A 72,089-nucleotide genomic window follows, 5' to 3' on the forward strand; every position below is an offset into this window, starting at 1 on the left:
GTAGATCAGGTGGTTGATGCAGTCACAAGCAAAGCACCACAGGTGCGAGCTTAATAGGGTGTCGGAAGGCATTTCCTGGACATTGGGGGAACATTTTGCAGAATTCTGATGGTCAAAAAACACTTAGGAGTAATCCAAGACAGTAAATATAACAAACTGACATTGTAGAAAATGGCTGTTCTTCACATCAGTGCCCCCACCTTGTTTTGTTTTGGCTTGTTTTTTCTGTATGTTAAAGGAGCTAAGTCGCTAATATTTTGGACCTAGAAATTGACACAAATGGGTCGCAACACATACAATAATGTAATATGAATGTATATAAATTGATTTACATTCAATCGTTTCTGTTTTTACTGTAATTTTTAATCAGTTATGTTCGGCAAAATACGCCAGTATTCTCAATCGAATTTCAAACTCTAGCGTCTGGTTATTCCAGTCTACGCCGATATTATTTATTGGGCTTGCTCTCCAGATAAGAATATAGCGTTACCGTTTGACATGACTTGTGGAATATGCCTAGCCTCGTTTTTCGAGTCCCCTTATTACAAATAGCGCTGAAACGCATTATGGTACACGATTCGTGTACCAATTGTAAAATGTTTATTTTGTCTTAAATATTGGATATCAGAAGGCCATCTTTTCCCGGTAAGATCACAACATCAATGTTGATTTAAACCGACAAATAAATCGTGTTTTCAATGTCGAAGATTTTGGATGATATTGAGTTAGAGACTTAGCTACTTTAATATTATTCCGAATTCATACAGTTGTCAAAATGTTTTGTGATATTAAAACTGCAAACTACATTTTATTACAACCGTCTTTAATTTACAATATTGTTTCATTTACAACATCATTAAAACTGAAATATCTGATTTACAAATAATTGCACAATATTTTAATCACAATTCCATAGTTATAGCTTCCAATGATGTTCACGTAGACAGTTATTTTATTTTTGACTTTGCAAAGTACTAATTTAATTCATCAGCTTTACAATATTGTTGACTACAAAATTACTGAACTTATAAATTGTTGTTGACATTACAAATAAACTTTGTTTATCAAGTTTATCCACTTTACAAAGTTGTCTTTACAATGTTCTTGACATTATAATATTAAAATTACAACAAATGATGTGGGAATTACAAAAGGAAACTACTGGTATAGGATAGAAATATAAAGAAGATAGAAATATAAAGAAGGCACAAATATATATAATATTAACAATTATAACATCATAATAATATATAACATATATTGAGTAGTAAGAATAGGGCATATAAACATAATGTATTAATTTACATAGTAGTTGTCTTGAACATCAAGTCATGTGTTATCTTTAACATCCAGTCAATGTATCATCCTATCTTTTTGAAATGGGTTTTAGAATACAGGGATCATAATTTAAGGATGTGGTCATTTCATTGGTTTAGAGTTAAAATCCTAGTACAAAGTTTAGCTGTTAGCCAATGAAAAGGCTGCTCTCTTAAAAAGTTTTAGTTTATCTTAACCCAAAAAATCTACAAACTCTCCCAATAACACCATGTAATTAATCTTATTCTATTTCAGCGGATTTTCTTGACCTCATTAAAATTAGGATCTGAGACAATGACGACTTAAGATTAAACTTCAGACCAGTGTTCAAGACAACTAAGGTTTGACTTGGAGATATCAAAATCTGTGCAGTCGTACCCACTTTTTAGGTTTATGTCCGTCGTTATAGAAAAACAACATCATGAAAAACCCATTTTTGTTAATTTCAAACATAACTTACCCATTATGCACACAACCGAATTTAAACATTCCTTGGGTTATTTCCTATTAAATTTTTAATTAAATATCCAACCCTTATTTTGGAGGATTTCTAAAGGGATCCTTTCTCAAGCCAACATACATATAACATGCATAGTGACACCAATTTTAAATCCTGAGGAGTTGTATCAAAAAACAACTATCATTAATTTGTTTTATGCTGTTGAGTTCACATTATAAGGATAACCCTTGTATATTGCTATCGTTATGTAAGTTATCTTAACAAATAATATATTTATATGGAATCGGTTACAGCCATCCTATCGTCTTTCCATGAGATTTTTTAAATCTTGGAAATCATTCGACAGAAGTCAGAAAAACCATTTCCATAATTCCTAAAAATTTTGCTATGACCAGTATTAACCGCGAATATGGAATGTGGATAAGTTTAAGTTTGAATAGTATAAATATAGTATAAATAATAAAAAATGCTGTGAAACACAAAATTTTAGCGCCATACATTAATTGACAACAAGTCGATATTGGATAGAAGTACAATTCTACATTCAATTACAAGTAGATACATATATATATATATATATACACAATGGGCTAATAGGTGAACAACACATTACAAAATATATTATTTCAAATACCACACAATGTAATCACTTCCTAGTCCTGATATGGTAAAATATTACAGAGAATTGTACTATATAATATTATCTGATAATGGGATAGTATTGGATTTTTAATAATAGGTAGCCACTGTTGACACTGTCCCAGCTATGTAAGATATTCAAAGGGAGGTAATTCTGTTTTTTAATATGATATTTGCTATTAATATATAACATGCTAGCTTATACAGATATTGTTGTGTGGTTTATGTTTTAATAAAGTAAACAAAGTCCACATTCAATTGACTGCTTAAATGGCATCATATCACATAACTAAAGTTAATCATAAGTAAATATGATCATGTCTAAAAAACTTAATTAACCATTTAATATATAAAGGGCTACTTTTCCAGGTCGATTTGGGCAAAAAACAAAGACTGCCAGTTTAAACTGATTACCGCTTAATATTTCAATATGAAAATATATTCGGACATACATGTATGTTGTCCATTCACATCAACTCAATTCGTCACTTTAACCTAACCCCTTTAAACAGACATCACAAATCTGTAAAATAAGTCATCAAAGATCATAACTTCTCTGGCCCAATACTGTGGAGAGAAGGTATTATATGACATAGTGTACATGCAATACAATAAATGTGGTCTCTATATTATATCAAATCAATCAAAGACATGTCTGATGATTAATAAACACCCGGTACTGATTATAAACTGTATGTTTACTTATTAAAGTTATAAACGTACTAATAATAGGCTGTACATTTGGTATTTACTAAGATGTAAAGCTAGTAATAAGCTGTACATTAAGATTAAGTAATAAAAACCCCAACATTTACTAATAAGTAGTATATTATGTTTTACGCTCACTAACAGTTGTAAAAATACTAAATAAGCTGTAAATTGACTAAGATTTACAAATAGTAATATACTTTACATTTAAAGATAGTAACAAGCTGTACATTTATCAAGATGTACAAAAATTAGTAAATACTACATTCACATGTACACACCAATTTGATTTTCTTTCCTCTGGATTTTCATGAATAAATAATTGAATCACGTGAAAGATGTTTTGTTTAAAATATCACAACTTAAAGGACCTAAATCTCTATTCTTTGGCAACTAGAAATGGGTCGAAACGAATATAATAATGTAATATGAATGCATATAAATTGATTTACATTCAATCTTTCTATTTATACTGTAATTTCTAATCAGTAATGTCCAAATTGAATGACAGTCTTTAGTGTCTGCTTATTCCAGTCTAGTATTCTCCCCTGTGGTATGTTTAGCCTCGTTCATCGAGTCACTTCATTACAAATGGTGCTTGACAGCATTCTGGCACGCAAATTTCATTTTATCTTAAATATTTGATATCAGAAGCACATCTTTTCACGGTAAGATAACAACATCAATGTTGATTTAAATTGACCAATAAGTGTTGTTTGTCATGTCGAAGATTGTGGATGATTTTGAGTTACAGATTTACCTCCTTTAAATATTTGGAACCAAATGCTTTTAAACAGCACAATCAAGTACTTTTGGTTTTTAAATAAGACTTTTTCCCGTATAAATAAGATGGAATTTTTTGACAGGTGTTCCCAGAAAATCAAATTGGTGTGGAGTAACATTATTATGATTCACATAAATGCCTCCACTGGATAATAAGATATACGTAATAAAATATACATATTAATAAATATTTACTAATAATGAAATGTAATATGAAAAAAAAAATTGAACAATTTACGACATATAAAATACAATATCTAAAGTTGATATTAAAGGCACAATAACATATGATGAGAAATATTCTCATTTTAAAACAAGATGTTTTGTTCTAATGCTGGACCAGCTACAGGACGTAACATAGTTGTTTAATTATTACATATCTTATTGTTTATTGGGAACCCTGGGCAAGATATCTGACTATGCCATTATTCGGACAATATCTCATTGTTCACAACTTAATCTGTGTGAAAATGTAAATTGAACTGTTAATTTTTGGATCGATATACCTTTTAGAGATTCAACTTGCCCAGTATTCTAGTTTGAAAAGGAACTCTAAATCCTTCAAATGACTGTGTCAGCAGCTTTAACTCCCAAAAGTTGTAATAGATGGAATACATTGCTTCTGTGAATGCGATGTAAAGAATATGTGCAGGAATCACAAAGAATTAAAGACCGTATTGGTGTTGCCAAAGTAAGGATGCAAGTTTAATTTATTAAGAAAATATGAAATATCAATAAAATATATAGATCTGTAAGAGTTTCAAAGGTAAAAAATATAAGAATGAAAGGTATAAAAATCAGGTCATTTTGAATTATAAAATAAGACTACCCCATAAATTATATATCAAAAAGATGATCAAAATCTGTCAATGTTTAATTATGTATTAAATTGATTGATTGAAAGATTTATGTCTATTTATTGGTTTTAAAACGAAACTAATGAAACAGATTTCTTTGTATTGAACTTCTGACCATGATATATTGAATCAGTGCAATAAACATGTTGCATACCATAAATAAATGTATAAATATTAATCAAAATGGGAAACTTCTCAAATAAACCATCTTCAACCCTGTTAAGTGTTAAAAGTAGAATAATATACACGTATTCACCCAAGATAAATAGCCTAGACAAAGAATTGAAACTTTTGATGCAACCACTGGGCACTGATCCAGGTCCACACAGAATAAATTGGTTGTGGATATCCCTGGCCAATTGGAATTTAAAAATCAGTTGCTCTACATGCAAAATTGTTGCCCTGATAACCATAGGTATAAAAGTTACGGCATGTGATCAAAGCATTGAGATCGTAAACCTCAATTCGTTTTCTTCTATTGAGTCGTCACAGGTGAACACATTGTAGTAGGCTACATTTTGCACTTAACACAGTGAAGATTTATAAAATGTTGAGGAAGAGCAACTAACAAATCTAATTACTATGATAGTATCAATTTCTATCAGTAGCATATATATATAAACAAATTTCTAAAAATAAATGGGGTTTACAAGCCTGGTTGAATAACAAATACTTAATAATTTCATACTGATAAGAAGGACTAATTTTTCATCCCACGGGAAGACTAGGTGCGCTTTCCACGCCACCCCTAACAAGTGAAGCCCAGATTTCAAAATTCTGATGGCATGGTTCTTCTCTGCCCACACATTGAAGTCCAGTGTCCTTATTGCTCGACAATCACAGCCCCACATTTTTATGGGATCAGAGCCAACATTTAAGGTTTGATACACTAGTTAACATCTAAACTCACAAAGTCCTGCATGTGTCTCGCGTTACAACAAACTATACATTAGCAAAGAGAATATACAGTATATGTAACTGAATGATGTATAAGATCTAAATAATAGAAAAGAAGGATAGAATAGGCTACATTATGATAAAGTTTCAATATCTATAATATATTCAAATGTAAAAATAAATATTGAATGGACTGAACTACCTTGGTACACATAATAAAAGGTAACTAATCTTAATGGCTACCGTCATACAAGTATTCCCCTTATTATATTATAATTACCGTAGGTAATTTTCTATTTTTAAAATCAATTCTGTCACAGATTGGTTAATTTCAGACAATTACTGGATTGGAATATTTATAAATCATCTTTAAAATTATCCAGACAAATTAATGTATTAAATGATGTGGTTTAATGTATTAATGAATTAATAATGATAGCATGACAAATATATTCTTGTAATCTTGTAACATTTATTAAAATATTATAAAGATGATTAAATGATTATGTTGTATCTGAAATATTCTAGCAGATAAAGAATTAATCACATGTCCACATCAATCTCTTTAATAATCTGTATTTCATTTTGTTTTCTATACAATAATTTTAAGGTAAATGGCAAAGTGAAACCTCCAAAAAAACAGAAATTAAATTAAGACCTAATATTAAGTCAATGAGGTGAAAAATATTCTTAAATACACGTATTTGAATAGATAAGTCTGCAGTGGAAAAACAAGTAGAAATTATTTATTTTGGCTAAACATGCAAGAAATACATTAAAAAAAGTGACTAAAGCATGAGACAAAATAGAGCATGATAATGAGATATTGTTCTCAATAAATTTATGTAAACCTAAAGCTAGCTGTGATATGAAATAATAGAAATTGCTTTAGGAATAAATCTTCATCATAAATTTTAATTAAAAACTATAAATTGCTTGTGATTATTATTCAATTAATTAGACAAAACAGAAAATAATGGCAATATATTATTGTTAGTGAATTTCCAAAATGGCATTTCTGGATATTCCCAAACATTTAAACATGAAAGGTATTCCAAATTGTAATAGAATTCCTAAAATGGAATAAGTGACGATAATATAACCTGTTTCGACGGATGGATGGAGTTTATTTGGCTTGTCAAGGTTAGCTAAATATGAAAAATATTGGACGCTACATTTTTGTAAAATTGTTTTACTAACAGCTAAAACAACTGTTCCAAGCACAAACCTTAAGAGTGACAGGATCAGCCATTGTAAAGATGGTGTCATAACATGATATGGTGTGGGCTTGGTGGGTAATGTTGACACACCCATCTGATAATTCAACCAAATCGCTGTGGAAAGTCCCATGTAAATGGCGACGATGCGAACACCAGATCCTTTAGCTATGTCTTTACCTTCTGCTGGATAACAAACCGTGCAGCTAGCCAACCCAATCATCCAGATAATGACGGGTGAAAGTGGATGCATCTGTAGAAAATTGTCGAAACCATCAACAACTGGCAGCGTTACTGCTATGATAAGCAGTGTATAAATGACACCAACACTTACATCCTGAAATTATAAAGTGAAAATTCGTTATTTTGACACTATCATGGTTTAACTTCAAAGAGAACAAAGGGATTGCCTTTAAGAAGAACCAACTAAAAAAATTTGTTTTCACTAATTATTATATTAAACATACATTATGCAAGAGCTAAATCTGCCTATTTCAGGTCTTTCTTTAGGCCTGAAATGTTATCTAAATTATTAATTAGACATTAATTAACCTATCCAGGCCATAATCAACTCTAAATGGCAGCGCTAGCCTGCGATCTTTAGTGGATTGTAATCCGATTTACTGCATAACTTTCCTTCTCGATTAAACGATTAAATGGATAAACGAGACCCTTGCTGTTTATCGTACTGACTTTAGTAATGATGACCGAGGCTTATGGGAAGTTCAGTCGTTTAGTTCTCAGTTCACTGTGGATCAATTTGAATGAAATTTTCACCAAATTGCCTTTACATTATCTAGTTTTTAACTATTATAGTGAGAACTGCCAACTCGTTACCGAATCTCCCATAATGTATCTTTAAGGCCAAAATTAAAGAGGAGAGAGAGAGAGAGAGAGAGAGAGAGAGAGAGAGAGAGAGATGGGGTTAAACAACCACTCAACAAAACTAGGTCATTTCAGGACTAACATATAGTTCAATTTTTTTTCAATAATTCGCATGCAAGTAGGGGTCATTAGCAGTGGGAAAAAACTGGAGAACCTGGAGGAAACCCACGAGGTTACAAAAATTTAAGGAAGACAATTCCATATTTTTTTGAACTCGTGTACTAATAGACCTGCTTCCGAAAAATTACAAATTTTACATTACAGGGTTTTAATAAAGGTGTTCTGAAGATGATCTGAGACTACTAGGTGAAGACAGTTTTAACAGTTCAGGTAAATAACATAATGTCATAATTAAATGTTAAAAAAAAGCATCGTATAATTAATGCAAAATCTTATCCAGTTCCTCTCAAACCTTTTAATAAAGGTGTTCTGAAGATGATCTGAGACTACTAGGTGAAGACAGTTTTAACAGTTCAGGTAAATAACATAATGTCATAATTAAATGTTAAAAAAAAGCATCGTATAATTAATGCAAAATCTTATCCAGTTCCTCTCAAACCTTTTGGACCAAAATTGCGCAAATACCTCGGAAAAAAACCTCTAAGACTTCACAGTGAATTTTCGCCTCAATTTTCCGCCAGGATTCCCTTAAAAACACAGTGTTTCCCTAGGAAAACCCTGTATTTCAAATAGAAGAAATGTGTGTATTTTGGTTTTTACAGGAATGATATTTATCTAGTCATGAAGTTATAAGAGAATTTATAAGTGTTTTTGTGACATCAAAGTTAAACTAACATCTGATTACTACTGATATTTCTAACATAAAAATTAATAGACAGATCCACCACTGTGAAGTCAAGATTAGCCTTGATTTGTCTCCATCCCTACATAATCAGTTTCTAATTATATTCAAAATAAATATTATAATCAGTTATTCAGTGAGAGATAACTCCATTCGATGTTATGATGATTCAGTATTTAATCAAATGTGTGCGATAAGTAAGTCACGTTGAGACAAAATTCAAAGTAAATAATGGCCTATAATTTAATTTATAATTAAAGAGAGATAACTCCATTCTGTTTTGATTATTCAATAGATAATCTAAATGGGTGATCTATGTGATAAATAAAGTACAAAGTTCACCATCTATTTCTGATTTATTACTCATTCTCACACTCATTATGGTAATAGAGGACACTGAATGACTATTTTACAAATATGAATGTTTTCAATTGAATATTTTCAAAATCTAGTTTTTTTATTCTTAAAAGATACATTATGCAAGATTTAGATAAAGAGCTGAACATTCTTGCCATAATAGCTCAAAAATAAATAATGTAAAATGAAAATATTAAAAATTTCATTCAAATTACCGTACTTCATTCTGAGCCAAGTTATCATTGTGTGTAGTTTTGACAAGATTTGTTCATTGTGGTAACCAGGACACTTCTGACTTAGCCTCACTTTCACATTTTTAAATTAAATTTTTAAATGGCGAACTGTTCTAATCTAGTTAAAATCTCGAGTATCTAATGCCACCGAGAGTTGATTACAGTCTTGTTTTGTTAATAGATGTCCAATTTATTATTAATAATTTCAGGCTTAAAGAAAGACCTGCAATAGGCAAATTTACCTCTTGCATAATGTATGTTTTAATTACAAAAACGTAATTTGTTATTTGTTACTGTCAAAGTTACATGTAGATACATATACACATTGATTGACAGGTCGAAAAATACTATTGATTTGTTGTAAACAACATTAACTAAAGCCGTTACAAACAATATGTGACCAAAGTTAAAACAATAAATTAATATCAAATTTGTAAATTGAAAGCAGAACTAAGAAATTCAAAAACACTGAACTGGAGAGCCTTTATATAGAAACTGTAAACTTAAGCACCGATGGACAGACAAACATCCATATTCAATTAGAGTAAGTCAGAAGACTTTAATGGAAGCCACACGAATACCAAACAGGCATTGTTATAAAGAAAGGGAGTTGTTGCATGCATTAATTTGCTACATACTGTACATTCACATGTAGATCAGTCAATGCTAACATGAGACCGTCCTACATCACTAACAAGAGGGAAATCAGACTCGAAAATCCATAAGAAGTAAGTGGGCCAACACCGCGATTGAAACCTCACACCTTAATAATGCAGAAAACACACCAATGGAAATTTTTTTTTATCTAGGTCCATATCTCACCACCATTTCTCTTCCATTATCCAAAAAATAAAGAGTTGCTGTTTTTTCTTGGTAAATGTATATTGAATGTCAGTAAATTTGGGTTTATTGCTAACTGACTCATTTTGAATATTTCATGATACATGTACTTACCAGTATGGAATGAACACCAAGATACAAGCGACTTAAACAAACAATGAGTGTCCATACAGGAATACAACCAACGGCCAACCAAAATGGAAACTGAAAAATATATATATATATATATTACATTTAGAGATAATAATAGATGGGTGTTAATAAATCAGAACATAAACTAAATTTGCTCATGTTCTAAAAAGGGAATAAAGGGTTTTTTGTTATTCTAAAGTCTAATCTTGTTTTGTTAGAGCTTTCAAAGGATTTTCTGTGTACCAAAATGAGTACATGTACTCCCTGTGACAGCATTGAATGTGTTACTGGGAACGAGATCAGAAAAGTCTCACTTCTTCTCAGTTTATGCCAAAATTGGTTCCCAGAATGTTGGACACCGATGTGGTAAGTCTCTAACTACATGGCCTTTAACGGGGTAAGCGGGTAATCTGGGAACTTTAATTCTCATATCAGGAAGCTGTGTTTTATTAGGTACATGTTTAGGTTTTTAATACCCATTTAACAAACGCTATTTTTATTACTGTATATCACCACGGTTATTTGTATTGCAGCCTTTCATTGGTTTGCACACTGGCATACATACAGAGTACCAGCCAATCTACAGTTTTAAAACACACAAGGAAGGGTTTAATTGTACCTGTAAAATTGTATCCATTATCGGTAATGGAAAGAGTGGATAAAAAATGTTCAACCTGATATTTTCATTCAGAAAATAAACCTAAAAGTCTCTGTATGACATTTGCAGTTTTCGGAAAAAGTGTTAATTTTTCACAGCTTATTACACTGTAAATTAAATCCAAATTTATTACTTAACATTTAATCAAGAGACCAAAATTCGCATATGGTGGATAGTTTCCGGGCTTGGATTCATTCAAATCAAAAAGGGGCTAATCAAAAGATTTTAGTGAAGATTAGGTGTGGTGCTAGGCTGCTAGCTAATTATGACCATATTCCATTGATACATGTATCTTTGAAAAAATAAACAGAATTTAACCATTTTTGGACTGATATTCCTCTAGAGATTCATCCTTTCAAAAGCTGTAGTTAAAGTTACAAATAATAATCTTCAGATAAGCTCACTAATTGTGTAATTGCCTGGTTGCCTAGCAATTATTATACATCCACCTTTCATCAGGTATTTGACAAAATCTGATAATTATCACAAAAAACAACAGCATTTTTTTTATTTGTAGCACCTGTCGATGTCAGATTAAAAGTCAATCAATCAGAAACTCTGTTCAAGGGTCCTCCAAGCCTGGAAATAAGGCAGCTGTCACAGACATTGTCAATCACAAATTTAGGCTTTAGCAGGGCTAAATCTATTTGTTAAGGCCAACTCAATTTTCGTCAAGGTCACTGAAATGTAAAAAAAAGGTTAGGGCATGTGATTGTTTGCGAGATTGTAGGTTAGGGTTACCGGAGGCATTGGGGCTAGGTCCAGAGTTAGGCTTAGGGTTGGGATTAGCGCTAGCTCTGTTTACATCTTGTGACCTGACCAAAATAGATCTAATCCTTTAGCAGACACAATTCACCTAGTGCCTGTCATTTTGCCCAGCACAGATAATTGTCCTGTATGATTTTCTTACTATTTTTAATACAAGTCCAACACTTCAGTTCAAAATGTCAGATACATATTCAATAGTGTCGGACATTTTTTTTTTCAGATCTGACGACAAATAAAATCGCTACTCATCAATATCAATAATACAATTCCTGAATATTGAGTTGTGCACTGTTAGTGTTACTGGTGCTGCTACATGTACCTTATCCAATAAGGTACCAATTATTAGAACCCAGACCAATCTAATCAAACTTTTTATCCAATTCATTCCACTATTAATTTTGGCTGTTCCACATGTAATATGTAGGATTAAACTGATTCTTAATCAATTCTCTGTTCTCTTTCAAGTCTTAACTCTAGTCACTGTTTAAAATCATTCTTCATAACAGACTATTCTACTTAGTTAAAAAAAGTCTTTAACAATGAACAGGCAGTAACTGCTTCTTAAAGGTGCATTATGGAAGATTATATAAAGAGCTGACAGTTCTCGCTATAATACTTTTACCGGGTAATAGTTAAAAAAAATAGATGATGAAAAGGGAATGTTTTAAAAATTTCAAATTACTTCATTCTGAGCCATGATGTCATTCTTAAAATAACATGCTACCATTGTTATGAAAATAAACAAAATCTTGACTATCCATTTTTGCGGTAAATCATTACCATCGTTGAACCTGCAGATCGAATTAACATCTGTTGAAAATCTAGACAACACAATGGCATCGAGAGCTGATTGTAGTATTGGTAAGTTAATTAATGTCTAATTAATAATTTATATAACATTTCAGACATAAAGAACGGGCCTGCAATAGGCAGAGAGAGAGAGAGAGAGAGAAATGGTGTTTATAGTCCACTCGACAAAAACCAGGTCACTTCGGGACCAACACATGGTTTAATTTTATTTCAATAATTCGCTTGCGCGTAGGGGTCTTTAGCAGTGGGAGTTAACCGGAGGACCCGGAGAAAACCCACGAGGTTGGACAGGCGACCCTACTCCTTGTCACGTACAACCGGGGATTCAAAACCACGCCAGTCAACTCAATGACAGACTTTATGATACAGCAACCACTCAGCCATCCAACCCCCCCTGCAATAGGCAGATTTAGCTCTTGCATAATGCCTGTTTAAATATTGACCAATATGTATGTTATTATATATAATCTCTGTGGTCGACATCTGTTATCTAATTAATTCAGCTGAAAAAAAGCAATGTTCTCCTGAATCAAGATGTACTTCTACTAAACTACACTTTCCATACTATCTATGTCAAATGTTCAATGCTAAATATGAAGGATTTTATCAATTTCTTAATAAATGGATCTACATGTATTGTCCACTTTGTGTCAATCCCTCACCCCATTTTGGATCTCTCTGTCTACAGGCCTGTGTCATGGTCAGTGAAACTACCGAGGAATCCTAAGTGTGAATTAGTAAGATTGTAGTCTACTGTTACATTTATCTCAAGTAGGCTATTGTGAAGTCAATCAAATCACCCTAGGGTGAAATATACATATATATACTTAAAATATAGATCTACAATGTATGTAACATCATCCTTTGATGTTGGCCTACCATTATTTCAAATTATGGTACTGGCAACATGCCAATCGTGCATTATTGAAATATTGATTTCAATCAAGTACAAGATACATGTAGTGTTTGTATTTTAAGTTGTTTAATGTTCTCGAGTAAGACATGGAGTAATATATTGAAACATCCTCATGCAGTATCAATATATTGCTTATTAATGTCTCGCTCTCGACCATTAAACCACGCAGACAGTCCTATTTTAAAGATGCATGTAAGAGCTAAGTTTGCATATTGCATTTTTTTTTTCTGGCTTCAAATGCTATACATAAAAATTATTATTTAGATACATGTATTTATTCAGCTCACAATGGTACATAGCAATCGTATTTGACAATGAAGACTATCTTTGAAAAACTCAGAATAAAGTAATTTGACAGAAATTTTCAATGTATTCATATTTCACATTAATCTTTTTTTGAACTAGCATAGCACGAACAGCCAGCTATTTATCTAAATCTTACATAATGCGTCTTTAAGGAAGTTTTTTTTTAATAATAGATTGTTGTAAGTAACTGTTAAAAAAAGTTTTTACAACTTCATGCGATATGTGATACTGCCATCTATACATATTTGACAGAATGAATGACTGAATTTGAAATAATATTAGATTTGTAAATCTAGAAATGCCTTTACTGGATATTAGAATAATTGTTCAAGGGTGGAGCATTGGTGGGCCGAGTGAGTATGGTGCTGTTCATGTACTAACCAGTAGGTCCTAATAAACATCCAGATTACCCCATCAAGAATCTACTGTGCAATATCTACTATATCACGCATGAGAGCTGTGCTGGCTCAGGGTATACGGCGCCGGCTTACTAACCAGGGGGTCTTGTATTCACTCAGGGTTTTGGCTGAGAAATTTACTGGGATACCGTACTGGGATTTCCTAGCATGGTTCTTCTTGTACCAAATACTTTAGTAACACTATCGGCCGATACAACTGATAAGTGTTATCATTCTAAAACATTCTTGAAGAGGCATTATGCAAGACATAAAGAAATTCAGTCCAATTACTTTATTCTGAGCAACATTATGAATGGCTACTTTTATTGGATTTCATAAGCGGATGCAATTAAATCTGTATTACTTTTAAATCCAAATAAGATTTCAAATAAGAATAGAAAGCTGGCAAGATAACTCAATTGTCAGTCCTTTTATTGTCAGCCGCCATGGGTGACGTCATATTAGCGTTTAAAGCAGATATGTCTATTGTCGAGCATTGTCCAATCTACTCAAAATCTACAAAGTCAAAGCCATTCAATAGACTAGAGACTTGATTTGGGGCATGTACATGTAAGTTGATAAAACACTCACCTCATATCGCTCTAAAAGCAAATATGCCATCATTATTGGCATGACAGTTCCAGCCATGGCATGTGTTGAAGGCAGCGAAAATTCCCTCAGATGATGGGTTTCAAGGTGGACGACCGGTGGTGACGGGGGACGTGGCACTTTAAGGTAATCTTTCGTGGCTTGACCAATAAACATTACTAATGTCCAAACAGATATGGTTTTTCTTGCCAAAACAGAATCCATGTTCCATAACAGGAAAGGATAAAAAGTAAGGTAAAAAAGTTCATCTCCTAAAAACGAGCCAAACATGGCTATGTAATAAGGTAACGCATATTTCACTTTGTATTCAGGCAGAACATTTTTAGTGCCATTACTGTGGACTGTTGGGCTACCATTTTTAACACCATTTAGCACAGTGATACCATTTTTTAATAAATTACCATTACAAGAATGGCCATTCGAATTCATATGTAGATTATTATTGACACTATTACTATTATTATGATATCCATTTTTATTATTCGAGTCTATTCCATTAAAATTAATATCTTTTATTTCATCCTTTTTAATAAATCCATTTGTATCCGCCTTTGATTTAGAAGAATAACCATTTTTAATACCATTTCTTGTTAGTCTACCTGAGCAGTGATTGGCATAAATCACATTGTAATCTGAAATGTCACGGACGTCGTGGGCGTGTCCGTTGTCACACCGTTTTCTAGTCAGCGTTTTAAGTCCACAAAATTCTTGAAAATGCTTCACATGTTTTGGGTCGCCCAGATTACGTAGAAAGTCCATTTTGAATTCCAATCTTGATTCCGAAAGCAGGCCGTCGCGTGAGTTGTGTGAGTCAGGAAACTACGTTTAATATCTACAAGTGGTTGTTAAAATTCCGGGTGTTATTTAGCGAAAATAGTTGTTGCCTAACCGGTTGTCCTGAGTTGCTGAAACATCAACCCAAGTTAAAGCGCATGTCACGTGATGTAAAAATAACAATGGAGTTACTTGCCCTTAACCAGTGAATAGAGAGGCCGAGATCAAATCAGCCGTCACTTTCTCATCCTTCACTAAGAATACTCACCCGTCACTAACTGCGAATCAAGCTGGCCGTCACTTACAAATTCGCTGGATGACCATGACTTCAGTGAAATCACGTGCTCGGTATGGGCTAATCCGAGCCTTCGATAAATGAAATGAATTGAAAGTAGTCTATTTTTAGTAACCCATTTCTTTGCTCAAAATAAAAATGCTTTTATCTCTTCTAAAGTATGTAATCATGAATGTGCCAGAAAATAACAAGTAGATTTAAAGAGCCATAGAAACCTTCTTTCCGGTGATATATGACACAATAACTGGAATTTCGTATTAAGACACGTATTTTGACATTAAACACTCGCCCCACCCCCACCACTATCTTTAATTCAGCCAGTGAAGGCTACCAAACCTGTATCAATTTTAATTTAAAACGTATATATGCATTCCGCCGAAAATATAATAAATAAATTTCAAGAGAGGATTAACTTTACTTTTCAGTATAGATCTACGAAATTTTAGATTAAGCCCCGCATTTTAATTTCAAATACCCCCCCCCCCCCCCCCCACACCTTTTCTTTCACTTTTCAAGGCAAGTAAATATAAATGTGCCAGAAAATTAATTACATATTTAAAAAGAGTAGTAAACGTGCTTTCTACTGATATGTAGCATGATATCTGGAATTTCGTATTAAGACCAGTATTTTTACTTTAAATACCCTCCCCCCATCATTTAATAGATTTTTGTACCGTTCGTCTTTGGTCACCTCTCAAGGCAAGTAAATATGAATGTGCCAGAAAATAATTTATATATTTGAAAAGAGAAATGAATTTGCTTTTCAGTGATATGTAACATGATATCTGGAATTTCGTATTAAGACCCGTATTTTTACTTTGAATACCCCACCCCCATCATTCAATAGAGTTTTGTTTCACTCGACTTTGATCATCTATAAAGGTAAGTAAATATAAATGTGCCAGAAAATTATTTATATATTTGAAAAGAGAAATGAATGTGCTTTTTGGTGATATGTAACATGATATCAGGAATTTCGTATTAAGACCCGTATGTTTACTTTAAATACCCCCCCCCCCCCCACATCATTTAATAGATTTTTGAACCGTTCGTTTTGATCACCTCTCAAGGTAAGTAAATATAAATGTGCCAGAAAATTATTTATATATTTGAAAAGAGAAATGAATGAACTTTTCAGTGATATGTAACATGATATCAGGAATTTCGTATTAAGACCCGTATGTTTACTTTAAATACCCCCCCCCCCCACATCATTTAATAGATTTTTGAACCGTTCGTTTTGATCACCTCTCAAGGCAAGTAAATATGAATGTGCCAGAAAATTATTTATATATTTAGAAAGAGCAGTGACCAGAAAATTATTTATATATTTGAAACGAGCAATGAACGTGCTTTCTACTGATATGTAGCATCATATCTGGAATTTCGTATTAACACCCGTAATTAGACATTGAATACCCCCCCCCCCCCACGTTATTACTTAAAAGAGTTCAGTATTATCCAATTTTGATAGTTTGTCAAGATAAGTAAATATAAATGTGCCATAAAATAATTTATATATTTGAAAAGAGCATTGAATTTGCTTTTCAGTGATATGTACCATGATATCTGGAATTTCGTATTAAGACCCGTATTTTTACTTTGAATACCCCTACCCCCATCATTCAATAGAGTTTTGTTTCGCTCGACTTTTATCATGTTCAAGGCTAGTAAATATAAATGTGCCAGAAAATTATTTATATATTTTAGAAGAGCAGTGACCGTGATTTCTGCTGATATGTAGCATGATATCTGGAATTTCGTATTAAGACCCGTATTTTTACTTTAAATATCCCCCCCCCCCCCAACATCATTTAATAGATTTTTGTACCGTTCGTCTTTGATCACCTCTCAAGGCAAGTACATATGAATGTGCCAGAAAATTATTTATATATTTGAAACGGGCAAAGAAATGGGTTACTAAAAATAGACTACTTCAATTCATTTTATTTATCGAAGGCTCGGATTAGCCCATACCGAGCACGTGATTTCACTGAAGTCATGGTCATCCAGCGAATTTGTAAGTGACGGCCAGCTTGATTCGCAGTTAGTGACGGGTGAGTATTCTTAGTGAAGGATGAGAAAGTGACGGCTGATTTGATCTCGGCATAGAGAGCATCCTCCAGGCGGGCTGAATCTAATTGTTAATGCCGGCTCAATTTTCGTCAAGGTCGCTGCGATGTAAATAAGGTTAGGGCACGTGGTTGTTGGCCAGATTGTAGGTTAGGGTAGGGTAGGGTAAGCTTAGAATGCTAGGTTCAGTATTAAGGTTAGCGCTAGCCCTGTTTGAGTGTTTACATCATCTCCTGACCTTTGACCAAACTTGAAGTTGGCCTTATCAATATCTAACCCTCCAGCTAGGCTTCCCGCCCGTTGATTTCACCATGACATTAACTTTAAACTTTAATGTTGATTCTCGGTCTCATTTTTTGACCGAATCTAACTTATTCATTAACAACCTTCATGTTATTGATTACTATCAATCTTAAAGGACCTAAGTCCGTTAACTCTCTAAATCCTCCAAAATCTTCGACATCGAAAACACGAATTATCGGTCAATTTAAATCAACATTGATGATGTAAACTTACCGGGAAAAGTTGAGATTCTGATATCCGATATTTAAGATAAAATAATGTTTTTAATATTGGTACACGAATCGTGTACCATAATGCGCTTCAGCCCCAGTTGTATTGAGAGACTCGAGGGACGAGGCTAGACACATTGCACCAAATCAAATGGAGTTATGTAGACTAGAATAACTAGACGCTAGAAATTTGCACTCGATTGAGATTGCTGACTTATTTCGCCGAACATAACTGATTTGAAATTGGAGTAAAAACGGAAACCATTAAATGTAAATCAGTTTATATACATTCATATTACACTATTATATGCGTTGCAACCCACTTTTGTGAATTTCTAGGTCCCAAATGTTAGCGATTTAGCTCCTTTATAACAGAGAAAAATGTTATTCAATATTGGGGAATATTTGGTGAGAGAGAGATTATAAAGAGGGAAGTGTCAGTGGAAGGAACTGGTAAATTTTAAAGGAGCTTTAACTTTAAACCGCTTTTATCTAAATGACATTGGGTTGATCTGAAGCTCGCTCAATACGATTATATTTTTGTTTTGAAGGATTAAGCGGAAGTCAGATTGTTTATTGATATTCTTAGGTGATCGAGCTAGGGCCTGAAAAGAGACAGCGCAAAATTGTCGTTTGGATTTTACGAAAAAACTGGATCTCGCGTACACATTCTAGGCCTAGGGTGTGTGAAAAAGAACCCTTAACAGCTAGAATTTGAAAAACAGATAGGTCATTTAGCGCCGTTTTTTGAGCAAAATTTGCCCCAAGCACACTGTATGGCGTCAGGCTCACGCCTGTCCTAATTAATACAGTGTACGCAATTTCATTTGTCTATTGACAATTTATTGTTCATCCCACAAAAAAGTTCACACGTACAATCCACAGACATCGACCAGTTTGTTTCACCAGAGATCAAAGGGGGTGTCACTTTAAAATGAGTCATAAACATGGGGGTCACTCGATTGTCTCTTTAAAGTTAAGTAGTCGTTGAATGTTCCTAATGCGGATTAGTAAAGCTTATATTGGTAGATTGTATTCAATCCCTACGTATATTATTACCGTACACTATATTATCCAAGGAAATAAGATTACAAAGACCCCCTCACTACCCAACACGTACGCTGGGAACAAGAGACCCCGTGGATATACGGGTAATCACAGATTTTTCTGACGGACGGATAAAGTGAAATAAAACTAATTAAGCCTACAGAACGTTTTGAGTGCCGTAATCCGATGACTTGGACATGGATCATTATTTGTTTCTTCAATCGAAATTTCTTTATATTGACTAATGGATATGTTTTTTTGTTTTAAAACATTTTGAAATCGGTGTTATAAACTTTGTTTAGCGCCAGTTTCATTTTTACGGGCATCATTATTATTTGTTTCATTATTTTTCTAAGAAGTGGACTTTTTGGTGTACGGTAAATGCAGCTGCAACAGTCTGATTGCTTGGTTGATTGGAATTCAGGTGGGCATAGAGTAGGATTTAGGACGAAAAACCTCATAAATATGACTATTAGACGACTTCAAGTTGCTGCGCCCACAGGCTGAATAGTAGGTAAAACGCTGTGCTTGTCTAATTTTCATAAATTGTCGGGTGTGTGTGTTGGGGGGGGGGGGTCCAGGAAGAAAAACTGGCATTTTTTTGTCGGCTATTTCAGCTTAGCCCCATATGTTGCCCGAGAACGCAGCGTAAAAATTAATATAAGACATTGTTAAAAAGCTGTGTTATTTTAAGGTCAATATACGTGCAGAAATAAATTACAGACTTACAGATGTTCATGAATCGTACACATTAGCACGTCATATGAATTAAGAATAATTAATTACGATATAATATACGATAATATCGTGGAGTGAGAATACTTCTCTGTGAAATATGCTATGATATAAGCTATACTTGAGGTGATAAGAATAATTAAACATACATTATGCAAGAGCTAATTCTGCCAATTGCAGGCCTTTCTTTAGGCCTCAAATGTTATCTAAATTATTAATTACACATTAATTAACTTAACCAGACCATAATCAACTCTCGATGGCATCGCTAGCCTGCGATATTTTCTGGATTAGAACCCTGTCTGCTGATTCTGATTAAATCAAAAAATGGATAGTCGAGACTATGTTTTTTCTTGTACCGACTTTAGTAATGGTGATCGGGGCTAGACCTAAAATTTAATCGCTAAATACTCGGTTCAGGGTGGACCAATTTGATTGAACTTTTCAGCAAATTCCCTTTACATTTTCTAGTTTTTAACTATTATAATCAGAACTACCAGCTCTTCATCTAATGTCCCATAATGTAGGCCCTATCTTTAATAAAGATGTAATACACGATGATATTAGTTACTTTACTGTTCTGATTTTTAAGTAGATCGAGACATTTGCCATCTAAGCTTCAAAAAGAGGGGTACTTGTCTACTTCACTTAGAAAAAACATTTAAAAGTTTTATGGCCATCAAATCTGATTAGTAAATAAAACATTTCTCTTTCGGCTATTATTCTAGATATATTTAATTGATGCCCGTTTTCCTGATTATGTCTACGGCACCTGTTACTACTGTTCGTCATGTGCATTATGCATATGGACAGTCTATTTGCTAATTACGTTATTTTACCGAGATTTCGTCTAATGGTTTGGATGCAGCTATGACGGGTGTGGCGCCAGGCAAGATAAGCGTACTCTTCCGGACACATGTTATCCGCACACTGTTCATCATGTATTTTGTACATGGTGAACAGTCCATTTGCAGATTACACAATTTTGCCGATGCCGTTTTTTTAGGACTTCGAATTTTGTCTAATGGTTTGGATTGTTCGTTCTTGGTTTTATTTTATTTGACGTCTTCAAGTGTAAACACGCTAATGTTAACGATATTAACGCCAAAAATAGTGCTTTACAACCCGATTTGGGAATGATTCCGTTTTAATGTTTAGGAATTTTAAATCTAGTATACACACGTGGTTTTTTTTTATGAACAATATTTTATTCAGACATGTATCTGAAAAGGGATTATGGAACAGGCATGGTTTATATTAGGATATATTAAACACCCGTCTCTGTCAGATATAAATACATGTAATTACTTTAACTCCTTTATTGTCTCGAAAAGCTACCCCCCCCCCCCCCAACACACACACACACACACACACACACACACACACACACACCCGTGTGCGCAATAACAATTGGTATTTAATGCAATGAACCCAATAGAGCCGTCTCTGTTCTTTCTGTAGTAAATTATCTCTTATTGTCATGCAAATATTTATATCATATATTCATGTTTATATTTATATTATATTATGTTTGTATTCGTGTTATTAGTGTATTTATATTATGTATCTTCATACATGTTGTTTGTATTGTATGTATTCCTGAATGTCCTTTTTGGTACTATAAATCTTAACGTATCTTTTAAAGCTAAAGCGATTTACATCATTTTTTAGAAATTGAATATCGCCCAGTTTTGGATAAGAAATATGTTTCTTGAAATAGTTTCAAGCATAAATCCACCGTGTGTTTATTACTGGAGAAACAAACTCACTTCTACCAAATTTCCATGCTTCTGCTGTCGAGTTTTAGGGTGTTCTCATAAAATGTACTTATGGCAGTTCTTTGTACTCGTTATATATCCTATCATTGAAGGCATGACTAAGCCTGGATGATAGTGTCTATGTTTATAATTCTGTCATTGAGAGGGCGCTGTATTACTTGTCTTGTCTTCAGCTTGACAAAAATCATTCCTTATTTTCTAGTCTTCGAGAAGATTCCTGAAAGTGAGAAGAAAACAGTCTTTTGGAAAATATTTGACTTGAACCGGTCTTTGAGTTTGCTTTTTGCGCTCTTTATAGACCACAAGTCAAGATGTTTGGAAGAGTCGACCCCAAAAAATCACAGTTTCTGGACTCCGCAAAAGCTGCCAGAGAAAATAGAGCCCAGGAAAGGGAAAGGGAATTAGCTGTTATTAAAATACAGGCTTACACAAGGAGTTTCTTATGTAGAACGAAAATAAAGAATTCAGTTAGATCTGAACTTGATAAATCATTAAAATTGCCTTTTGAAAATGAACAAGAAGAATATAAGCCTAGTCTGTCCCCGGCCCTAGAACTTTTCAAAGTTATCCGAAAATTTATGTTTATCTTCGACCAAAAAGTTGACAAGCAGAGATTTGAGTATCTTTGTCGTTATTTGCTACTTTCTGTGAAGTCTGATGATTTAAAACTTTCATATGTGGCTATCGGAATGACCAAACATGCCTTGCTGTGGATACAACAATTAAAAGACATTTTATGGAGGTGCTGTTTGTATTTAAAACAATTACGACCCGAGAATCATTGTGATTCAAACAGTATTAAGTTACTCCTAGGTACATTGATAACATTTACAAGCACAACCTCGTGGAAAATTCTGAAAGGAAAAACGGGAGAAACCTTTAATAGTGGCATGACCAAACTGTGTAATAATGTTATGGGTTATCTTAATACAAAGGGCCTGTACTCTGTGCTTGAAGTGCTACTAACAAAAGGCCTTGCAAGATGTAAACCTGTTTTTAACAAAAATACTTTATCTGCTATGATGACGCTAGCTTTACGCCCATTAATTGCAGCAAACTTTTCTGATAATCTTTTATCTGTCTTTTTGCTTCATATCTTATCAGTGCCCGCGCTCATCCACCATATTAGTGTCTTGTCACAAGAAACCCTTTCAATCCTTATAACCCACCGTATATTTAAAAGATGTCTCGATCTTATGACAAATGAACAGAGCACAAGAATCATTTTCAACTCTCTGGAAGGGAACTACGCTCTGTGTTTGATGGCGAATCTGATTCAGTTAGGATATTTAGAGATGGAGGGACTGGTGGAGAACACCCAAAATTTCATGTTTGTCATGATTCGATTATTGGAAAGTTGTAAAAAATATGTTTTGAGTAAACGATCAAACTTGACTCACTGGCATCCAGTCCTAGGATGGTTCTCACAATCCACCAATCAGAGTTTACACGAAGCAATGCATTTCGTTGTAAAACAACTTCAGCTCTTGTGGAGTGACAAAATGATTAAACTTCTATTTTTAGAACTGATTGAATATGTTGCGACAACACAAGCAGCCAATGAAATAAAATCGTCTCCGTCGAAAAATATTATTAAGAAGGCAATAGAAAAGGCATCATCGAAAAATGAAACACCTAAAATTAAGTTAAGTAGTTCTATGTCCACATCGACTTGCCTTCCCTGCACTTTATATCGAACCGCTCTACAGACGTTATCTCAGCTCAAAATGGACATTATCGGGGGATTGAGTTACAATGCGATGTTGTTGCCGAATTTATGGAGGTTTTTGTGTGATTTAGGACCGATGTGCGGAATGAAAATATTTCAGGACTTATTATCACAGACGCCAAATTCTACAATTCATCAGGTGTTTAGTTTATTGACTTTATTCTGCGAAACAGCGAGTCACTTATTAACAACATTAGATGACATCGAGATGTACGAACAACAGAGATTCTTAAAGATATCTGACTATGTTAAAATGAGTGAATTTTTAAATAATTTTGTGACGTGTGTATTGTGGCACGGTCTCATGGACTTGCAAACAGCATCAACGAGCGATGTTTATAATTCTTGTTGGGTTTTATTGATGATTTTACACGAGCGTGATGCCAGACGAGCGTTTACACCGAAAAATCACTGGTTAATTCGCGATGTGAAACCGAGTTTATTTATGTCCGAATTAGAAAGAGGAAGGAAGCCAGTTCAGTTCTTGATGCAAAAAGTTCCTCATATAATTCCTTTTAATGACAGAGTGGTATTATTCCGTAAATACATAGCCAAAGAAAGAGATGTGCTGGGAATAACAGAATCTGTTTGTGCATCCCCTCAGTCGACACTGATAACAGTCCATCGCAGTCGCATTGTCGAAGATGGATATCGACAATTAGCACAACTTCCTCCTAAAGCCATGAAGGGAATAATCCGTGTAAAGTTTATCAATGAGCAAGGTCTAGATGAAGCAGGTATCGATCAAGATGGTGTCTTTAAAGAATTCCTGGAAGAAACAATAACCAGAGTGTTCGATCCGTCGTTAAATCTGTTTAAAATAACGAGTGAACAGAAATTGTATCCGTCGTCAACTTCGTATATTCAGGATAACCATCTAGCGCTGTTTGAATTTGTGGGCAGTATGTTAGGAAAGGCAGTGTATGAAGGCATAATTGTGGATATACCATTCGCTTCGTTCTTTCTCACACAGATGTTAGGTCATCAACAGAGCTCTACCTACAGTTCTTTAGATGAGTTACCCTCCCTTGATCCAGAATTGGCTAAGAGTTTAAATTATATTAAACATTATGACAGCGATATTTCTGACTTAGAACTCACCTTCTCCTGTGATGAGGATTGTATGGGTAAAATAGAAACGCACGAACTGGTCCCTGGAGGAAGAGCGATTTCGGTCACAAATGAAAATAAAATACGCTACGTCCATTTGATGGCGCATTTCAGGATGTACCGACAGATTAAAGAGCAGACGTCTGCTTTTATACGAGGATTCAAAGCTGTGGTGAATAAAGACTGGCTTCACATGTTCTCCGCACCGGAGTTCCAAAAATTAATGTCCGGGGATAACACTGACATGGATATCGAAGATCTCCGTCGCCATACACAATATTACGGTGGATATCATAATAATCATCGTGTTATCAATTGGTTGTGGGATATCATCGACAAAGATTTCAAGGACAATGAAAGAAGTCTGTTTTTAAAATTCGTCACAAGTTGTTCTAAGCCCCCATTGCTTGGTTTTGCTAATTTGGAGCCGCCGTTTTCCATTCGATGTGTTGAGGTTAGTGATGATCAAGATACTGGGGATACTGTGGGAAGCGTTCTAAAGGGCTTTTTCAATATCAAGAAAAGGGATGCTGGAGGTCGTTTACCCACTTCGTCCACATGTTTCAATTTACTCAAATTACCTAATTACGGGAAAAAAAGTATATTGAAGGAAAAACTCAGATATGCCATCCATTCACATTCTGGTTTTGAAATTTCTTAACCAAGCCAATTTATTGAATTTATATATTGCGATAAATATAATATATTGTTGTTACATGTGCATGATCATGTTATATTGAGCAATTTTTTAAATACCGGTACCACAGTATATATTCAGATCTCACACAAGGTTTTAAATTTATGGAAAAAAAGTATATTGAAGGAAAAACTCAGATATGCCATCCATTCACATTCTGGTTTTGAAATTTCTTAACCAAGCCAATTTATTGAATTTATATATTGCGATAAATATAATATATTGTTGTTACATGTGCATGATCATGTTATATTGAGCAATTTTTTAAATACCGGTACCACAGTATATATTCAGATCTCACACAAGGTTTTAAATTTATAATAATTATTTAGCAATACAGTGTATCCACATACTTGTAGGTTTGCTTTTATCTATATATATATTTGTGACTGTCGTTTGTCTGTCTGTCTGTCTGTTCGGGGTTGGCGGCTACACTAGCTCTGCCCCGAGTCTGAAATTCGGGGTATAGGGGTAGCTCGGACCGGGGAGTAACATAGGCCAGGTGGCGTTAGTCTCCCACTTCCGGTTTCGGAGTTATGACCCCCGAGCGAAGTCTGTCTGTTCGGGGTTGGCGGCTACATCTGCCCCGAGTCTGAAATTTGGGGTATAGGGGTAGCTCGGACCGGGGAGTAACATAGGCCAGGTGGTGTTAGTCTACCACTTCCGGTTTCGGAGTTATGACCCCCGAGCGAAGTCTGTCTGTTCAGGGTTGGCGGCTACACTAGGTCTGCCTCGAGTCTGAAATTTGGGGTATAGGGGTAGCTCAGACCGGGGAGTAACATAGGCCACGCCCAGGTGGCGTTAGTCTACCACTTCCGGTTTCGGAGTTATGACCCCCGAGCGAAGCCGGTCTGTTCGGGGTTGGCGGCTACACTAGGTCTGCCCCGAGTCTGAAATTTTGGGTAAAGGGGTAGCTCGGACCGGGGAGTAACATAGGCAAGGTGGCGTTAGTCTACCACTTCTGGTTTCGGAGTTATGACCCCCGAGCGAAGCCGGGTATCCTGCTAGTAATCATATATTTTTATTTCTGCTTTTTATTGTTGTAGATAATTTTATGCTTTTATACATACATGTAGGCATACATTTTTAATTTTGAAAGTTGTGAATACAAAATAAAACTTGCCTTAAGATATGTCAACACCAATTTCTGCAGCAATTCTGAATGCAGCAATAAATGTAGCTGCCATAAAAGTGGTGAACAAAAAGTCAAATTCAGTTGCCAACACCTGTTCATGCCTTTAAACTTGTAAACACCACTTTCTGCAGCTGTATTATATAGGTGTCACGGTGTCATGATATTTTCAGTGCATTTTATTTTTATTAATAAACAGTGCTCAATGAATATAACATTTTCAAGGCTCTTGTTTCAGAACATTGCCAGTCAATATTCTACAGTAGAATCTGTATGAGCAGCCACTCCTATTCAGCGACATCTCCTTGTAAGCGGTCACGATAAATTCCCCCCGTAGAAATTCTGTTGTTTCATCTCTTTATTCAACGGTCACTCCTCTAACGCGGCCAGCGGTCACTATTTTACTAATAAATTCAACAAAACATAGCCCATTCAACGGCCATTGTTGAATGATATCATCTTGTCGTTCTTTGTAACACCCCCGCTAATCCCGTGAGTAGTAGTTAATTAACTGGACCCTCCACTGATCAGGTAAAAAGAAATGTAAAAATAACAATCAACCCGGGATTATCTGTTAATTAATCTTTTGTTTTATTAAACGACTAACCTGATCATTGTTTTCACGCGTAACGACACATTATTTGATACTGATTGAATAAAATAAAAGTACCGAGTTTTGTCACGATCATTTAGCATCTCTCTTAGCGCCTCCTATAATATTACATACAGAGTTACACCCCCTGTAAATAGGTCATGAAATTAGCGATGTTTTTTTTTGTCCATGTGCTTTTTTGATAAAATAAAATGAATTCATCGATTTTCTTCACAAAAATGGATAAATATTATGGAATGCATCACAATGGTAGACAGTAGTATCGAAGGTTGGTACAAAATGACAAGTTTACAGAAGTTATGTCCGAGATTTGAGTAAAGAATTTTCGTTCGGCGCAAGATTCAGCGACGGTCAAATTTACCGCTTCCAATGCATTCAAGCGTAATATTTAATTTATGTCAGCACAAAAAGCACCAAGATTTTATTAAAAGGCCACTCCCGTTAAGTTATGTCCGAGATTTGAGTAAAGAATTTTCGTTCGGCGCAAGATTCAGCGACGGCCAAATTTACCGCTTCCAAGCGTAATATTTAATTTAATATTTATGTCAGCACAAAAAGCAATGAGATTTTATTAAGAGGCCACTCCCGTTAAGCGGTCAGTTGTGAAAATTCCCATGGGTGGCTGCTTAATGCAGATTCTACTGTACATAAAAATAATTGCCATAAATTATAAACCAATTCCAATGTATTTTTATTGACTAATGAAGCTAGGTCTTATAGTAATGACAGTATTTGTCATTAAATCAGGGCTATACTATATACCGAAAAACTACCGGAAAACACCATGTTATACTGAATACCGGAAAAACACTAAATACCGGAAAACACCGGAAAAACACTAAATACCGGAAAACACACTAAATACCGGAAACCACCCTAAATAGGTAACCCGGAGAAGGGATATACTATAAACCGGAAACTAACCCTAACTCAAACCCAGGCACACAGAGGACCAGGCTCCCGGTTACCTATTTAGGGTGCCAGTCTCAGGGTTACCTATTTAGTGTGTTTTCCGGTATTTAGTGGTGTACCATTCAATAGTAACAATTTCAACACCTTAGTAGTGACAAAACATCTACTTAATGACCACTGCTTGATTACTAACAATTTAACTAACTAAAACACATTATGTATATAAACTGTTGTATATTTTCATTAGTGCATGTCAGCTTGGACATTTAGCAGAGAACTGTATACTATGAATTAAGAAAAGCACCATATGCATGTACACTGTACATACTTTATGAACTATATGTAGTAGAGCCATGGTTGCTCAGTGAGTATGTTGAAAACTGAGGTCCTCCCAGTGTACTCGTTGGATGCACTCGTTGCATGCACGTAGAACAAAGTTGAAATTTGATGAAGAGTAATGAGAAACACTGCTGTCAGGGTAAAATTTCTGGTATGGCCATCTTTGTTAGTCCAGTTGGTGCAGAAGAGTTAGATATTTAACTGGTAATAAGTACATGTCTGTACTGTAATAGTCTTCAATGTTTAGTATTCCCCGACAACCCCACTGGCACTTCTTCACTGCATGTAAATGAGAGAGAGAGAAATGGGGTTTTAGTCCACTCGACACAAACTAGGTCATTTCAGGACTAACACATGGTTAAATTTTATTTCAATAATTTGCTTGCTCTTAGGGGTCTTTAGCAGTGGGAGGAAACCGAAGGACCCGGAAAAAACCCACGTGGTTGGACAGGCAACCTTACTCCTTGTCACATACAACCAGGAATTTGAAACCATACCAGTTGACTCAATGACGGACCTTATGATACAACGTGCACATGCTAACCATTCGGACATCCATATCCCCTACATGTAAATAGTAGTTATTATAGAATGAACACCTTCTTTTGTTTATAAACAGTTACCCAAGGGACTCAAGGTCATAAAGGAGAAATATTTAATTAATTAATTCCAATACTAAATAATGAATAAATTGTTTAAAATAACAATAATTTTAGTCAGTTGGTGAGGAGGGCCAAATCTCATCACAGCTAGAGACTTCGGCCCTTATTCACGAAAACTTAAACTAAGATACAATCGAAATTTTAAGAAATACCGCAATTCGATTGGCTGACCAGTCAAATCAATTTGCATATATCCAATTTGCATATTGGTCAGCCAATCGAATTGCAGTATTTCTTAAAATTTCGATTGTATTATAGTTTAAGTTTTCGTGAATAAGGGCCCAGAAATACATGTATATAAATATCTCACGATCTGTGATACATGTGTATAGAATATAGTATAGATAGAGGTAATAATATACTTCACAAGTCAGTTGTTTGTCATATTATATATTATTATTATTACTGGTGATAATATGCCTGTGGGAAGATGTATTTATATCTGTAGTAATGTTACATAAATAATACTTGTTATTAATGATGTAGTTTATTTGTAAATTATTCCATATTGTATCAAATTTTATCTTGGGGTAAATTATTAAATGTCTACTTGAATTTTATTGTTGTTAAGAAATAATGGTTAATAATTACAGACTGATATCTTAGTTGTAAATACCACAGGTGCTTGTGAATTGAAAAGTCTCTGTCAAATATAACATTAAGCTGAGACTGTACATGTAAGTTCTATGTCTGAAGTCTTTTACATTCATAGTCATGTACAATGTAAAGGAGATAATCAAATTCAGGGGAAAAAAACTTGTCTGAAAAGAGCCTTGTCCAGTAAAAATATCAATTCTATTGCCATACTCTTTTTTGAGGTAGTCCAACGTTAAACTTTAGATCATGTGACATCCAATAAAAAGAAACAAAGCATAGTGAAAATCCATTATTTGTGTTTTCCAGTTGGATAACCATAAAAAAATGTAATGGAACAGTTTCTGATATTGTGGGTGGCGGAGTAAGTAGAGTGCTGTTTCACTAACCCGGTGGTCTGGGGTTTGGTCAAGAAACTTGTCAAAGTTCCTGGCAACGAACAGCATCCAATTATTTAGATGCTTGAAAAACAAAGGTCCTCTGTATACCATTGGGGAGCCACAGTGAGTAAGATGTCTGGTGTTTGTTCCCTGCATAGGCAGAGAAAATTCATCAGGATTTTCCCGGGTGGTTCCTCCTTGCCAGTGGTGCAGGATCGAGGGGCTGGCTAGAGACAATGTATAGTCGTTTGGATGGGACAAAAAAAATGAGGTCCCATGTACACATTGGCATGCACATAAAAGACCCCTTGACAGTTGGAATTTGATTTAAGAGTAGGCCGTAGCGTCCCTCATAGCAGACTGTGTGGCGTATGCCTGTTTTCATTATCCTTTGTATATAGCACACAAGTATGGAGGGAGAGAAATAGGGTTTAATCTTCACTCAATACAGACTAGATCAATTTGGGACTAACATGCTCTATTTTTATTTCAATAATTTTCTAGCGCTCAGGGTTCTTTATCAGTTGGAGGTAACAGGGGAACCAGGAGAAAACCGATCACACACATTGTTAGACCAAGCCGGATTTGATCATATCCAGTTAATATCATCCACAGAAGGTATTTGTCAATACTGAACCATTTCTAGGACTGATAGTCCTTTTAGAGATTTAACTTTCACAATAGTGTACAAGGGGTTAAAGATAGGTTGCCAGACAACTAAACACATGCCTATAGCAGCCAAATCATCCAAACAGTCAACAAGGGGTGTCACATATTTTTTCTTTTGTTGGTAATGAAAACATTTACAAAACACTAAAATCTGATAAAGAGTAACAACCCATGTAAGTAATAATCAGAAATCATTAGAATTGTTTGACTTTTAGTTCTGTCACATGCTAATGTTTAGTATAAAAAATGTTTAATATCATGAGTTTAGCTGTTCAAGCTGTCGAAAATCATCCAGGGCCATAACTCGAGCAATAATTATCAGAAACTGTTAAAGAAAAATCAATAAGCTTTGTCACCTCAGTACCATAAACACTATGGTTAAATTTAAAGTCAATCGGATGATAACTTTGGTCTGTAGCAGAAAATTCAAAGAGGTCAAGGGCTATAACTCTGGCAGTAATTATTGAATATCAGCTTCTTCCGCTCACAACATTAAATGCTGTGTGTGAATTTAAAGTCAATTGGGTGATAACTTTGGTAGGTAGAGCGAAAGATTTCTCAAAGAGGCCAAGGGCAGTAATCATTAGAAATTGTTGAAAATAGGCTTTTTCGTCTCGTGACCTTAAACAATGTGTACATACTTGAATATTAACTTTAGTCCCTAGAGCATCAACATGATTTTTCAAAAGAGGTCAAGGGCCACAACTCTGGCAGTAATTATCGGAAATCATTGAAAATCAACAGGCTTCTGAAACACTGTATAAATCTAAAGTCACTCAGATATTAACTTTAGCCTCTAGAGCCTCCACAAGATATTTCAAAGTGATCAAGGGTCATAACTCTGTGACAGTAATTATCGGAAATAGTTGAAAATCAATAGTCTTCTTCCTTTCTTGATCTTAACCACTGTGTATAAATTTCAAGTCATTTGAATATCAACTTGTGGATGACGGAGGGAGCAACAACAATAAAGACCAGATTTCAATGTGGGCTATAAAAATCACTCCAATGACAATGAGAGACTTTTAAAACAAAATAGTGCAAGTGCAAGTAATATATAGATCCTAATTAGTAGATAAGGTTTTCAATCACAACAACCAGTTTTTGCATAGTAATAACATTGTTTGTTTTTATTATCAATAACTACCTTGAACTTCATACAAATAACTGCCGGTATAAAAATCTGTCATGATAAGCTCTTTAAACATGAAAAATTAAATTTATAACTGTGACATGTAATGCTGAATTCCAATATTAAATTCTTTAAAGGCACAAGTGAGACTATAAACATAAAATCAAGTTAAAATTAGATTACAATTTCATGTCGGCTAATTTTTTTTCTTCAGAAATACTGGAGTTAGATGTTGTCTGAGACGGTCTTTTTATATCGCCCATCAATTGAACAAAGCCATTATCAAAGTCTAGCTTTAAATTAATACTTGTAACAAGGCAAGACAATGTCTTATCCAGTTTTAAATAAATAATACTCTGCAGTTAAATTAATCTCATGCAGCATAGAAGATTGTAAAAATAAATCTATTATGCATTTTCAAGTGAAGTGAACATTGGATGAACAAAGTATATATAATCAGTTTATTGCACAATATTTAAATAATATTGAGTCACTTTTTTGGTAAGTCTGTAATACACCTAGGTGTTTAATTTTGCTAAACACTATATCAATTGTAGCTTGGCATACCCCTTTGTCTGCTTCAGTTATCTGCCCTTAGTAATAGTCAAGATATATTTGACAAAATGCCATGTAAACATTTTTATAACAATCTCTTGTGGTTCTTTCTATCTAAAGCCAATCAAATCTTAAGTTTGGCCACAACATACATACAATAGAAATAGCCTAGGCTGACTTACCAGGGGTACATAGTTCTAATGAGAGCGGACCAGGGTACGGCTAGAATATGATAAAGAGTATTTTAAAATTACATGCAGAATGCATCAACTAATGGGTTATAATCAGGAAAGAGTATTTTGAAAATAATATTCATAAAATTACATACAGGTAAAACAAAAATCCAACATATAATATAAATAAATTTTAGTGGGCCTCTTTACTTCTCAGAAATGTTAAAAATTTATTTTAAAATGACAAAAACAATCTCATAAAAAAATATATTATTTTTAATACAATTTTATAGAAGCACTAATATTAATAGTATTCAAATTTAAAATTCACAAAAACTACAATAAAACAGTAAAATTTGGGAATTACCCATAAACTTGAAACTAAAACTTAATAATTCAGTTGAATTAGTTTGTAAAGGCAACGTGACTGAACTTTTTTTTAACATATACTTAAACTAAAATATTCTAGCAATGCAGCCCCTATAATTGGCACTTCAATGGATTAATGTTTAATCCTTGCTATAATTATTTATAAAGTCCCTAAGAGCAGCTCCCAGTTGAATTTTTGGGGCTATATAAATAACTAAAGCTAAGTCAATGAAAATTCTGAATCCTTAAATTATTTTAGTTCAGCTTTTTGGAATTTGGTCCTGGTATAAGATAAGATAAGATTTTATAGTATCAAACTTATGTTGTTAAAAATTTGATTCTGTAATCACTCTTGTACCACAAATATAAAAGATGAAACATTTAAATAATGAGCTGTAGAAATGAATTAACACCAGTTGTTTTTGAGTCTAGGTTGCTAGACAGTGGTGAGACGAGGTTCACCACACCCCACGTACAACCATTAGGTGTTGATGAAGACAAACTCGATATTTGAGCACCAGCTTTCAGTAATTGCCCTGAAGAAGAAAAATGGTTGAATTCCAATCAGTATTTATAAAGATATACATGTACACATAATGAATTGCAAATTTCTCATCCTCTGCCAAAGATATAAACATAAATATTTGTTAAAATCTTTTGATAGGTCTGTTTCTAGGGCCAGCTTAATGCATGGGTAAGCTGAACATTTGCCAGGGGGCCCCATGAGCATAGGGGCCCAATGCTAATCTATGTCTATTGTGACTTGCTGTCAATAAATTAATATTATACTAAATATATGGTTAATTCTATCGACAATTTACATTTTTATTCCTGTGAGTGGCTGCGTTAAGATGGCCTTGTCTGTTTGTCATAAAATCTGCTTGATCTAGGTAACACACTTCAATTCTAGTAAAGTGACTAGTCGTCCTAGTCTTTAAGAAAGGTTGAATAAAATTTCGAACACATTAGAAACTGTAGTATAAATGATTAGGTATTGTTTATCAATGAACCTGCAAACATTGAAAAATAATGTACCAAGGGAGGAAACTCCATTTATATACCCAATAACTACACAGAGTTCAATACATACCTGTGAGTTTAGGAAGCACTTCTTGATCATTACCAGCACTATATACAATAACTGGTCCTTGTAAAGCAGGGGGTATTGGGAAGGTTGAGTTCTGTATTTGGACAAGGACTGGAGATGTTCCAGATATTGATCCCGATAATACTACTGACTGGTTGCCACTGCCAACTGTCACAGAGATCAGATTGTCAAACGATAATGGAGATTTATTTTCAGCAGTAAATGAAACCTGGAAAAAAATTATAAAAGAAATCCCTATTGACAGAATTGTAATTCAGTGACATTTCTTATTTCATAGTGTATTAAATGTTAACCCATGAAAATAGAGAGTAGGGGCATGGGGGTGATTTTATCACAAGACAGGGGGGAATAAATAGTTTACAGATGTAGGGTTTTCAGATGATCAGGAGTAAGTCTTGTATACACATGTATGTGTATCTGTACAAAAATAAGACAGCTGACTTTGATGACAATATGATTAGGTTGTCTAAGGAAAAATTTGGCCAAGAAATGAGTCACTGTCAAAAAAGTTTAAGTAAATTGCGGCACTTGTTATCGCATCTATGATGTTCAGATTTGAAAAAATAGGTCAAAGAAGGTAGGAAAAGTAGGGCCCCTTCACCTGCTGCTACTTTATAGGTGATGGCAACAACAAATAAATAAATCATTTTACCTGTACACCTTTTTCTTTAGCTACAACAGGTGAGTTAACAAGGTTAAAGTTTACACCATTGTCTCCCACTGCTCTTGATTGTAAAAGTCCTGACAGGAATGCAGCTGGCAGATAAGATCCTCCATTTGAGAGTTCAGAACCTGTTAAAAGTAATTAAAATTTTAATAGAATGCAGTAGATTCTCAAAGACATGACTCAAAGTTCATTGCAAGATGGTTGTCAAATTTCCAAATGCAACAAAGATTGGGCAGAAGTTGGTTTGTATACTTGTTTTAGTTTCATTTTCAGCTTTAACTGTTGACGGCTAAAATTGATTATATATCAATCTTGGCATTTTATCTTACAGATGTAAATTTGGAACAAGAGAGATTGTCATTTTACAAAAAAAGAGAACTGTCAAGACGAAACCTACTGAAATAACACGGATGATCTTCAGAAGAAACCTAGTGAACTAATGTGGATGGATTGGTCATCAGGAGAAACCTAGTGAAAAAATGTGGATGGATTGGTCGTTAGGAGAAACCTAGTGAACAAATGTGGATGGATTGGTTGTTAGGAGAAACCTAGTGAACAAATGTGGATGGATTGATCATCAGGAGAAACTTAAGTGAACAAATGTGGATGGATTGTTTGTCAGGAGAAATCAAGTGAACTAATGTGGATGGTCGTGATAAGAAAACTAAAGAATGAATGTGGATTACTGTCAGGAGAAACTTATTAGGGCTCAATTTGATCTTACCGTAAGCTGTAAGTTTAATATTATCAGGTGTGGCTTCTTGTGATACGGCTGATGCTAATGACCCTAAACCTGCCGCCAATTGAACCCAAGGTTGGGTTTCACTACTTAAAGCATTGGTTAAAGCTGGGGCATTGATCTGTTAATAAAATAATATGATAAGTTAACCAAACATACACAAGATCATCTTCACAAGGTCACGGTGTAACGACATACGTCTTATACCATGGCCTTGAAAACACATGCCGAACACAGCGATGAAAACAGTTTTGAAAGATATAAGATACATAAATTGTGTTAAGATCAACAGCTCTATTTGTCACTTGTCCCAAGTTAGCATTTCACAGACTCTTCAATGAAATAATAGAAGAACCTTTCCAATGTCATCATATTGACATCAATATAAAAACCTATTTACATGGCTCACTTTACACAACCGATTTACACTACAAATTCTATTCTAACTTTATCTTGTTTTCAATTTTTAGTTGTAGGCTACTTAACAAAATATCGTGCAATAATAAAAAAAATGAAATGAAATGGGGTTTAACATCCTACTGTTCTGCTACGAATGGGCTAACAAAGAAGGGCATGTCATATAGTGTGTGCTATGAGGGAAATTTCCCTGGACAGCGGCTCTAGGGCCTACCCTTATATCGATTCCAAATGCCAAGGGATCTTTTACATGCACGCCAATTTGTACACAGGATCAATCTGATTAAAATACAGATCTATATTTCATTTCATTTTTTTATACTTTTGATAGCCTACACTACATGAAGATCTGACCGATTGAAACGTTGTGTCAGAGGTCAATCGAGCGACTTTTGACCCTATGATGTCAAACATTTGATTAACCAATCAGTGTTGATATTTCTAATGGGTTACCCACAGTTCCGTGCACCTCATGCCAAACTTCATGCCGTAACAGACCGTTTCATTGGCTAATTCCTCACATCATCCAGAACACGGGTTTGTTAACAACTCTTCCAGATCCTAGCGTAGTAAGACAAGTAAAATTTTTTGATCAGATTAACACAGAACCCCAGTTTTTCGTCACATTGTGCAATAATGAACTATATATAGTACATGTGTGCCTTATTTCCAGGATTGATGTAAGGATCCCATGAGAAACAATTACATCTTGAGAATTATAGTCTGGAGGCTCAGCGCGGGGGGAGTCCATCAAATGGGCACAAAACCAGACCCAACTTTTCTAGAGTAAAATTTTGCGTAGAATACGATGCCGAGTGGTAATCAGTCCGCCATTGGGGCGTTTTCGCTTTATATTTTATATTTTACGCCGACATTTATTACTTTAAATCTTCCTAGTGCTAAAACGGAAAATGTGACCTTTTGACCTCTGGGATCACAAAAAACAAAGGTGAATTTAGCAAGTTTACATTTTTATTGAAAGTGTGATTACTTTCGATCATTTTCAGCTTATTTTCATGATACAAAAATGGCCACACATTCACTTTCAGTGCAAATGAACTCATTTGGCATTTGACTCCGAATAACTTGAAAACGCCCTAACGGCGGACTGATTACCACTCGGCATCGTATTCTACGCAAAATTTTACTCTAGAAAAGTTGGGTCTGGGTTTGTGCCCATTTGACGGGCACCCCTCCGCGCTGAGCCTCCGGTCTATTACCCTTTTTTGCAAATATAGATCTGTATTTTAGGCAACACAAATAAAATAACTTGTTTCTCGGGCACCGCCCGCACGCAAAATTGGTTGCGCGTGCATTCTATTTATTAGTCTTGATGAAAAAAAATAAATATGTAACGCCCGCCCGCACATCGACAAGCAAGTCGTAAAAAAAATATCCCGCATGTACCTACATCCGCCATACATGTATATCTATTCAAATGTATTAAAACTGATTCAGATGAACATGCTGTCTTTTTTATCCGAACAATGGCGAAGTTTGGCAGATTTGCCTTTTTTATTGATATCGAAAGAACCTCCATTTTGTATCACGTGATATTAATTACCTCCCCTGAAAAACTAGAATTTGATTCGTGTTAAAAGTCATTGGCGACAATATTTCAATCATTCGATCGTAATCGGTTCATTATTGCCGGCTTCAGTCGGTCCTTGTTTGGAAAATCCTATTGATAAAATAATGAATCGTAGAACAGGTTAATTAATTATAGCTAAGAATACGATACGATGACGATAGTCGTCATAATGCATACCTTAGAATCTGGGTCATTATTAGCACATTTACGGTAGTTTCGATAATCCGGAAAAAAATAATTGGATTACCGATTTGATGGTTTTACTAACCAGTTGTTAGTTAGATTTAAATAGTCATTCAATATAAACACCGGATAGAACACCGAATATCCTGAGAAACACACCGAATATCCCAAGAAACAGTATTTCCGGCAATCTCCAATACCGATGACACGGTGTGACATGCATTGGTTGGAATTCGGTAAATAATTATAAATAAACCGGCGATACTAGATTTAGTTTTAAATACTGTTTACCATGATTATTATTTTTGATACACCTGGTGAAAGAGGCTTAGTTTTTAAAAATATTGTTGTCTTTATGGAGGGCTATTACATAGTCGTATGGAATTTTATTTTAAACCAATTTCAATTATGTGAATTAAATATGGAAAATTATTTTCCTTTCAGTCAGTGTTCAGTCTCAGTGTTTTAGTAGACTTGATTTTGGGTTTATGTTTTAAATATGTACAATAAAGTTGAATATAACGGAAAGCAAAAACGTAAACAAGTAATGACTTTCTCATTTAAAAAAAAAAAAAAAAGAAAGACCGCCCTCCCGCCCCAACAATTTTCAGCAATAGCCAAATTTTATTTTGCACCATCAATGAGTAAAAAAAAAAAGAAACCGCCCTCCCTCCCTACAGTTTCAGCTGTCAGTTGCCCGAGAAACAAGACATTTATTTTGTGTGGCCTTAATTAGATTGCCACTTTTGTCATATTTCATACACTCAAGAAGATAGAATTAGCATCACAAACACCTAATAAAAAGACATTTCTAAATGAAGCAATAAAATACTCACAGCACCAAATAATTTAACACCTTCCATTAAATCTATAAATTGTTCAGCTATTTCTACAGCAACACGACTCTGAGCCTCATGTGTACTGGCACCTAAATGGGGTGTGGCTATTACCCGTAGGTGTTGAGCTAATTTATAATCAGTGGGGGGTTCCTGAAAAAAAGAAGAGATTTTAACAATATTAATAAATTTGTCAGCCAACAAAAAAAAATATGTGCCGACATGAGAGTGAGAAATGGGGTTTAATGTACACTCCAACTCAATCTAGGCTATTTTGGTCTAATATGGTAAAACTTTATTTCAATAATTTGTTAGTACTTAAGCAGTTGAAGAAAACTTGACACCTGACTCAATGACACTGAATATGGTACACTACCTGGCCACCCAACTCTGCTTTATAAATAGCATTTTTATTTTTGAAAAGCATTTCTCTAGAACTATACAGTATAAAAGCCTTGACCTGAAGTCTCTTTACATGGTTTTTGTAACCGAGATTAAAGTTCTAGTCTTTGAAAGGATTTAATCTGAGAGTAAACCAGAGTTGTCTAAAGTATATTACCTGTACAAACACATCTAATCCTGCTCCACCACATTGTCCAGATTCTAAACTACGATATAAACCTTCTTCATCGATTATACCTCCTCTAGCACAGTTTACAACACGTACACCACGTTTACATTTATTAAATACTTCTTCATTTATTAAATCTTAAATACAAAACACATTTATTAAATACTTCTTCATTTATTAAATCTTAAATACAAAATACATTTATTAAATACTTCTTCATTTATTAAACCTTAACCCGTTAAGTGCGTCGGTCGTTATATAACGTCCTGGACAACTGCCACTCACTGTGCATAGGGCATAATATAACGCCTTGGAGGTATTTTCCCCAATCTATTCTTAGAACATAGTTCATCACATGGGGGAATCCCTTGGGAATTCCCCCACGATCGCAGCATGTGTAGGACGTTATATTACATCCTGGACAACTGCCACTGACTGTGTGTAGGGCGTAATATAACGCCTTGGAGGTATTTTTCCCAACCTATTCTTAGAACATAGTTCATCACTTGGGGGAATCGATAGGGAATTCCCCCACGATCGCAGCAAGAGAGAGAGAGAGAAATGGGGTTTAACGTCCACTCGACACAAACTAGGTCATTTCGGGACTAACACATGGTTTTCATTTTATTTACTTAATTCGCTTGCGCGTAGGGGTCTTTAGCAGTGGGAGGAAACCGGATGCCCCGGAGAAAACCCACGAGGTTGGACAGGCGAACGATCGCAGCATGTGTAGGACGTTATATTACGTCCTGGACAACTGCCACTGACTGTGTGTAGGGCGTAATATAACGCCTTGGAGGTATTTTTCCCAACCTATTCTTAGAACATAGTACATAGTTCTTCGTCACTTCGTCAAATTAATTACACAATAGGGGGTAGTTGACGTTTTAAAAACGTCACGCTTAACAGGTTAATACAAAATACATTTCTTCATTAATTAAATCTTAATACAAAATACATTTATCAAATACTTTTTTATTAAATCTTAAGTAATGAATATATCTACTGTGTTTAACAATCATCATTAGGCCATTTTAGGACTAATATATCGCATATGTACATGTATATATATCTTTTTCATTAATATGCAAAAAAGCATGGCACTTTAGCTGGGGGAAGTTGGTGAAAACACATCTGTCTGCCCTGATATTTGTCACATAATAATCATGGGATTAATCCCCATGACTTGCACAATTGACAAACCAATGATTTGTAGTTAAGTGCTTTCAACTGTAGCCTTCCAACCCCTCAAATAATTTGTAGGTTATGTGCTAAAGCAATGTCAAGCACACTTGTAACCTATAGTATGTTGTTGGAAATTTTTTATTATGTAGCTTGGATCACTAAATGCTAAAATAATAAAACTTACTTTTAGTTTGGGGTATAAGTGGTGTATGAACAGTAATATAATCTGCCAAGGGCCATAACTCCTCTAATGGTAACCAATCTACGTTATATGTAGAACTGACATCACCACCAATAATAGGATCATATCCAATTGTCTAAAACACAAGCAAATAAATACAAATGAATTTGGTGCATTTTGGTCTTCCTACCCCTTTTTTTATGAGGATAGCAGATTTATCTAAGGTGTGGAGGTGGCAGAGTGGTTTAAGGTTTGGGGGTGGCAGAGTGGTTTAAGGTTTGGTGGTGGCAGAGTGGTTTATGGTTTGGTGGAGGCAGAGTGGTTTATGGGGTGGGAGTGACAAGAGTGGTTTAAGGAGTGGGGTAGCAGAGTGGTCTAAGATGGCAAAGTGATTCAAAGATGGCAAAGTGATTCAAAGAGTGGAGGTTGAAGAGTGTTCCAAGCTGTTAGGAGTGACAGAGTGGTGTTTAAGAAGTTTATACTTCAAAATATAACTGTTCAGTACAGGTGTGGAGTATACTCTGGTTTAGAACGAGAAATAAACTAACCTTCATACCGAATGACTGCATTCTTAATGCTACTTCTTTACCTATTCTACCTAGACCAACAATAGCCAGTGTTTTACCATTCAATTCATTTCCCATATATTTCTTTCTGTCCCATCTACCTTCTTTCATTGACTGAGCTGCATTTGGTATATCCCTGATAATACATACAACATTACATACACAAGTGTAGGATAAGGGATACAGGAGGAGAAGGGGGGGGACTATTGGATTAACCTAAAAGAGATCTATGTGGCCTTCTTGATTAATGTCATTTAATAAAACAAGGATCTAAACCTCTAAGTAAATATCTGGAATATTACGACTACTTGAAGGATCTCATCTGACATCTCCCCCCAAATACAGAAAATCAGAAATCTCACTGTATGCTTATATTCTATTTTTATTAAGTACAGTTTCAGGTGAGTGACCATTATCAATATTGTAAACTGGCAAATAAATAAAATCACGCTGTAAAAGCATGTACAGAAAGAAAATCTATAGTCATGTATTAGTGACAGATGTTGCCATATAATGAATCGAGACATAGTGAGATTAGAATCAATATTATATTATCCTACCTTGACATGGTTACTATTAGAGTACATGTGATATTATATTACCATAACTCGACATGGTTACTATTAGAGTACATGTGATATTATATTACCATAACTCGACATGGTTACTATTAGAGTACATGTGATATTATATTACCATAACTCGACATGGTTACTATAAGAGCATAGATATTATATTATCCTACCTAGACATGGTTACTATAAGAGCACATGTATGCTCTGCTGCACTTAATGTATTACCACCTGGAGTACTGAAACAATCAATAACAATCATTAATATTAACAAAAAATTTAATAATATCAAGATATTGGCATATTGCATTACAATGTCTAGACATTTCATTACAATGTCTAGATCAGTGGTTCTCAACCCTTTTTTGGCAACGGCACACCTTGGAACATATAAAAAAAAAATAGCGACACACCAGCTGACTAAACATATATGAAAAATATTTGAATTTTGCAAAATAAAAACATGGTAAGTCATAGGCGGCATACAACCACAGACAAGTCATAGAAACATAGAATGACTCAAACTCAAACTAAATAAAGTTAAACACAGCTATGAACGTACCAGTAGAGACACCAGTGAATACTCAATTGGGATCAAGTGGCTTTTCGCATTTTCTTAGTGTGCCGTTCAAATTTCGCGACACATTTAGGAAGATCTCACACCGCAGCACACTGGTTGGGAATCACTGGTCTAGATGATTACAATGTCTAGACATTCCATTACAATCTCTAATCTCTAGATTACAAAGTCTAGATATTTGACTACAATGTCTAGATTTTAGATAACAATGTCTAGACACTAATAGATTGGAGCCATTCATCTTAAAATAAAACTGTAACTATGCTTACTTCATGACAATAATTCCTCTCTGTGTTGCAGCATTACAGTCGATATTATCAACACCAGTACCAGCTCGCCCAATAATCTTCAAGTTACTAGCGGCAGCGATGACATCTGCTGTTACTTTCGTTGCTGATCTGACAATTAAACCATCATATTTCTGAAATACACATAGATGTATTGTAATTACATGTACACTATTAGATACATGTACATATAATTATACTAAGATAGATTTGGTTTAAACAATATTTTATTCATAAAATATCATATAATACAGTTTTAAAGATATGATACAAAAACAAGCTAAAAGCTTATATAAATTTGCTTCATATAGATTTCAGGTTGAAAATATAAATCATTATCATTGAAAATCATTATCCGTGGTCAGGACATGAAAAGCAGAGACCTGAAGAGAGAGAGAGAGAGAAATGGGGTTTCATGTCCACTCGACACAAACTAGGTCATTTCTGGACTAACATATGGTTCAATTTTATTTCCATAATTTGCTTGCGCGTAGGGGTCTTTAGCAGTGGGAGGAAACCGGAGGACCCGGAGAAAACCCATGAGGTTGGACAGGCGACCCTACTCCTTGTCACTTACAACCGGGGATTCGAAACCACGCCAATTGACTCAATGACAGACTTTATGATACAGCAAGCATGTGCTAACCATTCAGCCAACCAACCAACACCCCCACCCCCGCGAGGTTGGAAAGGCGACCTTACCCCTTGCAACGTACAACCGGGGAATCGAAATCACGCCGCAGTTGACTCAATGCCCCTTATGATACAGCACGCACGTGCTAACCACTCTGTCATCCAATCCCCCAGAGACATGCCTGTTGTCGATAGCAACGATGGCACAGAAAAGGAAAACACTGAAGCTAAACCTCGTCTTATTTACAGACTGACCAGTAACTTTTCTCAAAAAGTTTTCCAGGCAAAAACTACTTAATGCAGACTTGATTGCTTTATATTTTAATGAGTGAACAATTTACAGGATAGTTTGCATAATGATTATATTTTCTAGTGAAATGACATTATTTAACACACTTGTAATTATTTCTGAAGAAATATGTATTATTCACTTTTAACTGAGAGATAATTGTATGTGATATCAAATAGGTTATGGGGAGACAATTTTTTTCTTGGTGGCCTTAGACATTTAGGGTACATTGTCTATTGTTATTCATGTACATGTACATATTGACCTCATTTTAGCCAATAAAAAAAGAAAAATGAGAAACTATGTCAAACACAATGTCATTTATAGACAGTGAATTACAGGTCAGCTACTATGTCACATGGCATATGGGCTTGATGAATGTTTATCTTGTGATATTTAAGTCAACATACAATATAGGGTAAAATATATAAATAAAACTTTCCATATTTATTTAACTGTTTAGTTTGTTGAATTCTAACATGTTTAAATAGTTTTTCCATTCCAATCAAAGAGTTCAAAAAGACATGCCCTCCATACAAATAAAAGTCATTTTACATTTATTATTGAAAGATTTTTATTAACCAAAAATCTAAACAGATTGCACCTGTTACCAAAAGTGATTAAACTTAATAATTGGATTGTCTCCCTTTAGTCTCCAAAATAAAATCTTGGTATTGACAAATAATTCATGATTTTAAAATGGACGGATCAAATACAAGAAATCAATTGAAATAAAATAAAATTATCAGTTTCATTGAAATTCAAACTAAAGAAATATCTTTAATATTGTCTTGGCAATAAAAAGTGGTCCAAATGGACTTTTTAAGGTTAAAATCACCTGGGTCAGATTAAGTTGGGTCTAGAAATATTAACTCTTAAAGATGGATTATGTAAGATTTAGATAAAGAGCTGGCCATTCTTGCTACACTTGTTCAAAAATAGATAATGAAGAATGAATAGATTTTAAATTTCAATAAAATTACTTTATTCTGGGCAAAAAATATAACTGTTTGAAGATGTTGCGGAGATCGTCTATTATCCATTTTATCATTTAATCTTTAAATTTTGCGGGTATCCAAATCCATTTAAATCTCTGCCATCTGATAATCTAAAGAGTTGTCATGTGAATAAATGTTTGTATAGTAATCTACATGTATATAACATTTGAAGCCAAAATAAAGACCTGCAATAGGCAGATTTAGTTCTTACATCATATTGTATGTTAAACATTCTGTTTGTTCATATTAAATGTCAAAACAATCTTGGCACCGGTAATTAAATAGTAAATAAATGAATGTTTGTATAATTGGAGTAAAGATAATCCTTTAGGCTAATTACTAATAAAAAAATTACAACTCAAGTGTTTGACAGACCTATACCAAACATCAAATTGTTGACAATAAGGTAAAAGTGATCTGTCAAATTTAAATTAGAATTAATACCCATATTTTCTTTACTTTTTTATCTCCAGCATAAATAAAATTATATAATTATGCAATAGGTTTGTTTGCTTTTTTATTATGCAGATGGTAATTTAATATAATAAATATTAATCAGATAGATTCAATAAGAAATACTGAACTTTAATAACCTATATACCAGTCGTGTATCCAGTTGCCAATTAATTAAATTAATTTTTAAAGTTTACAATTAGTTACTAATTTAGATATACATTAACTCTTCCCTTTTTTTGTAGAGAATTTAAATGCATACCAGAATATTTTTTCTATAGAAAATAGGATCCTTAGAAAATAAAATTTAATGGAAAATTTTATTTTAAATCTGAAAAATGATTGGCTAACAGTTGCATGCAAGGCTGAATGCAGGGTCAGCATTTTTACTCCCCGTCACATCACTTTTTGTCCCATCTGATCACATGTGTTGTGCATGACTTACCGCTATTTCCTTAATTAATTGTTCTTTAGATAATTTTGTGTTTTTCGTCACTTCGATCCCTTTTTTCTGCAATATATGCACACATTTTTCATCAATTTCATCACTTATTAAAACTTTTTTCAGTGTTATAACCATTTTGACGTCTTGGTTTAATTTGTATGTCCCACTTCTTCCACACGTGGTTAAATTGAAAGACGTCAATTTGACGGGTTTAGTCGTTATATACTCAATGCGGATGTGCATGTGCGTGGAACTTTGGTTTACTTTTAGTACAAAATAATTCGACAATTTCAGGTTATGTGTCACAGATTATTCCATGGTTAAAACAAAACAGATATTATATTACAACACTTTTATGTAATGAGAATTATTTGCCTATATTAGGGAAGAACTCTTTCTGTCACCAGCGGAGTGATTAGCGAAGTATCACGTGATATCTCAATGATCGTAAACATTCCCCATTGCCGCCGTGTTTATTAGATGTGTCGCGGTTTGGCTTGGTGCCCGGTTTGACTCGATTCCTTGTTGATCTTTTAGATGCACAATAACTTGACTTTAGTCTTGACGTTTTTTTTAGTACAATGGTAGGCATGCATAATATATACAATATAGTACACAACAGACTTCAGAAACCTGTGCAAATAAATAAGAAATACTAATTCTAAGATATTAATTTATATTAATTTTAATGGGTTGTAGTTGAAAAGATGTCTACCAGAGTGTTTCATAAGACAAGGAAATAGAAGTCAGTCAACAGCATTATTCATAATCAACTTTTGACTGCTATAAAACAGGTTTTAGAATATAGAAACTGGGCACCATACGTAACGCGCGGTTAAATCGCGACCCACCATATCGAACAAAGAACCGAATCGAACTCGGTACCGAATCAAACCGTGACACCGGTTTTGAATACAAATGGGATATCAATACGGGATTTCATGATTTCGTCATTGTTGTTTACTCCAATTTACCGATTTCATCATCCATCTGTCTGGATACATGTGATGATTGAATAGCCCGAATGTCACATTAGTCTGGGAATATAGACAGCTCTGTAATGTATTTTATGCTAAAGAATTTATGTAAGCGACGGTCGAAAAATGATGCAATATAGACTCCTAATTTAAGTATTATGCAAACTTTCAAAATTCGAGAAATTATAGGCTTAACTGGTCCTTGACACAGAAAAATCTACGTACATTTCTTATATAACTTTCAAAAAACATTCCAATATAGGTCATCAGCGAATGTAAAGAAATTTTTTATATAAGTATGGTATTTTGACAATCAATGCGTCGTATATAGACCCATTATACAGTTTCAAAACTTATACCACCAAGTAGCCGTGAGGAGGGACGTAGCCGGGTGGGGTGGGGCATCCACCCAATACTTGTACGTCTACTGAGGAATTGGGTTTGATTTTAAAAATTCGATTCGCTGAATTCCTGACTAGAACGTGCTGTGAATGGCGCGCGTGTCTATATTTTAAAATAAAAGTACAAAAAATATATGCACAAACATAAATGAAGAACACGTACATAACCATCGACATGAGGCGTCTAGTGGAAAGGGGGATCACGTGGCTCAGTGGGTAAGACGCTGGCTCGCTAGCCTGGAGGTACAAACGGGGAATCGAAACCACGCCAGTTGACTCAATGACAGACATAATACAGCGCGCACGTGCTAACCATTCGGCCATCCAACCCCCGTCAGGGCTTGCTAGGCTGGAGGTCTGGTGTTCGATCCCTGCATTGACCAAGAAAGTTCATCCAGATTTTCCGGCGTGGTTCCCCCTCGTCAGTGATGCAGGATGGGAGGGCCTGACAAGGACGGCTGTCTAGTCCTTCGGATGAGACGAAAAACCGAGGTCCCGTGTATACATTGGAATGCACGTAAAAGATCCCTTGGCAGTTGAAATTCGATATAAGAGTAGGCGATAGTGCCGCTGCCCGGGCAAAATTTCCCTAATAGCACACTGTATGGCGTATGTCCGTCTTCATTAGCCCAGCATAGGAGTAGAACAGTAGGACGTTAAACCCCATTTCATTTCATTTCGTCAAGTGGAAGGAAATAAGGGTTAATGTCCGCTTCTACCGAGGATAATATCGCCGACAAACTTAATCAATTTATACGCGCTATAACAAAACTAGTGCAATATGCACGTATCTGACTTTTTACCGTCATGGTTACAGGAATCTTTCATAATAGTCCCATGTATATATTGGAGTTCACGTAAAAGATTCCTTGGCTGTTTGAATTCGATATAAGAGGCCACGGTGCCGCTGCCAGGGCAAAATGTCCCTCATAGCAGTGATAGCACACTGTATGGCGTATGCCCCATCTTCATTAGCACAGTCGGAGCAGAACAGTAAGACGTTAAATCACATTTCATTTCATTTCATTTCCTTTGATAATATAATTAATAGACTGTGACACGGCATGAGACACACCTTGGATGAAACAGTATAGTAATTGTTTATTCCAAATTATTTCCACATTAACTTTTATGTTAATTCTCGTCTCGTTGACTGTCTCTAACTTTTCACCTAATTGTCGTGGGGTTGAACGCATTCTACCACAGATGGAGCAACATTTATTTAAGCCAGCTATGGTTCTGCCTTTACATAAGTTAAAACGGATCCGAATAATTTTTGTCTAATATCTATTTTACCTGTATTATCAAAACCACTTTTAAAACAAACATAGTTTGTTGTACGCTTATTAGTCAGGTTTCAGACAAACTAGTCCTTGTTTAACTGCCAAATGAAATGAAATGAAATGGGGTTTAACGTCCTACTAATTCTGCTCCTAAACTGGACTAATGAAGACGGGCATACGCCATATATACAGTATGCTATGAGGGAAATTTTGCCCGGACAGCGGCGCTACGGCCTACTCTTATATCGAATTCCAACTGCCAAGGAATCTTTTACGTGCACACCAATGTGTACACGGGACCTCGGTTTTTCGTCCCATACGAACGACTAGACAGCTGTTCTTGTCAGGCACTCAGTCCTGCCATCACTGACAAGGGGAAACCACGCCGGAAAATCTGGATGAACTTTCTCGGCCAATGCAGGGATCGAACACCAGACCTCCAGGCTAGCGAGCCCTGACGGGGGTTGGATGGCCGAATGGTTAGCACATGCGCGCTGTATTATGTCTGTCATTGTGTCAACTGGCGTGGTTTCGATTCCCCGTTTGTACGTGACAAGAAGTAGGGTCCCCTGTCCAGCCTCGTGAGTTTTCTCCGGGTCCTCCGGTTTCATCCCACTGCTAAAGACCCCTACGCGCAAAGGAATTATTGAAATAAAATTGAACCATGTACCGAAATGACATGGTTTGTGTCGAGTAACCCCATTTCTCTCTCCCTCTCTTTAACTGCCTTGATACATATAACAGAAAACATTTATGATAACTTGAATTCCAATTTGTTAAGTTGATTAATCTTTTCTAACTTCAGAAAATCCTTTGATATAGCGAATCATAAATTATTATTACAAAAATGTGCTTTATACCAATTATCGAAATCTTCCCTATTATTTCTAAAATCATATCGTTGTGACAGAAATCAGTGTTTATTGGCAATATTTTAATCCATATATATTTCTAAAACATTTATTCGTTTTTCTAAAACTTCAAGAAAATGTTCTAGAATGTAATTTGCAGAAGGAAAAGGTTAATATTGTGAGCTAATTAAACCACCCACAGACATCCATCCATCCATTCATTCATCAATATACATACGAAATAACAAAACAAACCATTGGGGGCCTCGTTGATCAAGTCTGCAGACCTGCAACCACCATAACCGCCACACCCGTAGCCAATCGGGGGCAAGTTCGGGAACAATGCCCCCCCCCCCACACACACACACACCCAGAAAAAAAAATGATTTGTCCCTCGTCCCCATCCCCGAAAAAAATTGCCGTTCATAGTACTGTAATAGACAGCAGTCATGGATCATCATATGAGAGAGAGAGAGAAATGGGGTTTAACGTCCACTCGACACAAACTAGGTCACTAACACCTGGTTCAATTTCATTTCAATAATTCGTATGCGCGTAGGGGTCTTTAGCAGTGGGAGGAAACCGGAGGACCCGGAGAAAACCCACGAGGCTGGACAGGCGACCCTACTCCTTGTCACGTACAAACGGGGAATCGAAACCCCGTCATCATATGAAGTATTAATTTGGGAACGTGGCACCTGAGGTTGATACTGCTGTTGATCGAAAAAGTTCCCCGGCCAAGGTCCCGTGTACACATTCTAAAAGAACCGATGTCAATTGGCCTACTCTTATATCGAATTCCATCGGTTCCTTTATACGTGCACCTCAATGTGTATACGAGACCTCGGTTTTCGTCCCATTGGAATGACTACATATTGCCCATTGCCAGGCCATCTGTTCTGTATCACTGACAAGAGGGAACCACTTTTATGGCCTACACCGTGATCAAACACGGGACCTCCAGGTTAGCGACGTCTTACTCACTGAGCAACAACGACTCCCCTAATTTAAAACCGTTTTATAGTTCACTATAAAATCAATCGAAATTTATTTCAACTTCAATGCTAGAATTGACTGATTTGAATTTAAATTGTTACTGCTATTTAACTTAACGCGGGATGAATATATTGTCAGCAGACATGTTGCGTAATAATTGGTGTTGTTAATAGTAGGATACACTGGCCTCATTATCAACACATCTTAACCATTCGGGATATCGTAATCTGTATGTGTTGAGGTACCGAATTAACCACTGTTAGCATTTAATCGACGGATAAGGAGGGGCGCTTTTTTAAAACTAATCATTGTGGAGGTGGGCTTTGAATATTTCCACAGATATGGTGATGATACTTGGTTGTCTGCTAATCTGTTCCAGTCTATCACAGTTCCAATAAAGAATGAATGGTTGTGAAAGACAGTTTTCGCGTTGTTTACTGTGAAACATCTCGTGTTGGTAGTAGCAGAGTTTCAACAATGTGTGTTGAATTAAAGTTTGTAAATGCTTTTGGCGTTATACGACGCTTATTTCTAATAGGTTTTAGGTATCTTTTAGAAGGTATGGCTGGTACCAGCCCCTCGGTCACCCTAAAGAGAAATGTAAACCTCAAGTCTTTCCGGCGTTCTTGTAGTAATGGTAGTCCAAGTTAATGAACATCTGTGTGACGTCTGGGGTCCTTGTCCTATAATCCCTTGTGATGAATCAAACTGCCTTTCTCTGGATCCTTTCAAGATTGTCGATGTCAAACCTGAGGAAAGGGTCCCATATGATGGCTCCGCATTCCAGTGTTGATCGGAGAAGAGCGATGTAGGCTGATTTCCTGGTCCGTAGAGGACAGTGGTGGAGATTTCGGCGGATGAAACATAATGTCGAGCTGACCCTTTTGCATATGTCAATGTGAATTCCCGATTTCAAGTCGGATGATATGGTCATTTATAGGTACGGGTTTTTGTTGACTTCCTGGAGAATGATACCGCATAGCTGGTAGATATGGGATGACTTTGGTTTACCACGGACAACATAGCATTTTTTAACGTTGAAGCGCATACCCCATGCCTTGGCCCAGTTCTCAAGGTTCTGTGCGTAGGTCCTGTTGTAGGATTACGTGATCCTGGATGTTGAGTATTACCCTATACAATAGGCAGTTGTCTGCAAAGAATCGGATTGTTGATTTTACAGTATATACCTGATTCTACTGGCAAAGCTCTGGAGTGCTTACCTTCTACTAAGACGGTCACCAGATGACTGTGACAAATTCAATTCTTTATGGATAGAAAGATTAAAAAGTAACGAAACGTTTAAGGATCAAGGAATATTATGAAGTTAACATTAAATTAAACTCTGGTTTGACTGCAAACCCAAATCAATTATAATAATTGGAGTTATCTCCCATGAAATTCGGAATATTTGTAGTTATTGCCCCTTGAAAGATCAGTAAAATAAAAACCATAAACAGTGCGTTGTTATGGCAACGTATACTGTCATGGTGGATAAAAAATAATTTATGTTTGAGTGAAGAGGTTTTCCGCTATCAAACTCACCAAATTGTAAGTAATTTGAGAGGTTTAATTACCGGTGCTAATAAAAGCACACCCTCCTTTGGGATGGTGTCATTTTTTTCTCCCACAAATCACCAAGTAAACCGACCGTTGTTCAATCAAGACTTGTCTTGAGTTGAAATTTTAATTTCAGATGAGGCTGGGCCTATCTGCCTACTAACTACTGTCTGAACTCTGAACCGTCCTAAATTTTAAACGGATTTCTTTGATTATGAACAAACTACAACTCTTGTTGTAACTGAATAATATGTCCCAATCTTTATTCTGGTCAACAAATTGTACTATTTTACAATATTCCAATTAATTGATGATACAAATTTCATCTTAACACACCTAAAATTGCTAATTTAAAAAATTGGAAAAATTCAACTAAATGATTTGAAAAGCCTGACATAAAGCTTTTCAAATGTGACTTAGATTTAAAAATATTTTTGAACCCTTTGGACAAGTAAAATAGGATTTAATGGATAATTTACACAACAGGTAGGACACTAACAGTAACACATGTAGTACTTAGAATAAATAAGGCTATTTTTTATTTTCTGGAGCTGTCAAGCCAGCAAGAGTGTTATTGTCCTTTTAATTGTGGCTATTATAAACCTAACTGCGGTGTGTCTGAAATCACCTCCGGTTAAATAACATCCATTGAACAAATAAATATCCCAACGACTAAACGAATAAAATTAAAATAATTCCCATTTTAGTTGATACTAATTATATTTTTTCAACCGTGTGTAACTTGTCAGTCAGTATCTCCTACTTTTATTTATATATATTTTTATGGTCCATGCCCCAGTGAGTGTCTTAATTGTTTATTTTGAGAGCTTAAGCTTAATTAATAATCTAATACAGTAAACCTTGCATAAGTTGGATTTGTATAAGTCAGATTTTATTCGATAAGTCGGATCTTCGCTCAACTTGGATAAAATCGTTTGGACCCTTTGATCCTGCACGTTTTTCTTATTAAATTTCTGCACGTAAGTCGGATTTTCTAAGTGGGATCTTTGCTCAACTCGGATCACAATATTCGGTCCATTTGATCTAATTTTGGGCTTTTTTCCTTCTCCTAAGTCGGAATGGCAGTATATTCAGAATTTCACGGTCAGTTTCATCCCGATGGTCTAAAACTTGGTTAGGTATTCCATGCACAGAGCCCCAAAATACTTTCCTCTATCATTTTGACTCAAATCAGCCTATTTGGCGTGGCGCAACGCAATAATAAAATTTTCCCGGAAAATTTGAAACTTGCTGTCTGCTGTACGAGACACTTTCCAGGAAAATTTAGGACATTTTTCAAAGATGGGGACAAAACGAAGTTATCTAGTACTCGCACATACAAACGAAAGCTTGAAATGTGCCTTTGAATCAATTATTATCTGGCTCTTGCAGTTTATTTCTAATCGAGCTAAGATTGAATTTCGGTCTTCGGCTAACTCTGATCTTCGCTTAACTCGGATAAAATTGGTCAGTCCACTTATATCTGACTTATGGGAAGTTTACTGTAATTACTAAAGTTGGCCTACATGTAGTAAATCTCAGTGACCAATTTGATTCATCTGCACTCACTGGTCTATAGGCCTACTCATTGTTCGGTAGGCCTTCATCTTTCTATCTGGCCTTGTCCGAAATTTGTCAGGCTAACTCCCTGTCTCTGTTTTTGATTAATTGCTATTTTGGCCAGGAACAATTCTGAACAAATAAATATGTTCTATTTATCATTTATTCCAACCTATTCGGACTTCTACTTTTCCAAACTTATTTAAATAATATATTTTTTAAATGTTTTTTTTTTCCAGACTGACTGTATGAAGTTAAAAGGCAAAGTGATAAAATATAGTCATGTCTCAATCTGCATCTGGATGGGGAAAGAAAGCAGCAACACGAATAGATCGAACGCAGTTTGATAACGATGAACTACTGAAATCTCTCGGTTCACAGTTTAATGTAGATTTTTCTAACTATGATCAATGGCAGAGAACATCCCGAAGCAACAAATCTCCAGCAGCTAAAACTGCCTCTAATGCAGATGTGTCAACAACTTTTACTGTAAGTCGCTTAAAATCCATTGACTCTTCATGTGCTAAACACAGCTCGTTCAGAGAAAAACGACAGGCTGCAAAACAAGAAGAACTTGATAGAGAGGAAGCTGAGAGGATAAAAATTCTTGAGTTGAGAATTCGAACACGGAGAAAAACTTATGGAGAATATGTGAAGAGATGCAAGGAATTGATAATTGAAAATAACAAATTGAAAGATTTAATAGACGCAGATGAAGATAATACTCATGGTGGTGTTAAAAATTTGTTACGGAGATACGAGCGTTATCGAGGTGGTATCGCAACACTGAATAACAATTTTACCAAAGAACTAGAAGAGGCCTTGGAAGAACTTAGTGTTACCAAAGAGAAAATAAAAAGACATATAGATATTTTAGAACAAGAATTAGCTGTGATGAATGAAAAATTAACAGCAAAGCAAGATGAATTAAAAGTGTTGCTAAGTTACAAGGATAAAGAATATCCTGTAAAAGCCATGAAAATAGCGGGACTACATACTGAGATTGACAATCTTAAACTCAGTAATAAAGAGGATCAGGATGAATTACAGCATATCATTAACACTGAAGAAGGAAAATACGAGAAAAGTCGGGAACAGGAATCAAATGAAATCACCAGAAATGTTACGGACAGCGCTGTTAAGATGATGCATCAAAGTTTAAAAGATATGGCTTTTCAAAATATGGTCATGGAAAAGGAAATTTTAATTCATTCAAGTCAGGAAGAAGGCTTACAACAGAGGACAGCTAAATTACAAGCTGAGATTGATGCTTTACGCGGCAACAAAACAAACATTCGTTTACAGATGTTTCCCGAATTCTATGTGGATAGACCGAAATGTACTCCAGATATGGATGTGATATTAAATATACCAACCCAAGAATTGTTACCTATATAAATTTTGTCAGGTCTTTCCATAGGTCAATAGGTCAGATGCAGATGATAACTGCTGAGTATGTGCTAGATGTTGTGATAGTGTATGGATGATGATTATAACTTTAAGCAATATATTTTGTAACCTCCTAAATAAAACCCATGTACATTTGTACTGTATTTATGTCATTTGAAACAAAAAAATCAGAACTTCAATAGATAATCAGGAATATTTTTATTATACCAGTACCCCACTCATTGTAAAATCTTATACACCAAAATTCAATATGTGACATATATGTTCACTGGTTCCATTAAGTGCTGCTAACCTGCCAGTTTCAAGCACCCACCCCGCTCATTTGCTTACCTAACGTCAATGTAAGATAAACATAATGTGGGCTGTACATGTGACATAAAAGTAAACTAACAAAGTACTTTTAGATGCAATCTGATTAAAACACAGATCCTATTAAAAAAATTCATTTCTTTTTTTATAGTTCCAAATTTCGTTTTACTTGTCTTTACTACACTAGGATCTGGAAGAGTTGTTATATAATTGGCATTCTCGATAATGTAAAGGATTAGTCAATGAAACGTTCTGTTACAGGGAGTTTTTGGCGTGAGGTGCACGGATCTGTGGGTAACCCATGGGAAAATCAATACTGATTGGTTAGTCAAATGTCTGACATCATAGGGTCAAAAGCCTCTCGCATGACGTTTGACGCAATCTTTCACTACAACCAGTCAGATTTTCATGTAGGATAGGCCATCAAAAGTATAAAAAAAAACCCAACGAAATATAGATCTGTATTTTAATCAGATTGTTTTAGATGATTTTATTTTTGATTTCATTGTTGAAAGTACCCATATTTTGGATCAATCTTTTTAATGCGCCTTGGTAGTTTACTTTGAATATGATAATAATACCACAACAAAATTTTATCTAATTTCTTTAATGAATAGAAAGTGGTAAGGTGTTTTAAAAGGAGTGTGTATTGATTATCAAGGCCATCTATCTCAATAATAATACTGTTTTTGGGTTGGTTTTTTTTTTACAAATTAGAAGATATAGACAGACAAGTCAATGTACATCTATTGTATTTTAACAGTACTGGATTACTGGTGTGCTTCAGAATCTAAATGGCACAAATAAGTGTTATGTGAACAAGTGACTTGGTAAAATGGTAGAACCTAATTATAAGAAGTTCAACTGTTTCCTCATCTCACAGTTGATAATACATCTAAGGGACATAATTTTGGGCCTATCTATAGTCAGTTGAATAAATTCAAGAATTGGATTTTTTTGTTCAGGTTGTGGGTGGAGGTGTTTGTTATATTATCTACCCTTGTTTTATTTTTAATACTACATCTATCCTCAGTATCCCCTGTGGTCTCATTCTGTTAGTGGAGTAGAACGGAATAAGACCACTGGGGATACCTAAGGATGTCTACATATCTTCTTAATGATTTTTATTGATGTCATGACAAACAATGTTCTGTGTTCTTATATGCTGTGTTGGTTTGTTAAAACTTTTCTTTTGAACACTATGCACACACAGTTCTGGTAGTATTTTTTAAAAAAAAATAGGACTTTGTTCACTTTGGTCTGAAGTGGAGAGAAAAGTGATTTAACGTCCACTCGACATATGTGATACAATTTTATTTTAATAATTTGCTGCATGTTAATAGAGCTGAAGGAAACCAGAAGACCTGGAGAAAACCCATGAGGTTGAGCAGGTGACCTACTCCTCGTCACACACAAGCTTGGGATTAAAACTTGACTCAATTATAGACCTTATGATTTAATAATAAGTGCACACTTTAAATGAATAGAAACTGCAAACTTTAGATCACTTGACCCATCTATCTAAATTCAAAATGTTTTGAAAACCTGATGGGATTGTTCGATTGTGGGCCCAAGAAGGTACCATAATCAGGGTATTTTTAATCTTGTAGTGCAGCAGAGTAAGCGTTACATAAAGAAAGGCAGACTAGAAATTTTTTTTGCTGTGTCGCTCCAGCTGTGGTAGGCCTCTACTATGACTAGGAACTTTATTTGACTGCCTGCAGCTGTTTATACCCTCTTTACCATATCTGCATTAACATCAATTGTTTAGGATTTACATGTATATTTATTGTTTAGGATTTACAATTTACATGTATATTTATTATATAAAAATATTCTTTTATTTTTGGCAATGGGTTTTGTAAAATATTTTTACATTTTGATTATGGTATTGTTAATAAAACAATATAAATAATAGTATGTACTAGGTCTTTCTTTTATTTAGCTTACACTTGAACATATTGTTAGACTGCTGTCTACTGTAAGCAAGATCTAACTACTTTTATTACTGGTTATCTCTCCTTGAAGCCGGATTTAAGCCACCATGATTGGCTAATACCATTTTTGCTGAAAGAAGAAAAACATCTTTTGATTGTTTAATTGAGGTTTCAAGTCTTGTCAATTGAACACAAACTCCATGGAGATGCTGTTAGATCAAAACACAAACGACACAATTTCAGAAAAATGAAAAAGCAACGAAAGTATTATGGTCTAAATTTAATTAGATTGGGCTCAGGTCAAACATTAAGCAAAATAAGAATGTGCTTGACTTACCCAGAGAGAGAGGGGGAGGAAGATGGGGTTTAACCTCCACTCGACACAAACTAGGTCATTTTAGGACGAACATATGGTTCAGTTTTATTTCAATAATTCTCTTGCTCGTGGGGGTGTTTAGCAGTGGGAGGAGGACCGGGGCGACCCTACACCTTGTCATCTACAACCGGGGAATCGAAGCCATGACAGGCCTTATGATGCAGCACACACGCGCTAACCATTCGGCCATCCAATCCCCCACTTGCCTTAAGGCATCAAGGATAAGAAGGGGCAAGACAAAAAGTTTTTCAGTGCTGAATTTACATTGTACGTACTGATGCAATTCTGTATACAGGCCAGCAAAATGGCCCCACCATTTATTTTAAAGATGGGCATCGTCTTTATCAATTGAATTACCCGGTACATATATAAGGGGGCACAATAATTTTGTCAATTTCTAAAGATCTTTATTCGATCCTTCTATATTTAATCCTTCCACTGTAGCCAAAAATTAATGTGTCAACCTAAAGTATAGCATACACATCTCAAATAAATATTCTGGGAAATTAGTCGCTCTCAGTGACCAACTCAAATATCATATATAATTGGGTTCGATTTCCAATAATTCTTTGGTTCATCAATATTTTGTGAACATTTTGAGACAATTTGTAAGATTTTACCATGTTGACTGTCGAAGATTTTAATTTTACAGAGGTCTGAACCCTAAAAGCGAGGTTTTATCTAGAGTTATCTCCTTTTAAACAAACACACTACCGGATGTTACTGTAGAAAATGTAAACAAGAGGGAAAAGCACATGTAAAGTAATATACATTACAAAATAACTATGGAAGAAGAAGACTTTGATAATGGTATTCCTGGTTTTGAGTTCGATGAAAATGACTGGCCAACAACCAACGAAAGACCACCTCCATTTGTTGATAGATATTTTTCACGTTTTTATAAAACAGGTACAAAATGAAAGTAGAATTTGCAATTAGACTTGATAGCGTATAATTGAAGAGTTTCAGCACACAATTATTGAATTATAACAACCAGAAGAATGATTAAATTGCTAATTTAAATAGCCTCCAAAATAGACAAAGACCAAATATTTAGAGCAAAATCTGCTCAAAATTGCAAAATTTTCTCTGGGGGCTTTGCTCCGGATGCTCCCTACCTTATACACTTTAATACTGCAAAATGAGGCTTTTGCGGATAGCAAGGGTTACAATTCTTAACAATAATGTAACAGAAAAACCAGTTCACAGTTGCACAAATTTGATGCAATAGGTTTATTACACTCCCCATGCAGATGTATATATGTAGACTACCTGGCTATTCATCAATACAAAGTCTTATTTTAATTTAACCATGCAGTAGCACAATTCATACAAATCCACCATTATTTCAACTCATATATTAATAATTTATATCTATAATTGATATACTGTTCTTTATGCCTCAAAATGCAATTTACAAACAAGCGATTTCGTGCAATACACAAATTATATGTCCCTTGGTTACAACTTCTAAATTAAAAAAAAACAGGTTGAAAATCGCATTTTGAGGGTGAATTTTGACACAAAAACGTTACGATTTTAAATTGCAATTTAGCATAAAGAACAGTATATTATCAAATATTGATATGAATTATTGTATATGAGTTAAAATGGTGGATTTGGTTACAGCTTCCAAACTTGCTTGGAAATTGTATTTTGAGAGGCATTTTGACACCAAAACATTACGATTTTCTATTAAAAAAATGACAATTTGGCATAAATAATGGTATATTATCAAATATCAATATAAATTATCATCTTGTAAGTTGAAATAATGGTAGATTTGGGTAAATCGTGCTAGCCACACCTTGTGCAGATACTACCCCCACTGAGGCGCCATTACACAATATTTTCCCCTCACCCTTACTGTGACTGTCCCCCCTTGCCACTGTCATCACTGCATGTTCACTGTATGTACAGCACTCCATGTCCACTGTATGCCTCTCAAAAAAACAACAAAAAACAATTCTGTACCCTACCGGTATTTTAAGATAAACAAATAGAAAAGATACCTGGTATTTTAAAATAAACAAATGAAAAAAAAAGAAATTTCAGAGCTGTGTCTTTGTATAAAAGGTCTATATAAAATGATTATATTAATATATTATTATACTACTAGATATGAATGGTAAAACTGGTGAAGATCATTGTGTTTTATGTCATTCAAACAAGTAAGTTATTCCTTTATTACAAATTATACTGGCATGCCTATGGATATTTTGATTTTAGTTGACCTTTACAACTGACAATTTTTAACTTTGTGCCAGAAATATATTATAAATAACAATAACAAAGAAAACCGTTCTGTGACATCTCACATAGATTTTGTATGATATCTAAATTTAACTAGCTTAGAACCAAAATGTTGGTATTTTAGAAGATTTAAGGTTAATTTGTTAACTGACTACTTCTACATCATTTCACTAAAGAGGGCAGGAATGGGAAACAGTGAGCAGTTAATGGTATTTCAATTATGGGTTGGTAAACTCAAGCCAGAGAGAGGGAGAGGGAGGGAGAGAGAGAGAGAGAGAGAGAGAGAGAGAGAGAGAGAGAGAGATCCACTTGACAAAAATCACGTCATTTCGGGACTTACATATGGTTCAATTTTATTTCAACAATTTGCTTGCACATAGGGTTTTTTAGCAGTGGAAGGAAACCGGAGGATGCAGAGAAAACCCACGAGGTTGGACAGGCGATCCTACTCCTTGTCACGCAAATATTGAAATAATAAATACATATCTGTTGACTGTTTGCATTTTATTTTATAGAATTTGTATGGTAACCTTAGCCAAATCTCATCCGGTGATCACAGAGAAAAAAGTTATATCTAGTATCAACTTCCAGGTAGCAGACGGGATAAATCGATTAGATAATAAAGTTTCAGGAAAAGGAAAAAGGGTGAGTACTGAGCAGTAGATAGATTTGTAGTGATTCACATCATGAGTTGTTAGATTAAAGACACAGGAAGCCAAATCAATCAAATATATCGCAAATGTCATAATGTAATTAAACACATCAAGATGTAAAAGAAGCTTTCATGAAGATAGCAGGCTGTTATTACTATTTTGTCCAAGATAAATAAAGATACAAAGACGCCAATGTAAACTTTAAATGACCAAATAGCCTCTACTACATGAAGATCTGATCAGCTGTAGTGGAAGGTTGCATCAGGGGTTAAACGAGTGGCTTTTGACCCTATGATGTCAGACATTTTATTAACCAATCGGCGTTGATGTTTCTAGTAGGCTACCCACAGTTCCGTGCATTGTACGCCAAGAACTGACTGCAGGTTATATAACAACTCTTCCAGATTCTAGTGTAGTAAAGACATAATAACATCAAGCTAATTTGGATGTATTTATTTTTCAGGGTGCTCAGTGGGTTAAACCTAACAGTGCTCTATGTAGAATAATTTGTGAGGATGGTAGCCAATATACAGTCTGTGCTTGTGTTCGGGGAATGCTGGTAGAAATAAATGAAACTATTTTAACTTCTCCAAACTTCATAGCTGAAAAGGTATGCTTATAGAGTCTTCCTCAATAAACTTTTTTTTTAGCCATGTTGATTACTAGTACTTATTCTACAAATCTGATATCACTCCTAATTTTCCGATAAATTCAAAAAGCTTATATTTTGTGTTGTATTTTTATAGGAATCCTTCCATTAAAAATGCATTATGTAAGAGCTAACTCTGCCTATTGCATGTTTTTATTTTGACCTCATATTATATAATTTATTAATTAGACATTCATTAACATGACAAGACTATAATCAACTCTCTAGACCATCAGATATTTGCAGTTTTTAATGACCATTTAATAATTTAATTTACAAATGGATAATCAAGACTTTGTTTATTATCGTAACAAGGTTAGCAATTACAATTGAAACTACACTACATGTATTCTTGTTAAAACTTCCAACACTGATAACTTCGCTCAGAATAAGGTAATTCGGCTAAAATTTTCAATCCCTTTTCATTATCTATTTTCAAACTATTATAGCGAGAGCTGTCAGCTCTTTATCTAAATCTTACATGTTGCATCTTTGAGGGCACGGCTCACAATTTAAGGGGGTAACAGATAAAGTAAATCTATTGCTATTGATAAAGTTTAAACTGTTTGCTTAAACTATAATATTGATAATAACCTTTCCAGCTTAAGGAATGGCAAAAAATTACGAATTAGTGACCATGGTATTTTTATTTGGATAACCCCAAACAAACAAAAAATGACAATAACTGAAGGGAAATAACTCTTAGAATCCTGTTCATGTATTTTCTCAATCCCTTCTCAAAGTTATACAATTTCATCTAGATTTTCTAGCTTGGTTCCCCCTTGTCAGTGGTACAGGACAGAGGGCCTGGCAAGAGACAATGTATAGTCATTCAGATGGGACGAAAAACGATGTCCTGTGTACACATTTGTATGCACATAAAAGAACCATGGCAGTTGGAGTACGATATAAGACTAGGCCATAGTGATACCGTTGGAAAAATTTACCTCATAGCACATGTAAAAGAACCCTTGGCAGTTGGAATTCGATATATCAGTAGCACACTTTATGACGTATGTTGTCTTCATTAGACCAGTTGAAGCAGAACAGTAGGACATTAAACCCCATTTCATTTCAATTCATTCAAAGTAATACTGTGACTGGTTAATATTCAGAAACTCACAGATCTGATATCAAATTATCACTTTCAATAAGAATATAAAGGTACATGTAATAACTTTTTAGCAATATGAATTAGACCTACCTAATTATCAAGACATCCAAACACTCTCCTACATTGCATGTACGATTTGTAAAAAAAATAATTAAATCACTGGTGAAGTGTTAATTCTTCTTAAATCGTGCTGGCAGAATTAGGTGAAGGCAGGCTATGTTTAAATAATAACTGACCGTAGAATACAAAAATATAATGTAATAATGCATTCATTGAGCACTTGAAATTCAGTATAATGTTATTCACATCAGCACTATTACATTTTGTATAACACTCACTAACAGTACCCATCACATATTCATGTGGTTAGACATTATAGACAAAGATAAGAAACATCATTATAAATAAATAAATTTAAAGGTTTGCAAAATAAAATGAAATGAAATGGGGTTTAACGTCCTACTGTTCTGCTCCGAACTGGGCTAATGAAGACGGGCATACGCCATACAGTGTACTATGAGGGAAATTTTGCCCCGACAGCGGCACTGTGGCCTACTCTTATATCGAATTCCAACTGTCAAGGGATCTTTTACGTGCATGCCAATGTCCTGTATCACTGACAAGGAGGGAGCACGCCGGAAAATCTGGATGAACTTTCTCAGCCAATGCAGGGATCTAACACCCGACCTCCAGGCTAGCGAGCCAGCGTCTTACCCACTTAGCCATGTGATCCCCCTTAAAGGTTTGCTTCTATTATTTGATTAGTCCTGTTTATATGAGTTATTTTAATATCCATGGAAGATAATAAAAGGCAACTGATTAAAAAAAACAATTTAAAAAAAAAAATAACTTCTACAATTCAATTTTTTCTAGGTTTAATTTGACATATTTTTGGCCATTCCCTTTCTCTTTAACAACTTAATGCAATTATAATGAGTTGAAAGTCTGATTACTTTAGGAATGCTGTTTTTATTGTGAATCGAGAAAATTTCAAAAAATACATGTGAATGCCTGGAATGCCTTTGCAAGTGCTGGTGTTCTTGTTCTTTTTCGCCAATAATACTATTGGTCCCCATTTTCATCAACAATAATATTGGTCCACCCACATTTTCATCAACAATACTATTGGTTCACATTTTCATCAACAATATTATTGGTTCACATTTTCATCAACAATACTATTGGTTCACATTTTCATCAACAATACTATTGTCCACATTTTCATCAACAATACTGTTGGTCCACCCACATTTTCATCAACAATACTATTGGTTCACATTTTCATCAACAATATTATTGGTTCACATTTTCATTAACAATACTGTTGGTTTACATTTTCATCAACAATACTATTTTTCCACATTTTCATCAACAATACTGTTGGCCCTTTGTTCTCTGCTGGGTTTCATAGTGGCATAATTATGCAGACTATGCACTTATAGTGGACTGGCAGGAATTGTAGTACATTTTTCTTATTTTCAATTCATAATGTGGATGCATTTTTTTTTTGTCTTCTCTTGTCTATTGGCCTGTATTCAATATCATATACAGGACACAAATTCACACATTTTTATGAAATACAATTACTGTTTATTAGTGAGCGACATATCAATATGGATTCTTTTCTCTTTATGATACAAGTGATAGAACTTCCTCCTTGCTTGCTACTGTTAGCAACCTAGCCTGCTCTCTGTCTATGCCACTGTTTGTAACCCAACCACCTCTCTGTCTATGCTACTGTTGGTAACCCAACCACCTCTCTGTCTATGCTACTGTTGGTAACCTAACCACCTCTCTTTCTATGTTACTTTTGTTAACCTAACCTCTCTGTCTATGCTACTGTTGGTAACCTTACTGTCTATGCTACTGTTGGTAACCTAACCACCTCTCTGTCTATGCTACTGTTGGTAACCTAACCTCTCTGTCTATGCTACTGTTGGTAACCTAACTACCTCTCTGTATATGCAACTGTTGTATGTTAGTTTCAAAATGACCAAAGTATTGTGTTGACAGGACTTTAAACTCCATTCCTTTTCAATCCTGAATACTTAAAAGTCCAAATGGCTGTTAATTACAGTTTGTTTAAATATAAGGAAAGACTGCCAATATTTCGTAGCATGAAACATTCATAGAATATGAAAATTTTGTTGTCCTTTATAATTAAATTTCATTTTGAAGTGTTCTATTGAGCTAAAAGTCACCGAGTTCTGTGTATTTTATGTGATCAAGGCCAACGATAGCATTATCAACTCTATAAGTTTACAATGTTGTGTGTAGGCCTACTTATTTTATTATCAATTTTAATAGCTTATGTATGTTAATTATGAAAGTAGTTCCCTCCTGTGGATACATAACTTATTTCATTTAAAATTTTACTGACTTTACGTCAAAATACTGACTGACACTAATGAACTGACAGAATATTGATGGACGTGAAATTTCCTCCATCATTTACTTATGTCCAGGTATGAGAATTTATCAGACTTTAAAATTAAGAAATTTAACACCCAGAACATTTGTGAAGTATGTAGGGAAGGCTGTGATAAAATACCTTGTAAATTGAATTAGATAAAATTTCTCCCGATTTTCATGCATAAATATAAATATATTTTGAAATTAAATGAAATGGGGTTTAACATCTACACCAACTGAGCTAATGAAGACAGTGTGCTATGAGGGAAATTTTGCCCAGACAGCAGCACTGCGGCCTACTCTTATTTATTTCGAATTCCAGCTGGCAAGGGTTCCTTTACGTGAAGTCGAATGTGTACATGGGACATTTTTTTTTTTTGTTCCATCCAAATAACAATATGTTGTCCCTATGAGAAACCAGGCCGCAAAATCCTGATAAACTTTTTTGGGCAACACCAGGATCTATATATTTTAGAAGTTGAATCTTTAACCATTTTATTTGGTGTTGTGAGTATAAATCTCCCTGATTTAATAAGGAACAAATCCAGAAGAGAAGGAATTATGTAAGAGCTAAATCTGCCTATAGCAGGCCTTTCTTTAGGCCTTAAAGGTTATATAAACTATCAATTAGACATTTATTAACATGACAAGACCATGATCAAGTCTCAATGCCATTGGATCAGTCCGATTTTAGGTAGATTAGAACGGTTTGGTCATTTAATGATTTAACTTAAAAATGGTGAAGCGAGTCTAAACCTCGAACAACCAGTACTGTGGTTACAATCAGTGCACACAACTTGTCAAACCTTCAAAGGCTAATATCTTCACTCAGAATAAAGTAATTGGAAAAGAAATTTTCAACATATTAATTTTGCATTATCTATTTTTGAACTATAGCAAGAACGGTCAGCTCTTTATCTAAATCTTACATAAAGCTCCTTTAAGTAAGAGTTTTAAACCTGTTGTTCAGCCCATACACAATAAAATTATTCATGCAAAAAATGTTGTGTGCCTTATTTTGTAAATTTTATAATGAGTACTTAGTCATGGAAGTTGTGCACTATATCAATAATATATGTAATAATAATAATTAATCTTTGGATTAATCCTCTAAACTCTTCTATTATGCTCTTACTTTTTGTTAAATTTAAATAATGAAACATAAAATCGACATGGTTTCATATTATTCTTGAACTAAAGTAAACTGTCCTGGTCGGATTTGTTTGTGCCAAATACATGTAAAACTATCTACCATACTAACATTCAAATTGCAATGATGTGATTTTATCGAAGCTTACCCGTACATCAAATCTGATAACAGCTGTCAATTGGTGCAGAAATGTAGGACATCCAACCCCATTTCATTTTACAAATTGTAAAAAACATTAAAACATTGTCAAGTTAAAAAATGATTTCTGTTGTCGTAATAAAAATTAGGTGGGTTGAATTGCCGAATGGTTAGTGTGTGCACGTTGCATCGTTAAGTCTAGATTGAGTTAACTGGCATGGTTTAGATTCCCCGGTTGTACGTGACAAGAAGTAGGGTCGCCTGTCCAACCTCGTGGGTTTTCTCTGGGTACTCCGGTTTCCTCCCATTGGGAAAGTCCCCTATTCACAAGCGAATTATTAAAGAAAAATTGAGTCATATGTTAGTCCCGAAAAGACCTAGTTTGTGTCGAATGGACGTTAAACCTCATTTCTCTGTCTCTTGTGATAAAACTTGATTGATTTCAGATCTTTCAAATAATTATAATTGTTGGAATGAAATATTTTTGATTATTTTACTCCTATACTAGTATGTTAAACATGTTTGATCTTTTTAAAATCCAACAAAGTGTTAAAGGGACAATAACACTCTTGCTGGCTTGACAGCTCCAGAAAATAAAAAAATAGCCTTATTCTAAGTACTAGATGTGTTAGTGTCTTACCTGTTGTGTAAATTATCCATTAAATCCTATTTTACTTGTCCAGAGGGTTCGAAAATATTCTTAAATCCAAGTCACATTTGAAAAGCTTTACATCCGGCTTTTCAAATCATTTAGTTGAATTTTTCCAATTTTTTTAAATTAGGCGTGTTAAGATGAAATTTGTATCATCAATTAATTTGAATATTGTAAAATAGTGCAATTTGTTGACCAGAATAAAGATTGGGACATATTATTCAGTTACAACAAGAGTGGTATTGAGCCTTTAAAAATTTGTAAGGTAATATTAGATACATATGAAGCAATTTGAAGTTTCACAAATACTGTTTTAACATATGGTAGACATATTCTATCTAGACACAAATATAACATGCCGTGAGAGAGCTGGATTTCATTTTCATCAAATTAGCTATATTTAATTCAGGTCAGAATAAAGTATTGAATTTGATTGATCCGATGTTTTATTTTAATTAGTGATAGAGGAAACTGTATGCGGTTAAATTGTAGGAGGAAGGCACTTTGTTTATATATTTTGGAATTCCATGTCAACAGTGAAACACAAAATCTCCACGAAGGATTTAATAAAAGAGACAAAATTTTCAGTGAAGACAGATTTTCATCCCTCAAAATAAAACTTGAAATCTATTAGTGGCCAGTAGCTGTACCAGATTTCTCTCCTGAAGCTACTAGTTTCGTTCTTATGCGAACTCGTCAGGCTTAAGTGTGGTTGTGCAGCTTCTCCCATTATATAGTCGTTGGGGACCGGAGTACAGTAGAAGTCTCAGGTAAACTGGAGCAATCTGTATCACCGGAGTCGTTGTTTCCGTAATTTTGTGTGAACTGCCAGACAGCTAAGGAATTGCTGTTATAGAAATGCTCAGTTGCATAGATTCATAAACATATGGGAACTATTTGGATAAACAGGCTAGGTTATTTTAGTGTATTTGCAAAACAAATCAAAGGAAATGAAATGATGTTTAGTTAATTTTAAATTATATCTGGGATTGCTCCTTAAGCCAAGTTAGTCTTTTGCGTTTTATATTTATGCAAAATTAGTACACATGTGCAATTTCAATTTAATTATATTATATACCCAATGATGTCCAGGGTAAAAAAAATCTAATCAAATTACAGACAAGCGTATAAGTCACAAAATTTCATTTATTACTTCACTTGATGTTTTTTTCCACCAGGATTTCTATAGGTTGATGGATTTGACATTTTTTCCTCCAGTATCTGATTTCCTATTAGGTTCATTACAAATATTCATACAGCTGGGGATATGACTTGACTCAAATTAACTGCTTTAGAAATAAATTTAACTGATATGAAATCTTAAGTTGACATTTTTATGAGTTTTCTGGTCAATAACCGGTACAATCTGAGAAATCTTTTATGACATTATAAATGATTAATACAAAAATTTATGTATGGATTAAATTTCATTCTATGATAATGTTAGTAGAGTGATCTTTATCACGATAGGAATTTGATTTATTTTCTTGTTTCGTGTGTAAAATTGGTTTGAGAGTTGAGGATGGGTTTTTTGTAGAAGTCTATCTCAAGTTATCTGTTATGTAACCAGTTATTGTATACATGTATTCATGAAACCACAATGAGTTTTGGCCAAGAATAATTTGGATTTTTGAAGACTGTGACACTGAACCCAATACAGGACAAAGATCTCAATGGTATTTTTATACGACATGTATGCCAACATGTATGGGGCCCCTGGAAGAATATCTCACTGGGGCCCTTGCATCAGCAGTCAAAAGGCGATGTATATTCTTATTATTGTCCGTAACACTGAAATAAACGCAATTTGCATGTCAGTATGGTAGACAGATAGATTTATATGGCACCAACTTATACAACATAATAAATTAAATAATAAAATTATAAATATAACATTTTTTTAGAGTCGGACAAAACAAATTTTTTTAGGCGATCATCAGATTTTTCGGCAGGGGCCAAATGGTGAAAAAAATATGATTTTAGTGAATATAAAAGGAAAATATGAAAATTATTCCGCCCTGCAAAATGAAGTGCCTGAAATCTGTGACTTTTACTGACCATTGTGTGGGGTAATGCAAATCCCAACCGGAGTTCAGAGTTTCAGAAAATCACACCATTCTGATTTTGATTCAGGGTGTCTAGTTCTCAAACTCAAACTCCACTTCCAGAAAATTTGCTCTTCTAGGTGCCGAAATTTTTATATATTTTGTTGTTTTGCTGTATATTGCTGCAATTCTATGTATTTGTTTAAGGAAACAAGTTCCTTATCTGGTCCGATGATGTATGACCTCTCAACAAAAATCCCTTGTCACAGCCAGATTACTATTTTGTACATGGACTATTTTGTTTAATTTCATTAGAATGGTGTGTGTATATACAATATTTATTAATTAGGTGTGATGATCAATAATACATTATAAGATCAGTCAATGTAAACTTTTTATCTTAGTGAATTTCACTCAGTGTTGATTGGGTACTATCTGGTAAAGTTATGCAGGTTCATGCTTTGGGCATTGCCGCAGTATTTTGGGGCAAAAATGATGCAGCCACTCCAAGGAAAATCAGCTCATATGTCTATGGATATATGTAAAATTTAAAGACACAATAAAATACAAAAATCAAGCCTAGTTAAAGAAGAAAATGAAAAGTTTATTTTTTTTTCTATATAAACTATATTTTATTTTAATTTATTCCATATGAAAGCTTATTGTTTTTGTTAAAGTTATTATTATTATTATTATTTTTTGTGTTTTGTCCACAAATCAGATTTCTCATAATCTAAGCATAGGATCTTTCTGAAACTTTGACCTATCCCCCTCAAAATGGGTGGTGGCAGTTGATTAAATATATTTTCAAAATGTTTTTCGAATCCGAAATCACTGAATTTTACGAACAAAAAAAATTACCGACATAGCTATAACTTTACTAATTCTTTTTCTTTGTGTATCTTGAAACATTTACTTCAAATCTGCTATTTCCAATTTTTAATTTCGAAAATTAGCTCCTTAGGTAACAAATTACTGATGCGTAAACATAATATGGAGTTTGTCAATCGAACCGGAAAGGCCACCATATTGAAGCGTTAAAAATCCCTAAGGCTTTTGCGATATTTTACTTACAGATATGTGAGTTACATTTTCTGAATTCTTGAAGGAATGCCTAAAAAACATTCCGAGTAGAATTTTGATTTCGGTCATCTGATTGTCACCATTTGGAATTGAATAAGAAAAAAGGTGAAAAGTCCATGTTAACAGGGGTGAAAATAAACACAATAGGCCATAGTTTGGAAAATTCGTCTCCTGTTTCAGAAATGGATACATTTCCTTAATTTTCAAAATTGAAAAATTTGACCTAAATATTCAAACAGCTAAGGTCAATCTGATTCCAAAAATAAAAGTTCCATTCAAAGTTATCTCATTTAATTTTTCTGAAATGGGTAGTCAATCCAATTACAGCAATACAAGTCTCGGTTATTTCAATTTATTTTTCAGAGTTTCTGACTGATTTCAATCATTATTTTGTCTTGTTGAGATGCTTTATATAACCAATGACATGTGACAGGAAGTGACCTTGAATATCTAATTTCATTTGAAATTGGACTAAGGAACAGATTATCTATAGAGGTTGTTAAGCTTGAATAACTTTTCAGTAAAAAAATAGGATTGCAGCTCAGTCAAAGATATTTACAAATTCCTGCAGTCTTTTCGGGGCAACATAAGAATACAAGTAAAGTATCTCAATTATTCACTCATTCCAAGTTATTGTAATTTAGACCTTATTAAAATAAGATGCCATTTCTGTTCTGTTTATTCACTCTAAAAAAAAACAAAACTATTTCTAGTCCTATCAGGACAGAATAATACTTTTATACTGACTAGACAACAGTCAATCAACTTTCTGTATAATGAAAGATTTCACCACAGGTTTTCATTCTTAGGTTGATCTGTAGTCAACCAGGCACAATCAGTGCATTAATAAACAGTCTAATGTTTGCATTTTAAATCATTATTACAGAGTCATGTGGTTTCGATCTCAAGGTTGTACGTAACAAGGTATAGGATCGTCATACTAACCTTATGCATTTTCACTGTCTTTTTCTGTTCTTCCCTTTTCTAAAGATTCATACCGACTAATTATTGAAATAAAGATTTACCATATGATAGTCTCAAAAGAACCTAGTTTGCATGGTATGTTTGAAAATGACCTAGTTAGCATGGTGTTTATTAAAACAACCTAGACTGCATGGTGTTTATTAAAGTGACCTAGTTAGCATGGTGTTTATTAAAACAACCTAGTTTGCATGGTGTTTATTAAAATGACCTAGTTTGCATGGTGTTTATTAAAACAACCTAGGTTGCATGGCATTTATTAAAATGACCTAGGATGCATGGCATTTATTAAAATGACCTAGGTTTCATGGCTTATTAATACGACCTAGTTAGCATGGTGTTTATTAAACCAACCTAGTTTGCTTGGTGTTTATTAAAGTCAAATAGTTAGCATGGTGTTTATTAAAACAACATAGTTTGCATGGTGCTTATTAATACGACCTAGTTAGCATGGTGTGTATTAAACCAACCTAGTTTGCTTGGTGTTTATTCAAACAACCTAGTTAGCATGGTGTCTATTCAAACAACCTAGTTAGCATGGTGTTTATTCAAACAACCTAGTTAGCATGGTGTTGTTTAAAATGTTAAACTACATTAATTTCTCTCTACTAAACCCACCTTTAAAGAAATGTATTTGACCAAGGTAAAGTAAACAACCAGAAAAAAATATAGAATGAAATGTTGGTATCAGAACAAGATAAAGTAAACAAACGAATCAAGAAAAAAAAATCCAGAAGGATATGTTTTGGTGGATTGACCTGAAGGATGTATGACTCACAAGCCTTATTTGATAATTGTACTTAAGATATGAATGTTTTTTTTCTTTTATGATATTTTGTCAAGGGATGAGCTATTGTTGGTTCTGGAGCTTATTCAACAATGTAATTAATTTAATCTGATCAACATTCATTATAAAACATGCAAGTGATTCCGCCCTCATAAACAATACACCAACAACCACTTGTTTGGTTTCTCATTGACAGGAATTCCAAAAATGTTGGAATTTTTCCCTTTCAATTATGTGATATTTGAGAAATTTTGTATTTTAGGTAAAAAATAATGATTGATAAGACCTAGAAGAGGTATTAGTCAAACTCCTGGGGTTTCTTAAGATAATGAGATGGTGTCAAAGTTAATTAACTTTGATAAATCACAAAACACACTGAGAAAAAGTACAGCAATTCACTATATTCCTGCCGATTTATAATAATTTTAACTTTTTTAAATTATTGAGAAGTGGTATCCGGTGTTCTGAGAATTTAACAGAACACAATTTTTTGCGAGAAACATTTACTGGTTTTAATAAGAGGATACTTGTCAAAAGGTTGTGTTTACATATATATATTAATACCAGTGTGTTTCTCAATTACTAAATGTCACTTAATGCTTATGTTCAGAGAACTGTGTTGAATTATACTCTCACTATCTTACATAGTCTAGTGGCCATATGAACTTCTCAAATAAATGAGAAGTGATGTTATGTGTTATGAAATTTTCCACATTAAAGGTGAATAAAGTAAAATACAAATGGTGAATTTAAAATCTTGGGAAAACAGCTCAGGATTAACCATTAAGCAAAATAAGCACCTGTTTAGGACACCAAAGGAAGGGGTCTCCACAGAGGTTTATTCCCGTGTCGGATTTACTATCGTGCAAATGGGCAAGCTGAACCGAGATCTACAACAAGGTGGAAAATCATACAAAACACCAGTATAATTAGTAATAATATTTATTACTATACTCGGCCAAATTAAAAACTTGACACTCAGGATTTTTGTGACTAGATTTTTAATATTTGGTTTAAGGCAACCATTTTAGTGTTATGTTGTGCACAGACGACCTTGACATCAACAGAAAGCAAGAATACGCCCCACCGAAAGTCCTTGACATTGATAACGTTCGTGATGTCACAGTACCCCCCAAAGTGTTTAGTAACGGTTGTGGCCTCCTCTAGCGTCTCGTACTGCCACACAACGTCTTCTCATGGATCTCAGAACATTAGTCAACACTACCCGAGGAAGACGTCGCCACTGCTCAGCAAGAGCATGTTGAAGGTCAGCAACGTCAGTGGTGGATTCACTTGCTGACGAACACGTCGACCCAGTTCGTCCCAGACGTGTTCAATAGGA

The 72,089-nt window shown here is 34.6% G+C and overlaps 4 protein-coding genes across 4 annotated transcripts; 2 read left to right on the forward strand and 2 right to left on the reverse strand.

Moving 5' to 3' along the window:
• Positions 1–790: 790 nt before the first annotated feature.
• LOC126807880 (sphingosine-1-phosphate phosphatase 1) lies at positions 791–15,531 on the reverse strand. Its single transcript, XM_050532745.1, has 3 exons — positions 14,575–15,531; positions 10,110–10,199; positions 791–7,215 (listed from the first exon to the last, which is right to left on the reverse strand). The coding sequence occupies exons 1-3, from the start codon at positions 15,349–15,351 to the stop codon at positions 6,655–6,657; spliced, it is 1,428 nt and encodes a 475-aa protein (XP_050388702.1). The 5' UTR covers positions 15,352–15,531; the 3' UTR covers positions 791–6,654.
• A 6,425-nt stretch (positions 15,532–21,956) lies between these two features.
• LOC126807857 (ubiquitin-protein ligase E3B) lies at positions 21,957–27,157 on the forward strand. Its single transcript, XM_056103451.1, has one exon. The coding sequence runs from the start codon at positions 22,118–22,120 to the stop codon at positions 25,304–25,306; it is 3,189 nt and encodes a 1,062-aa protein (XP_055959426.1). The 5' UTR covers positions 21,957–22,117; the 3' UTR covers positions 25,307–27,157.
• A 3,506-nt stretch (positions 27,158–30,663) lies between these two features.
• LOC126807878 (D-3-phosphoglycerate dehydrogenase) lies at positions 30,664–45,363 on the reverse strand. The gene is made up of 11 exons (XM_050532743.2): positions 45,174–45,363; positions 42,338–42,489; positions 41,662–41,727; positions 40,899–41,052; positions 40,354–40,486; positions 38,973–39,121; positions 38,414–38,566; positions 35,372–35,507; positions 34,633–34,772; positions 33,963–34,188; positions 30,664–33,408 (listed from the first exon to the last, which is right to left on the reverse strand). The coding sequence occupies exons 1-11, from the start codon at positions 45,306–45,308 to the stop codon at positions 33,254–33,256; spliced, it is 1,599 nt and encodes a 532-aa protein (XP_050388700.1). The 5' UTR covers positions 45,309–45,363; the 3' UTR covers positions 30,664–33,253.
• A 5,753-nt stretch (positions 45,364–51,116) lies between these two features.
• Positions 51,117–56,434, forward strand: LOC126807898 (uncharacterized protein C20orf96). Its single transcript, XM_050532777.1, has 2 exons — positions 51,117–51,229; positions 53,038–56,434. The coding sequence occupies exon 2, from the start codon at positions 53,081–53,083 to the stop codon at positions 54,194–54,196; it is 1,116 nt and encodes a 371-aa protein (XP_050388734.1). The 5' UTR covers positions 51,117–51,229; positions 53,038–53,080; the 3' UTR covers positions 54,197–56,434.
• The last annotated feature ends 15,655 nt before the right edge of the window (positions 56,435–72,089 follow it).

The sequence above is a fragment of the Patella vulgata genome, chromosome 9 (genome assembly GCF_932274485.2).
Source record: "Patella vulgata chromosome 9, xgPatVulg1.2, whole genome shotgun sequence".
In the NCBI taxonomy this organism is placed as follows: Eukaryota; Metazoa; Mollusca; class Gastropoda; family Patellidae; genus Patella; species Patella vulgata.

Coding starts and splice junctions, on each gene's coding strand:
- LOC126807878 (XM_050532743.2), bottom strand. CDS start 45,308: ATGGTTATAACACTGAAAAAAGTTTTAATAAGTGATGAAATTGATGAA. Junction 42,490..45,173: donor AATTAATTAAGGAAATAGCG/GTAAGTCATGCA, acceptor TGTGTATTTCAG/AAATATGATGGTTTAATTGT. Junction 33,409..33,962: donor AGTGCTTCCTAAACTCACAG/GTATGTATTGAA, acceptor TTTCTTCTTCAG/GGCAATTACTGAAAGCTGGT.
- LOC126807898 (XM_050532777.1), top strand. CDS start 53,081: ATGTCTCAATCTGCATCTGGATGGGGAAAGAAAGCAGCAACACGAATA.
- LOC126807857 (XM_056103451.1), top strand. CDS start 22,118: ATGTTTGGAAGAGTCGACCCCAAAAAATCACAGTTTCTGGACTCCGCA.
- LOC126807880 (XM_050532745.1), bottom strand. CDS start 15,351: ATGGACTTTCTACGTAATCTGGGCGACCCAAAACATGTGAAGCATTTT. Junction 10,200..14,574: donor TGCTTTTAGAGCGATATGAG/GTGAGTGTTTTA, acceptor TATATTTTTCAG/TTTCCATTTTGGTTGGCCGT. Junction 7,216..10,109: donor TTGGTGTTCATTCCATACTG/GTAAGTACATGT, acceptor TTATAATTTCAG/GATGTAAGTGTTGGTGTCAT.